General features: G+C 44.9%; 5 protein-coding genes and 1 long non-coding RNA gene across 6 annotated transcripts in view; 3 read left to right on the top strand and 3 right to left on the bottom strand.

Moving 5' to 3' along the window:
• Positions 1–26699: 26699 nt before the first annotated feature.
• Positions 26700–28340, bottom strand: LOC109743134 (alpha carbonic anhydrase 7-like). Its single transcript, XM_020302211.4, has 5 exons — positions 28220–28340; positions 27879–28096; positions 27427–27804; positions 27233–27286; positions 26700–26814 (listed from the first exon to the last, which is right to left on the bottom strand). Exons 1-5 carry the CDS (start codon positions 28335–28337, stop codon positions 26728–26730), a joined length of 855 nt encoding a protein of 284 aa, XP_020157800.3. The 5' UTR covers positions 28338–28340; the 3' UTR covers positions 26700–26727.
• Positions 28341–29097: 757 nt separating this feature from the next.
• On the top strand, positions 29098–30780 carry LOC109743116 (uncharacterized). The gene is made up of 3 exons (XM_020302198.4): positions 29098–29226; positions 29326–29478; positions 30001–30780. The coding sequence occupies exons 1-3, from the start codon at positions 29200–29202 to the stop codon at positions 30550–30552; spliced, it is 732 nt and encodes a 243-aa protein (XP_020157787.2). The 5' UTR covers positions 29098–29199; the 3' UTR covers positions 30553–30780.
• Positions 30781–36085: 5305 nt separating this feature from the next.
• On the top strand, positions 36086–40571 carry LOC109743132 (alpha carbonic anhydrase 7-like). Its single transcript, XM_073504545.1, has 3 exons — positions 36086–36236; positions 39853–40070; positions 40144–40571. Exons 1-3 carry the CDS (start codon positions 36086–36088, stop codon positions 40363–40365), a joined length of 591 nt encoding a protein of 196 aa, XP_073360646.1. The 3' UTR covers positions 40366–40571.
• A 3402-nt stretch (positions 40572–43973) lies between these two features.
• On the bottom strand, positions 43974–44471 carry LOC109743118 (nuclear transport factor 2-like). The gene has a single exon (XM_040396248.2). It carries the CDS (start codon positions 44469–44471, stop codon positions 43974–43976), a length of 498 nt encoding a protein of 165 aa, XP_040252182.2.
• A 13155-nt stretch (positions 44472–57626) lies between these two features.
• Positions 57627–58364, bottom strand: LOC109743127 (histone H2B.3-like). The gene has a single exon (XM_020302209.3). The coding sequence runs from the start codon at positions 58294–58296 to the stop codon at positions 57877–57879; it is 420 nt and encodes a 139-aa protein (XP_020157798.1). The 5' UTR covers positions 58297–58364; the 3' UTR covers positions 57627–57876.
• Positions 58365–70944: 12580 nt separating this feature from the next.
• LOC123494754 (uncharacterized) overlaps positions 70945–71151 on the top strand; it is a 6196-nt gene continuing 5989 nt past the window's right edge. The window contains exon 1 of the long non-coding RNA XR_006666573.1: positions 70945–71151. This exon is cut by the window's right edge and continues 271 nt beyond it. This is a non-coding gene — a long non-coding RNA (uncharacterized lncRNA).

Genomic DNA, 71151 nt, shown 5'->3' with positions numbered 1-71151 from the left:
GCTTGAGAAAGTTCTGGTAAGGAATACACCCCCGCGTAATTAGCTACATATATGGTTGCATTCTAGTTAATGAAGCCAAATTTCTAAATGGTTCACATTCCTTCCGCAGGAGGCTGAAAGCAGTAGCGCAGGGTCATCTCAGAGCTCCCCTTTTGACACCCCTTTAAATAGGGCGTTGAACGTAATGAAAAACAAGGATAAGCTCAGTAAGCCGTCGTCAGCTGGTCGTGTGGCCGGCAAAGGCTTGTCCACAAAATGGTCGTCATACTATACCGCTGGTGGGCGAAAGGAGAAAAAGACCATCTCGGAAAGCTAGTCGCGCGAGGTTCAAGAACTCAAGGCACAAGTGGCGCGGATTCCGGAGATTGTCCAAGAGCAAGTGCAACAACAACTGGGAACGACGCTCACCGCCATTGTGCCTACCTTGATTCAGGGGCTGACGACGTGGATTGCGGGCGGCCAACAGGGGCCTCCCCCGGTTCCCAGCTTCACAGCCAGCAACTCGCACAACGCGCAGGCGGCGCCATTGGTGTCTCCGGCGGAGGCGGTATTCGTGTCTCCGGCGCCGGCACGGGCATTGGAGCTTAATGCACTTGGGTGTACGCCGGCCGGCACCTCGCCACCAAGCGGCCCCTCCGTCAGTTGCACGCGCACGCCCGCCGTTGGCGGTGCCTCGACATTAGCCGAGCTCGACGGCATCACGGTAACTAAGCCTCTCGGCCGATGACTTCATCTCCTTGCCTTTGATTGGGCATCCCTGACGCCCTACATGTTTTCGCAGGGCGCCACCGATGTTCCTTGCACTCTCCTGCACTTCGTGGGCGGCGAGTTGGTCGATGTCGCCAAGGGTAGAATCGTTCAACCGGGCAACCGCGTGTTCCACGGTAATCCGATGCCACCCACCTTCTATAGGGTTGAACTGGTTCGGGTACTGCCAGGCTGCGACGAGTTGTTACCTCCGATTCGACCCGCTGGGGTACGATCGTCCTGCGATTTGATGACATCATTGCTATGCTTAACCTTCATCCGTTGCACTACACCTTCGTTCAGCTGTTTTCGCTGAGTATGGAGATGCGGATCATTAGAGACAAGACCCCGGACATTGTGATAGTCGACCCCTTCTACATGCGTGCCAAGATCTTGGGCAGCGCTGGGGACCGGCAAGTCGCGAGTTCACACCTCGAAGGCGTCATTCTGGCAAACCCAGATAAGGATAACTTCCTCGTGCCTTACTTTCCCGAGTAAGTCATCTCCTAACCGCCCCGTAACATATGATTTCTTAGATTTTGATCGTTCTTTTTTTTCTAACATTCCGTGTTCTGTGCAGTGACACACATTGCACACTCATCCTCTTAAGCCCGAAATATTCCATGGCCACGTATCTCGACCCGGACCGTGACTCCAAGATAGACTACACAAATATCAAGAAAGTTCTTGATGATGCTCTCCCCGGCTACGCCGCATCTGGAGGCACCTTTAAGAGGCCAGTTCGTAGGTACGGCAGGCACGTGTTCACCCACAATACGACGTTCCCCTACGTCAAGCAGCCGCCTGGCGGTCAGAAGGATGCCTACTACGCCCTCCATCACATGCGGGCGATCGTGCGGGACCATAATCAACTTCTCCTACCAAATAATCTCAAAGATTGGGCCGCAAGCTTGGGGGCAATCCAGGACGCGGACATCCGACAAGAATTCTTTCGCATCCAGTCGGAGTTTGCAGAAATCATCCATCAAGATGTCCTTCGTACCTCGGGGCAGTTCTACCTCAAATTTCAACCATCCAACAGCGAGATAGACACAACGCTACAAATGCAGGCTGACAACGCCCGCGACTTCATGACCATCACGACAGACGGCGGCTTCATCCACGCTCCGGTCCCATGAGTCGAGTCGAAAGTTGTGATGCTATGTGTAGTTCTGAAACATTCATTAGCTCAAGTTGTAATTAAACTGTAGTGAACTTGTATGTCTCTTTGGTTTGGACAGTCGTTCAACTTAGATGTAATCGATGCTATTTGTTAGTAGGACCATGAATCGTGCTATGGATGTCTTGCTTTTCTCTTCCGATCCTTTTGTTGCATACTTATATATTGCTTATGTATTGTCTGTTGTTTGCCTAGTGCATAGAGATGCCGTCGTATGTCGTGTACAAGGGTAAGGTTCCCGGAGTCTACGACGACTGGGAGGAGTGTCGGAGACAGGTTCACCATTTCAGCGGTAACAGTTACAAAGGGTACACCACTAGGGCGGAGGCGGAATCTAGATACGCGCGCTATCTAGCGGGAGAGAGGAGGGAGCGTTGGAGGAACCGGATGAAGACCAGTTTCATCGCGATGATGCTCATCGTGATGACCGCATCTCTCTTCTATGTGATGGTAGTTTAGATGATCGATATCGACTTGTAATGTGAAGACAAACTCGCTACTCGCGGTCTCGAGACTTGTAATGTTCTATCTTCGTTCGGTCTTTTGAATTCGGAGGCTAATATGATGAATTGTATTCGGAGACTAATCTTCTATTGTATTCGATGAATCTGCTGTTGCTGTGTCCTGCTGCTTATTTTCTGTCCAATAATATATTTTGTAATCTGTGCAAAAATCAGAAAAGAAAAAAATAATAATCCCTAATATACATACTAATGGCGCATCACGCCAACGTGCGCCATTAGTATGCCAAAGGATACTAATGGCGCATCCCAGAGAAGTGCGCCATTAGTATGCCAGAGGGTACTAATGGCGCATCACCCAGCAGTGCGCCATTAGTATGCCGAAGGATACTAATGGGGCATCACACTGCAGTGCGCCATTAGTATGGCAAAGCACATGGGTATATATGGCCCCCTGGGAGGCATACTAATGGCGCACCGTGGCCTATACTAATGGCGCACGGCCCGGTGCGCCATTAGAGTACCAGATACTAATGGCGCACCAGCGATGCGCCATTAGTAAAAATTACTAGTGGCGTGATGCTAGTGGCGCACCAGTAGTGCGCCATTAGTATGCAAAACTGGTGCGCCACTAGTAAGCCTTTTTCTAGTAGTGCCCCCTCCGGTAGGGTGCCGGAACATGGTCCCGATTGGTATTTGGTGGCTACAGAGACTTGCGGCGGCGGAACTCCCGATCCAGGTTTCTTTTCGGGGATTTCACTATTTATAGAAATTTTTGGCGTCGGTTTCACGTCAGGGGGATCCACGAGTCAACGACAAGACCGGAGCACCCTCCCGGGGGGTAGGGCGCGCCCTCCACCCTTGTGGTTGACTCGGGACTCTTCTGGCCCAACTCTTTTGCTTTGGGGGCTTCTTCTGGTCCATAAAAAATCACCGTAAATTTTCAGCTCGTTTGGACTCCGCTTGATATTCCTTTTCTGTAAAACTCAAAAACAAGGAAAAAACTGAAACTGGCACTGGGCTCTAGGTCAATAGGTTAGTCCAAAAAATAATATAAATGCATATAAAACATCTAAGGTGGATAATATAATAGCTAGCATGGAACAATCAAAAATTATAGATACATTGGAGACGTATCAAGCATCCCCAAGCTTAATTCCTGCTCGTCCTCGAGCAGGTAAATGATAAAAACAGAATTTTTTGATGTGGAATGCTAGCAAGTGCACAAGTTTGATCAATGATAATTTCAATCACTCTTTCTAGCATCATTATATATCATAACAGTAGCTCATATCATAACGCTTCTCATGATCAAGTAACAAGCTATTCACATGTTAAAGCATAGACCATAAACTTTCTTGAAAACTAACAAACTTTGTTCTTAGTCATCAAACTATTGCAATTCATCTTATTTTCAGGAAGGGTCTATGTAAGAGCTTTGATTTAGCAAATCCCACATACTCAACTATCATATTGTCTTCCATGATTGCTTCCAATCAAAGCATACATTTAGAACAAATAGCATCCATTGAACATAGAGAAAGATAGGGGCTTAATGTTTCGCCTCCCAACTTATTTATCATATAGATAATTGTCAACAATAATAATTCAGGATCGAATATATTTGAATGGCCATATATGCTTAGATCTTTCCCCATCACATGATGCTTGCCAACTAAAGAGTAGGTTGGAATGAGAAGGAATACTACTGACTCTTGCATAAAAGTAAAAGACAGGCCCTTCGCAGAGGGAAGCAGAGATTTGCAGAGGTGCCAGAGCTCGAAGCTTTTAAAACAGAGATGAAAATAATTTTGAGAGGTATGCTTTATTGTCAACATAACAACCAAGAGTTCCCAATATCTTCCATACTAGATACATAATAGGCGGTTCCCAAACAGAATGGTAAAGTCTTTACTCCCCCACCACCAACAAGCACATTCCACGGCTGGTCCGAAACAACCGGTACCGTCCAACTATCAACAATCCTGGGGGAGTTTTGTTTAATTATTTGTGATTTTGTTTTTTATCTTTTGATCATAGGACTGGGCATCCCAATTACCAGCCACTCTCTCATGAATGATACGTGAATAAACACTCATTGTGAGAATAACCCACCTAGCATGGAAGATACTGACAACCCCTAGTCGCTACATGAGCGATTCGGGCATACAAAACAGATTATTATTTGAAGGTTTAGAGTTTGGCACATGCAAATTTAGTTGGAACGACAGGTAAATACCGCATATAGGTAGGTATGGTGGACACTCATGGAAGAAACTTGGTTCAAGGATTTTGGATGCACAAGCAGTATTCCCGCTTAGTACAGAAATTTTGGCTAGCAAAGGATTCTAAATAGCAAGGACCACATGTTGGAGGATCCATAACAATATAACTTCTATACAAATATACCCAAGCATTGTTGGGGAACGTAGTAATTTTAAAAAAATTCCTAAGCACACGCAGGATCATGGTGATGCATAGCAACGAGAGGGGAGAGTGTCGTCTACGTACCCTCGTAGACCGTAAGCGGAAGCGTTAGAACAACGCGGTTGATGTAGTCGTACGTCTTCACGATCCGACCGATCCAAGTACCGAACGCACGGCACCTCCGAGTTCATCACACGTTCAGCTCGATGACGTCCCACGAACTCCGATCCAGCAGAGCTTCGAGGGAGAGTTTCGTCAGCACGACAGCGTGATGACGGTGATGATGATGCTACCGACGCAAGGCTTCGCCTAAGCACCGCTATGATATGACCAAGGTGGATTATGATGGAGGGGGGCACCGCACACGGCTAAAAGATCAACGATCAATTGTTATGTCTCCAAGGGGTGCCCCCCTCCTCGTATATAAAGGAGTGGAGGAGGGGGAGGGCCGGCCCTCTCTATGGCGCGCCCTAGGGGAGTCCTACTCCCACCGGGAGTAGGATTCCCCTTTTCCTAGTAGAACTAGGAGCCCTTCCAAGTAGTAGGAGTAGGAGAGAAGGAAAGGGAAAAGAGAAGAGAAGGAAGGAGGGGGACGCCGCCCCTCCCCCTAGTCCAATTCGAACTAAGCCTTGGGGGGCGCGCAGCCTCCCCTCTCTCTTTCCCCTAAAGCCCAATAAGGCCCATATACTCCCCGGCGAATTCCCGTAGCTCTCCGGTACTCCGAAAATTACCCGAATCACTCGTAACCTTTCCGAAGTCCGAATATAGTCGTCCAATATATCGATCTTTACGTCTCGACCATTTCAAGACTCCTCGTCATGTCCCCGATCTCATCCGGAACTCCGAACTACCTTCGGTACATCAAAACACATAAACTCATATTACCGGTCGTCACAGAACTTTAAGCGTGCGGACCCTACGGGTTCGAGAACTATGTAGACATGACCGAGACATGTCTCCGGTCAATAACCAATAGTGGAACCTGGATGCTCATATTGGCTCCCACATATTCTACGAAGATATTTTATCGGTTAAACCGCATAACAACATACGTTGTTCCCTTTGTCATCGGTATCTTACTTGCCCGAGGTTCGATCGTCGGTATCTCAATACCTAGTTCAATCTCGTTACCGGCAAATCTCTTTACTCATTCCGTAATACATCATCCCGCAACTAACTCATTAGTTACAATGCTTGGAAGGCTCATAGTGATGTGTATTACCGAGTGGGCCCAGAGATACCTCTCCGACAATCGGAGTGACAAATCCTAATCTTGAAATACGCCAACTCAACAAGTACCTTTGGAGACACCTGTACAGCACCTTTATAATCACCCAGTTACGCTGTGATGTTTGGTAGCACACAAAGTGTTCCTCCGGTAAACGGGAGTTGCATAATCTCATAGTCATAGGAACATGTATAAGTCATGAAGAAAGCAATAGCAACGTACTAAACGAAAAAGTGCTAAGCTAACGGAATGGGTCAAGTCAATCACATCATTCTCCTAATGATGTGATCCCGTTAATCAAATGACGGCTCATGTCTATGGCTAGGAAACATAACCATCTTTGATCAACGAGCTAGTCAAGTAGAGGCATACTAGTGACACTCTGTTTGTCTATGTATTCACACATGTATCGTGTTTCCAGTTAATACAATTCTAGCATGAATAATAAACATTTATCATGAAATAAGGAAATAAATAATAACTTTATTATTGCCTCCATGGCATATTTCCTTCAGTCTCCCACTTGCACTAGAGTCAACAATCTAGTTCACATCGCCATGTGCTTTAACACCAATAGTTCACATCACCGTGTGATTAACACCCATAGTTCACACCGTCATGTGACCAAGACCCAAAGGGTTTACTAGAGTCAATAATCTAGTTCACATCGCTATGTGATTAACACGCAAAGAGTACTAAGGTGTGATCATGTTTTGCTTGTGAGAGAAGTTTAGTCAACGGGTCTGCCACATCAAATCTGTATGTATTTTGCAAATTTCTATGTCAACAATGCTCTGCATGGAGCTACTCTAGCTAATTGCTCCCACTTTCAATATGTATCTAGATTGATACTTAGAGTCATCTGGATCAGTGTCAAAACTTGCATCGACGTAACCCTTTACGACGAACCTTTTGTCACCTCCACAATTGAGAAACATATCCTTATTTCACTAAGGATAATTTTGATCGCTGTCCAGTGATCTACTCCTAGATCACTATTGTACTTCCTTGCTAAACTCAATGTAGAGTATACAATAGATCTGGTACATAGCATGGCATACTTTATAGAACCTATGGCTAAGGCATAGGGAATGACTTTCATTCTCTTCCTATCTTCTGCCGTGGTCGGGTTTTGAGTCTTACTCAATTCCACACCTTGTAACACAGGCAAGAACTCTTTCTTTTGACTGTTCCATTTTGAACTACTTCAAAATCTTGTCAAGGTATGTACTCGTTGAAAAAACTTATCAAGCGTTTTGATCTATCTCTATAGATCTTGATGCTCAATATGTAAGCAGTTCACCGAGGTCTTTCTTTGAAAAAACTCCTTTCAAATACTCCATTATGCTTTCCAGAAAATTCTACATCATTTCCAATCAGTAATATTTCATCCACATATAATATTAGAAATGCTACAGAGCTCCCACTCACTTTCTTGTAAATACAGGCTTCTCCATAAGTCTGTATAAAACCATATGCTTTGATCACACTATCAAAACGTTTATTCCAACTCCGAGAGGCTTGCACCAGTCCATAAATGGATCGCTGGAGCTTGCACACTTTGTCAGCTTCCTTTGGATCAACAAAACCTTCTGGTTGTATCATATACAACTCTACTTTAAGAAATCCATTAAGGAATGTAGTTTTGACATCCATTTGCCAGATTTCATAAAATGTGGCAATTTGCTAACATGATTCGGACAGACTTAAGCATCGCTACGAGTGAGAAAATCTCATCATAGTCAACACCTTGAACTTTGTCAAAACCATTTTCGACAAGTCTAGCTTTGTAGATAGTAACACTACTATCAGCGTCCGTCTTCCTCTTGAAGATCCATTTATTTTCTATGGCTTGCCGATCATCGGGAAAGTCAACCAAAGTCCTACACTTTGTTCTCATACATGGATCCCATCTCAGATTTCATGGCCTCAAGCCATTTTGCGGAATCTGGGCTCACCATCGCTTCTTCATAGTTCGTAGGTTCGTCATAGTCAAGTAACATGACTTCCAGAATAGGATTACCGTACCACTCTGGTGTGGATCTTAATCTGGTTGACCTATGAGTTTCGGTAGTAACTTGATCTGGAGTTTCATGATCAATATCATTAGCTTCCTCACTAATTGGTGTAGGTGTCACAGGAACCGGTTTCTGTGACGAACTATTTTCCAATAAGGGAGCAGGTACAGTTACCTCATCAAGTTCTACTTTCCTGCCACTCACTTCTTTTGAGAGAAACTCCTTCTCTAGAAAGGATCCATTCTTAGCAACAAATGTCTTGCCTTTGGTTCTGTGATAGAAGGTGTACCCAACAGTTTCCTTTGGGTATCCTATGAAGACACATTTCTCCGATTTGGGTTTGAGCTTATCAGGATGAAACTTTTTCACATAAGCATTGCAACCCCAAACTTTAAGAAACGACAACTTTGGTTTCTTGCCAAACCACAGTTCATATAGTGTCGTCTCAACGGATATAGATGGTGCCCTATTTAACGTGAATGTAGCTGTCTCTAATGCATAACCCCAAAACGATAGTGGTAAATCGGTAAGAGACATCATAGATCGCACCATATCTAGTAAAGTACGATTACGATGTTCGGACACACCATTATGTTGTGGTGTTCCAGGTGGCGTGAGTTGCGAAACTATTCCGCATTGTTTCAAATGAAGACCAAACTCGTAACTCAAATATTCTCCTCCGCGATCAGATCGTAGAAACTTTATTTTCTTGTTACGATGATTTTCCACTTCACTCTGAAATTCTTTGAACTTTTTAAATGTTTCAGACTTATGTTTCATTAAGTAGATATACCCATATCTGCTCAAATCATGTGTGGAGGTGACAAAATAACGATACCCACCGCGAGCCTCAATATTCATCAGACCACATACATCAGTATGCATGATTTCCAATAAATCTGTTGCTCGCTCCATTCTTTCGGAGAACGGCGTTTTAGTCATCTTGCCCATGAGGCATGGTTCGCAAGTACCAAGTGATTCATAATCAAGTGATTCCAGAAGTCCATCAGTATGGAGTTTCTTCATGCGCTTTACACCAATATAACCCAAGCGGCAGTGCCACAAATAAGTTGCACTATCATTATCAACTCTACATCTTTTGGCTTCAACATTATGAATTTGTGTATCACTGCAATCGAGATCCAACAAACCATTTTCATTGGGTGTATGACCATAGAAGGTTTTATTCATGTAAACAGAACAACAATTATTCTCTAACTTAAATGAATAACCGTATTGTAATAAACATGATCAAATCATATTCATGCTCAATGCAAACACCAAATAACATTTATTTAGGTTCAACACTAATCCCGAAAGTATAGGGAGTGTGTGATGATGATCATATCAATCTTGGAACTACTTCCAACACACATCGTCACTTCATCCTTAACTAGTTTTTGTTCATTTTGCAACTCCCGTTTTGAGTTACTACTTTTAGCAACTGAACCAGTATCAAATACCGAGGGGTTGCAATAAACACTAGTAAAGTACACATCAATAACATGTATATCAAATATACCTATGTTCACTTTGCCATCCTTCTTATCCGCCAATTACTTGGGGTAGTTCCGCTTCCAGTGACCAGTCCCTTTGCAGTAGAAGCACTTAGTCTCAGGCTTAGGTCCAGACTTGGGCTTCTTCACTCGAGCAGCAACTTGCTTGCCGTTCTTCTTGAAGTTCCCCTTCTTCCCTTTGCCCCTTTTCTTGAAACTAGTGGTCTTGTCAACCATCAACACTTGATGTTTTTCTTGATTTCTACCTTCGCCGATTTTAGCATCGCGAAGAGCTTGGGAATTGTTTTCGTCATCCCTTGCATATTATAGTTCATCACGAAGTTCTAGTAACTTGGTGATAGTGACTTTGTCAATTACTATATTATCTGGAGGATTAACTCCCACTTGATTCAAGCAATTGTAGTACCCAGACAATCTGAGCACATGCTCACTGGTTGAGCTATTCTCCTCCATCTTTTAGGCAAAGTACTGTCAGAGGTCTCATACCTCTCGACACGGGCATGAGTATGAAATACCAGTTTCAACTCTTGGAACATCTGATATGCTCCGTGGCGTTCAAAACATTTTTGAAGTCCCGGTTCTAAGCCGTAAAGCATGGTGCACTAAACTATCAAGTAGTCATCATACCGAGCTTTTGTCAAAACGTTCATAACGTCTACATCTGCTCCTACAATAGTTATGTCACCTAGCGGTGCATCAAGGACATAACACTTCTGTGCAGCAATGAGGATAATCCTCAGATCACGGAGCTAGTCCGCATCTTTGCTACTAACATCTTTCAACTTAGTTTTCTCTAGGAACATATCAAAATAAAACAGGGGAGCTAAACGCGAGCTATTGATCTACAACATAGATATGCTAATACTACCAGGACTAAGTTCATGATAATTAAAGTTCAATTAATCATATTACTTAAGAACTCCCACTTAGATAGACATCCCTCTAGTTATCTAAATGATCACGTGATCCAAATCAACTAAACCATGTCCGATCATCACGTGAGATGCAGTAGTTTTCAATGGTGAACATCACTATGTTGATCATATCTTCTATATGATTCACGCTCGACCTTTCGGTCTCCAGTGTTCCAAGGCCATATCTGCATATGCTAGGCTCGTCAAGTTTAACCCGAGTTGCGTGTGCAAAACTGGCTTGCACCCGTTGTAGATGAACGTAGAACTTATCACACCCGATCATCACGTGGTGTCTCGGCACGACGAACTTTGGCAACGGTGCATACTCAAGGAAAACACTTTTATCTTGAAATTTAGTGAGAGATCATCTTATAATGCTACCGTCAATCAAAGCAAAATAAGATGCATAAAGGATAAACATCACATGCAATCAATATAAGTGATATGATATGGCCATCATCATCTTGTGCTTGTGATCTCCATCTCCAAAGCACCGTCATGATCACCATCGTCACCGGCGCGACACCTTGATCTCCATCGTAGCATCGTTGTCGTCATGCCAACTATGGCTTCTATGACTATCGCTACCGCTTAGTGATAAAGTAAAGCAATTACAGGGCGATTGCATTGCATACAATAAAGCGACAACCATATGGCTCCTTCCAGTTGCCGATAACTCGGTTACAAAACAGGATTATCTCATACAATAAAATATAGCATCATGCCTTGACCATATCACATCACAACATGCCCTGCAAAAACAAGTTAGACGTCCTCTACTTTGTTGTTGCAAGTTTTACGTGGCTGCTACGGGCTGAGCAAGAACCGTTCTTACCTACGCATCAAAACCACAACGATAGTTCGTTAAGTTAGTGTTGTTTTAACCTTCACAAGGACCGGGCATAGCCACACTCGGTTCAACTAAAGTTGGAGAAAATGACACCCGCCAGCCACCTGTGTGCAAAGCACGTCGGTAGAACCAGTCTCGCGTAAGCGTACGCGTAATGTCGGTCCGGGCCGCTTCATCCAACAATACCGCCAAACCAAAGTATGACATGCTGGTAAGCAGTATGACTTGTATCGCCCACAACTCACTTGTGTTCTACTTGTGCATATAACATCTACGCATAAACCTGGCTCGGATGCCACTGTTGGGGAACGTAGTAATTCCAAAAAAATCATATGCACACGCAGGATCATGGTGATGCATAGCAACGAGAGGGGAGAGTGTCGTCTACGTACCCTCGTAGACCGTAAGCGGAAGCGTTAGAACAACGCGGTTGATGTAGTCGTACGTCTTCACGATCCGACCGATCCAAGTACCGAACGCACGGCACCACCGAGTTCAATACACGTTCAGCTCGATGACGTCCCACGAACTCCGATCCAGCAAAGCTTCGAGGGAGAGTTTCGTCAGCACAACGGCGTCATGACGGTGATGATGATGCTACCGACGCAGGGCTTCGCCTAAGCACCGCTACGATATGACCAAGGTGGATTATGGTGGAGGGGGGCACCGCACACGGCTAAAAGATCAATGATCAATTGTTACGTCTCCAAGGGGTGCCCCCCTCCCCGTATATAGAGGAGTGGAGGAGGGGGAGGGCCGGCCCTCTCTATGGCACGCCCTAGGGGAGTCCTACTCCCACCGGGAGTAGGATTCCCCTTTTCCTAGTAGAACTAGGAGCCCTTCCAAGTAGTAGGAGTAGGAGAGAAGGAAAGGGAAAAGTGAAGAGAAGGAAGGAGGGGGCGCCGCCCCTCCCCCTAGTCCAATTCGGACTAAGCCTTGGGGGGCGCACAGCCTCCCCTCTCTCTTTCCCCTAAAGCCCAATAAGGCCCATATACTCCCCGACGAATTCCCGTAACTCTCCGGTACTCCGAAAATTACCCGAATCACTCGTAACCTTTCCGAAGTCCGAATATAGTCGTCCAATATATCGATCTTTACGTCTCGACCATTTCAAGACTCCTCGTCATGTCCCCGATCTCATGCGGAACTCAGAACTACCTTCGGTACATCAAAACACATAAACTCATATTACCGATCGTCACAGAACTTTAAGCGTGCGGACCCTACGGGTTCGAGAACTATGTAGACATGACCGAGACACGTCTCCGGTCAATAACCAATAGCAGAACCTGGATGCTCATATTGGTTCCCACATATTCTACAAAGATCTTTATCGGTCAAACCGCATAACAACATACGTTGTTCCCTTTGTCATCGGTATGTGACTTGCCCGAGGTTCGATCGTCGGTATCTCAATAGCTAGTTCAATCACGTTACCGGCAAGTCTCTTTACTCGTTCCATAATACATCATCCCGCAACTAACTCATTAGTTACAATGCTTGCAAGGCTTATAGTGATGTGTATTACTGAGTGGGACCACAGATACCTCTCCGATAATCGGAGTGACAAATCCTAATCTCGAAATATGCCAACTCAACAAGTACCTTTGGAGACATCTGTAGAGAACCTTTATAATCACCCAGTTATGTTGTGACGTTTGGTAGCACACAAAGTGTTCCTCCGGTAAACGGGAGTTGCATAATCTCATAGTCATAGGAACATGTATAAGTCATGAAGAAAGCAATAGCAACATACTAAACGATCAAGTGCTAAGCTAATGGAATGGGTCAAGTCAATCACATCATTATCCTAATGATGTGATCCTGTTAATCAAAGTACAACTCATGTCTATGGCTAGGAAACATAACCATCTTTGATCAACGAGCTAGTCAAGTAGAGGCATACTAGTGACACTCTGTTTGTCTATGTATTCACACATGTATCATGTTTCCGGTTAATACAATTCTAGCATGAATAATAAACATTTATCATGAAATAAGGAATTAAATAATAACTTTATTATTGCCTCTAGGGCATATATCCTTCAAGCATAACTCATCATGTTGTCTTCCTTGTCCAAATTCAACTAATATGCTCAGGTTTGAAAATAATTAATGAGGCTCAAAATCATAGAAGATGTCCAGGATGGTATATTTATATGTGAAATCTCTCTTCCTTCAATATTCTTTCATGAATTGTTCAAGTGACCCATACTATGTTTGCTAACTTTCAATAAATTTACCACCTCTACTTCTTATATGTGAAGTCATTACTCCCCATGGGATAAGCATATAAAACATATATAATTTCAGATTTATGATTCAATTCATTCAACCAATTTACTCATAGGATATAAGTGAAGCACACGAGTAAATGACAAACTACTCCAAAAAGATATAAGTGAAGATCAATGAGTAGTCAAATAATTATTTTGCTATGTGAAGACTCTCTCTCATTTAAAAATTTCAGATCTAATGTATTTTATTCAAGCAGCAAGCAAAGCAAGATAAAATGACATTGCAAGGATAGCACATATCATGTGAAGAAGCAAAAACTTAGGCTCAACCAAACCTGACCGATAGTTGTTGAAGAAGAAAGGCGGGATGCCAACCGGGGCATCCCCAAGCTTAGATGCTTGAGACTTCTCGAAATATTAATTAGGGATGCCTTGGGCATCCCCAAGCTTGAGCTTCTGTGTCTCCTTAATTCCTTGTATATCACGGTTTCCCTAAATCTTCAAAAATTTCAACCACACAAAACTCAACAAGAACTCATAAGTTAGTATAACTCAAATGCAAAACCTTATCATTCTATACTATAGAAAATCACTAGAATTATAATTTGACATTGCATACTAGATGCCTCTGCATATTTAAGAGTCCTATCCTCAAATAGAATCATTAAACAAGCAAACATATGCAAACAATGCAAACATAACATCAATCTGTCTAAACAGAACAGTCTGTAAAGAATGCAAGAGAAATCATACTTTCCTAACTCCAAAAATTCTGAAAATTACTGATACGTCTCCAACGTATCTATAATTTATGAAGTATTCATGCTATTATATTATCCATCTTGGATGTTTAATGGGCTTTACTATGCACTTTTTATATTATTTTTGGGACTATCTTATTAACCCAGAGCCCAGTGCCAGTTTCTGTTTTTCTCCTTGTTTTAGTGTTTCGCAGAAAAGGAATATCGAACGGAGTCCAAACAGAATGAAACCTTCGGGAGAGATATTTTTGGAACGGAAGCAATCCAGAAGACTTGGAGTGTACGTAAGGGAAGCAACAAGGAAGGCATGAGGCAGGCGCGCCCTCCACCCTCGTGGGCCCCTCGTGGCTCTCCTGACCGACTTCTTTCGCCTATATATATCCACATACCCTGAAAACCTTCGGGAACAGAATAGATCGGGAGTTCCGCCGCCGCAAGCCTCTATAGCCAACAAAAACCAATCGGGACCCTGTTCCGGCACCCTGCCGGAGGGGGGATCCCTCACCGGTGGCCATCTTCATCATCCCGGCGCTCTCCATGACGAGGAGGGAGTAGTTCATCCTCGGGGCCGAGGGTATGTACCAGTAGCTATGTGTTTGATCTCTCTCTCTCTCTCATGTTCTTGATTCAGCACGATCTTGATGTATCGCGAGCTTTGCTATTATAGTTGGATCTTATGATGTTTCTCCCCCTCTACTCTCTTGTAATGGATTGAGTTTTCCCTTTGAAGTTATCTTATCGGATTGAGTCTTTAAGTATTTGAGAACACTTGATGTATGTCTTGCCGTGCTTATCTGTGGTGACAATGGGATATCACGTGATCCACTTGATGTATGTTTTGGTGATCAACTTGCGGGTTCCGCCCATGAACCTATGCATAGGGGTTGGCACACGTTTTCGTCTTGACTCTCCGGTAGAAACTTTGGGGCACTCTTTGAAGTTCTTTGTGTTGGTTGAATAGATGAATCTGAGATTGTGTGATGCATATCGTATAACCATACCCACGGATACTTGAGGTGACATTGGAGTATCTAGGTGACATTAGGGTTTTGGTTGATTTGTGTCTTAAGGTGTTATTCTAGTACGGACTCTTCAATAGATCGATCCGAAAGAATAACTTTGAGGTGGTTTCGTACCCTACAATAATCTCTTCGTTTGTTCTCCGCTATTAGTGACTTTGGAGTGACTCTTTGTTGCATGTTGAGGGATAGTTATATGATCCAATTATGTTATTATTGTTGAGAGAACTTGCACTAGTGAAAGTATGAACCCTAGGCCTTGTTTCCTAGCATTGCAATACCGTTTACGCTCACTTTTATCGCTTGTTACCTTGCTGTTTTTATATTTTCAGATTACAAAAACCTATATCTACCATCCATATTGCACTCGTATCACCATCTCTTCGCCGAACTAGTGCACCTATACAATTTACCATTGTATTGGGTGTGTTGGGGACACAAGAGACTCTTTGTTATTTGGTTGCAGGGTTGATTGAGAGAGACCATCTTCATCCTACGCCTCCCACGGATTGATAAACCTTAGGTCATCCACTTGAGGGAAATTTGCTACTGTCCTACAAACCTCTGCACGTGGAGGCCCAACAACGTCTACAAGAAGAAGGTTGCGTAGTAGACATCAATTACCACACTGTGGAAAATTTGTTGTTACTCAGTGTGTAAAAATTTCAAGATTTTATCATGTTCTGACTATTCAACAATATTCAAAACATAACAACAAACTTTCTGTTTTCAAAGAGCAACACATAGACTTGCAAAATAAGCATGGTAAAAGCTATACTTGACCTTTTTATTGAACTAAAAGATAGCAAACATGTCTCTGAATAACAGCAAGCAAATATAAACAAAAGAAAATGATGCTTCAAGCAAAGCACATATCATGTGGTGAATAAAAATATAGCCCCAAGTAAGGTTACCAATGAACAAAGACGAAAGAGGGGATGCCATCCGGGGGATCCCCAAGATTAGATGCTTGGTTGTCCTTGAATATTACCTTGGGGTGACTTGGGCATCCCCAAGCTTAGGCTCTTGCCACTCCTTATTCCGTAGTCCATCGAAACTTCACCCAAAAATTCAAAAACTTCACAACACAAAACTCAACAGAAAATCTTATGAGATCCGTTAGTATATGAAAGCAAATAACCACATAGGTACTATTGTGAACTCCTTCTAAATTCATATTGGTGTTATATCTGTTGTATTCCAACTTCTCCATGGTTCATACCCTCCGAAACTACTCATAGATTCATCAAAATAAGTAAACAACACAATGAAAACAGAATCTACCAAAAACAGAACAGTCTATAGTAATCTGGAAACTTTCCATACTTCTGTAACTCCAAACATTCTGGAAAATTAGGACAACGTAGACAATTTGTATATAAATCATGTGTCAAAAATTCAGATCAAAAGCACGTTCCAGTGAATTTTCAAAATTCCTGGACTGAGAGGAAAAGTTTCTGTTTTTGCACAGAATCAAGTCAACTATCATCCACACTATCCTAAAGGCTTTACTTGGCACTTTATTGAAACAAAAGCTATAAAACATGATTATTACGGTAGTTTAATCATGTGAACACACAAAAACAGTAGGGGTAAATATTGGGTTGTTGATGACCCACAAGTATAGGGGATCAATTGTAGCTCTTTTCGATAAGTAAAAGTGTCGAACCCAACAAGGAGCAGAAGGAAATGATAAGTGGTTTTCAGCAAGGTAATGTCTACAAGTGCTGAAATTGTAAGTAACAGAGTAGTTTGATAGCAAGATATTTTTGTAAGGAGCAAGTAAAGATAGTAGTAACTGTTGGGGAACGTAGTAATTTCAAAAAAAATCCTACGCACACGCAAGATCATGGTGATGCATAGCAACGAGAGGGGAGAGTGTTGTCTACGTACCCTCGTAGACCGTAAGCGGAAGCGTTATGATAACGCGGTTGATGTAGTCGTACGTCTTCACGATCGACGGATCCTAGCACCAAAAGTACGGCACCTCCGCAATCTGCACACGTTCGGCTCGGTGACGTCCCACGAACTCACGATCCAGCAGAGTGTCGAGGGAGAACTTCGTCAGCACGACGGCGTGATGACGGTGATGATGAAGCTACCGGCGCAGGGCTTCGCCTAAGCACTACAACAATATGACCAAGGTGGATTATGGTCGAGGGGGGCACCGCACACGGCTGGAAACAATCAACTTGTGTGTCTATGGGGTGCCCCCCTCCCCACATATATAAAGGAGGGGGAGGAGGAGGAGGCCGGCCCTCATAGGGCGCGCCCAAAGTGTCTAGTCCTACTAGAACTCCCTAGTCCTAGTAGGATTCCACCTCCCACATGGAATAGGAAAATGGGAAGGGAGAAGGAGAAGGAAGGAAGGGGGCGGCCCCTTCCCTAGTCCAATTTGGACCAATCCATGGGCAAGGGGTGCGGCCAACCTTAAGGCCTTTCTCTCCTTTCCAGTATGGCCCATTAAGGCCCAATACGAATTCTCGTAACTCTCCGGGACTCCGAAAAATACCCGAATCACTCGGAACCTTTCCGATGTCCGAATATAGCCATCCAATATATCGATCTTTACGTCTCGGCCATTTCGAGACTCCTCGTCATGTCCCCGATCTCATCCGGGACTCCAAACAAACTTCGGTAATCAAATCACATAACTCATAATACAAATCGTCATCGAACATTAAGCGTGCGACCCTACGGGTTCGAGAACTATATAGACATGACCGAGACACATCTCCGGTCAATAACCAATAGCGCAACCTGGATGCTCATATTGGTTCCTACATATTCTACGACGATCTTTATCGGTCAAACCGCATAACAACATACGTTGTTCCCTTTGTCATCGGTATGTTACTTGCCCGAGATTCGATCGTCGGTTTCCTCATACCTAGTTCAATCTCATTACCGGCAAGTCTCTTTACTCGTTCCATAATGCATCATCCCGCAACTAACTCATTAGTCACAATGCCTGCAAGGCTTATAGTGATGTGCATTATCGAGAGGGCCCAGAGATACCTCTCCGATACACGGAGTGACAAATCCTAATCTCGATCTATGCCAACTCAACAAACACCATCGGAGACACCTGTAGAGCATCTTTATAATCACCCAGTTATGTTGTGACGTTTGATAGCACACAAGATGTTCCTCCGGTATTCGGGAGTTGCATAATCTCATAGTCTGAGGAACATGTATAAGTCATGAAGAAAGCAGTAGCAATGAAACTATAACGATCATAATGCTAAGCTAACGAATGGGTCTTGTCCATCACATCATTCTCCTAATGATGTGATCCCGTTCATCAAATGACAACACATGTCTATGGTTTAGGAAACATAACCATCTTTGATAAATGAGCTAGTCAAGTAGAGACATACTAAGGACACTTTATTTTGTCTATGTATTCACACATGTACTAAGTTTCCGGTTAATACAATTCTAGCATGAATAATAAACATTTATCATGAAACAAGGAAATAAATAATAACTTTATTATTGCCTCTAGGGCATATTTCCTTCAGTAACGAAATTGCAGCAAGGTAGCCCAATCCTTTTGAGGCAAAGGACATGCCAAAATGGTCTCTTATAGTAAGCAAAGCGTTCTTAAGGGTACACGGGAATTTCATCTAGTCACTTTCATCATGTTGGTTTGATTTGTGTTCGCTACTTTGATAATTTGATATGTGGGTGGATCGGTGCTTAGGTGATGTTCTTACTTGAACAAACCTCCTACTTATGATTAACCCTCCTGCAAGCATCCGCAACTACAGGAAAAGTATTAAGAATAAATTCTAGCCTTAGCAGTAAACTTTTGGATCCAATCGGTCCCTTACAGAATAGCGCATAAACTGGGGTTTAAGCTTCTGTCACTCTCGCAACCCATCATCCAATTACTACTCCACAATGCATTCCCTTAGGCCCAAATATGGTGAAGTGTCATGTAGTCGATGTTCACGTGACACCACTAAGGGAATCACAACATACATACTATCAAAATATCGAACACATATCAAGTTCACATGATTACTTGCAACATGATTTCTCCCGTGACCTCAAGAACAAAAGTAACTACTCACAAATGATAATCATGCTCAAGATCAGAGGGGTATTAAATAGCATATTGGATCTGAACATATAATCTTCCACAAAATAAACCATATAGTAATCAACTACAAGATGTAAGCAACACTACTAGTCACCGACAAGCACCAATCTATAGTTCCGGTAACAAGATTGAACACAAGAGATGAACTAGGGTTTGAGATGAGATGGTGTTGTTGAAGATGTTGATAGAGATAGCCCTCCCCAAGATGGGAGAGTTGTTGGTGATGATGATGACGATGATTTCCCCCTCTGGGAGGGAAGTTCCCCCGGCGGTTTCGCTCCGCGGGAGGGCAAAAGTGCTCCTGCCCAAGTTCCGCCTCGAGACGGCGGTGCTCCATCCCGAAAGTCCTCTCCTTATTTTTTTTCTAGGTCAAAATAACTTATATACCAGAAGATGGGCAGCGGAGGTGGGCCTGGGTGAGCACAACCCACCAGGGCGCGCTTGGGTTCCCTGGCGCGCCCAGGTGGGTTGTGCCCACCTGGTGGGCCCCTCTGGTACTTATTTGCTCCAATATTCTTCAAATATTCCATACAAATTCTCCGTGAAGTTTCAGCTTGTTTGGAGTTGTCCAGAATAGGTAGCCTGACGTAGCTTTTTCAGGTCCAGATTTCTAGCTGCCGGAATTCTCCCTCTTGGTGTGTACCTTGCAGATTATGAGAGAAAAGGCATTAAAATTACTCCAAAAAGCATTATTATGCATAAAAATATCATAAATAACAGTAAGAAAACATGATGCAAAATGGACGTATCAGTTGTCTCCCAACAAGTGCTTTTCTTTAATGCCTTTTTAGCTAGGCATGATGATTTCACTGATGCTCACATAAAAGATAAGAATTGAAACATAGTGGGAGCATCATGAAGCATATGAACAACACATTTAAGTCTAACCCACTCTCTATGCATAGGGATTTTGTGAGCAAACAATTTATAGGAACAAGAATCAACTAGCATAGGAAGACAAAACAAGCATAACTTCAAAACTTTCAACACATAGAGAGGAAACTTGATATTGTTGCAACTCCTACAAGCATATATTCCTCCGTCATAATAATTTTTAGTAGCATCATGGATGAATTCAACAATATAACTATCATATAAAGCATTATTTTCATGATGCACAGGCACAGAATTTTTATTACCCTCCACATAAGCAAATTTCTTCTCATGAATAGTAGTGGTATAAAACTCAACAAAATAACTATCATGTGAGGCATAATCCTATTGAAAATTAAAATCATGATGACAAGTTTCATGGTTATCATTATTCTTTATAGCATACATGTCATCACAGTAATCATCATAGATAGCAACTTTGTTCTCATAATCAATTGGAACCTCTACCGAAATAGTGGATTCATCACTAAATAAAGTCATGACCTCTCCAAATCCACTTTCATCATTATTAAAATAAGAATCAACACCCTCCAAAATAGTGGGATCAATACTACCTAAAGTTGACACTCTTCCAAACCCACTTTCATCAATATAATCATCATAAATAGGAGGCATGCTTTCATCATAATAAATTTGCTCATCAAAACTTGGGGGACAAAAAATATCATCTTCATCAAACATAGCAACCCTAAGCTTGTGGCTTTGCATATCATTAGCATCATGGATATTCAAGGAATTCATACTAACAACATTGCGATCATGCTCATCATACAAAGATTTCATGCCAAACATTTTATAGACTTGTTCTTCTAACACTTGAGCACAATTTTCTTTTCCATCATTTTCACAAAGACATTAAAAAGATGAAGCATATGTGGCAACCTCAATTCCATTTTTTTGTAATTTTCTTTAATAGACTAAACTAGTGATAAAACAAGAAACTAAAAGATACGATTGCAAGATCTAAAGATATACCTCCAAGCACTCACCTCCCCGACAACGGCGCCAGAAAAGAGCTTCGTTGAGAGGATGTGAGTGCCGCTTACCTAGCCTCCCCGGCAACGGCGCCAGAAAAGAGCTTGATGTCTACTATGCAACCTTCTTCGTGTAGACTCGTATTGGGCCTCAAAGCGCAGAGTTTTGTAGGACAGTAGTAAATTTCCCTCAAGTGAATGACCTAAGGTTTATCAATCTGTGGGAGGCGTAAGGTGAAGATGGTCTCTCTCAAACAACCATGCAACGAAATAACAAAGAGTCTCTTGTGTCCCCAACACGCCCAATACAATGGTAAATTGTATAGGTGCACTAGTTCGGCGAAGAGATGGTGATACAAGCGTAATATGGATAGTAGATATGGATTTTTGTAATCTGAAAATATAAAAATAGCGATAGTGGTAAAAGTGAGCGAAAACGGTATTGCAATGCTTGGAAATATGGCCTAGGGTTCATACTTTCACTAGTGCAAGTTCTATCAACAATGATAACATAATTAGATCATGTAACAATCCCTCAACATGCAACGAAGGATCACTCCAAAGTTCCTATCATGGAGAACGTAAGATGAAATTTCTTGTAGGGTACGAAACCACCTCGAAGTTATTCTTTCCGATCAATCCATTGAGCTATTCCTATAAGTGTCACAAACAGCCCTAGAGTTGGTAGTAAAATAATACCATATGACACACATCAATCAAACCCTAATGTCACTTTGATACAACAATGTCACCACAAGTATCCGTGGGTCAATTATACGATATGCATCACACAATCTCGGATTCATAATATTCAATCCAACACAAAGAACTTCGACAGTATCCCAAGATTTCTATCAGAGAAAGGAATATGAAAACGCGTACAACACCTATGCATAGATTACCCCAATGTCACCACGGGAATCTGCAAGTTGATAACCAAAACCTAGATCACGTGGATAAATAGAACATCCCATTTTCACCACGGATATCTCGTCGCACGACATACATCAAGTGCTCTCACATCCAAAGATTCAATCCGACATAACAAAACCTCAAAGGAAAAAAATCAGTTCATCACAAGGAGATAGAGGGGGAGAAACACCATATGATCCGACTATAGTAACAAAGCTCGTTGTACATCAAGACCGTGCCAAATCAAGAACACAAGAGAGAGATCAAACACATAGCTACTGGAACATACCCTCAGCCCCGAGGGTGAACTACTCCCTCCTCGCCATGGAGAGCGCCGGGATGATGAAGATGGCCACCGGTGATGGTTCCCCCCTCCAGCAGGGTGCCGGAACAGGGTCCCAATTGGTTTTTGGTGGCTACATAGGCTTGCGGCGGCGGAACTCCCGATCTAAGTTTCTTTTCGGGGGTTTCTCTATTTATAGGAATTTTTGGCGTCGGTTTCACGTCAGGGGGGTCCACGAGTCAAAGACAAGACCGGAGCACCCTCCGGGGGGGGGGGGGGGGGGGGGGGTAGGGCGCACCCTGCACCCTTGTGGTTGACTCGGGACTCTTCTGGCCCAACTCTTTTTCTTCGGGGGCTTCTTCTGGTCCATAAAAAATCACCATAAATTTTCAGCTTGTTTGGACTCCGGTTGATATTCCTTTTCTGTAAAACTCAAAAACAAGGAAAAACAGAAATTGGCTCTGGGCTCTAGGTTAATAGGTTAGTCCCATAAATAATATAAAATAGTATATAAATGCATATAAAACATCTAAGATGGATAATATAATAGCATGGAACAATCAAAAATTATAGATACGTTGGAGACGTATCACGAGGTCACGGTCCGCCGCCTCGAACGGCGTCGAGGAGCCAATCTTCCCTCTCGCCCGTGCCGTCCGTCCCCGCCTCGAAGTTCGTCGGCGTCGCCATGCAACGCTACTTCGAACTACTTCCCCCTGACCGTCACCCGTGCTTTCCTTCGCATCCAATGTCGTGCTCGTCACCATCGAACTCGCCGTCGGCCAGCGCCTCCGACATCGACCTCTGCCTCGTACAACCACCCTTCCGACTCCGGCCCCGTAAGCACACCTCCCTCCTCTCTGTCAATGGTTACTTGTGGTATGGGTTTCTCTCTCTTTATTAGTGTAGTTAAAATGTACAACATATGGATGAAAATCTAGTACAACATTTTATTAGTGTAGCTAAAATTTGTTGTATGATGTATCATTGAATCTTCTTAAGTGAATGTCTTAAAATTGATTGCGTGTGCTATACCAAAAGTATACATATAGATGCAGGTGTATTCATAGTGAGTGCCGATGTTTTTGTGAAGCGTGGATTAAGTTCCGTTTCGCTTAATTTCTGGCACTCAATATGTCCAAATTCTATCAAAGGTCATGTAGTTTTTTTTTCTCTAAATGTTATATCTAAATGACAAACTGTTTAATGTGATTTAGACGAAGAAGCCAAGACACCTCCTTAGGACTCCTACACCCATAGACGGGATTCCTACTGCTGTAGACATCGTCACGAGGTGGCTCAGTACACCGAGATCGTGCTCGCCTATGTCAAAAGTGCTCGAGCAGCCACCGAGAGCGCTCAGTCATACTCTGAGAGCGCTCAGGCATATTCCGAGAGCGCTAGAGCAGCCGCTGAGAGTGTGCAGGCAGCTGCGGAGAGTGCGCGAGCAGCCGTCGAAGCTGCGAGGAACACTCAAGACGAGATCACGAAGATTACGGAAGGCGAGGATAGCTCATGATAGAGCTGAACAACTAGTGCACTGCTTCCATGTGATCTATATGATCGATGCGAATGATGGAGCTAAACTTTTGCTTTCGAACTACTAATGAACTGTCCAATGTGGTGATTTGTATCGTCTATAATACTATGAAGATTATGATGTGACTTTGCTCTATATGATTGGATAACTATGAAATTGACATGTTGGCTTTTTTATCAATTTACGTAGATGAAGTGGAACTGGTATGTAGTGTACACCGGGAGGAATCCTGGAATTTAGGATTCATGGGAGATATGGAAGGAGCAAGTAGACGGTTACAAAAACAGCTGCCACAAAGGATATATATAAGACTAAAAAAATAAGCTGAGGATCATTATGCTAACTACGTCCACAGAGAAGTTGAGGATCATTATGTCAATTACGTTCGCAAAGAGAAAATCAACTATGAAGTATGCAAGACCGTGTGGACAAGTGGATGAGTAAAGAATTTGATTATCTTTATCCAGCTCATTGTCATTATGGTATTGTTGTTATCATGAGGTCTTGTATGTTGTGTTGTTGTACTAATGATGTGACATGAGTTGTTGTACACTAATGCATAGGGATGAAAACGGAGCGGAAACAGACGGAACTGAGTGCTACCACATTTGTTTTCATATATTTTTGCAGAAGCGGAAACGAAAAACAGAAACCCCGGAAATGAATACGAAAACAGATACTATCGGAAATGGACATGGAGCGAATACAAAGCAAACACGGAAACAAAAGCGGACGTTGACCGGAACTTAAAACCCTTTAATCATAGAGAAATACACACAATTTCTTTAATGAATTGTTAACATGGCTATAAAATAATATCATTATGTTAGCAACTTAGCGTAGTATTGTAATAGTACTGCACAATTGCATATAAGGTCAAGCTGAGTACATGTGTGGTAGTAGAAATTGGGCCTCAAATGATCCATTCTACTCATTGTGTCATTGTGTGTTGTTTGGTGGCTAGGCTACAAAGTAGCCACATGTCTATAGTCAAAACGAAATTCCATATTCACAGAAACGGAAAGTTCCATTTCCACGCCCATTTCATCGGAAAACACTGTTCCGTTTTTGTTTCCGTTTCTGCATAAAAAGTTCCATTTCCACTTCTGTTTTGCAAATTTCAGTTTATGTTTTCATATTTCCTCTCCGTTTCCATTTTTCCTCCGGAAAAGCGGAAAGTTTCCACTCCATTTTCATCTATTTGTATGAAGTTTAGATTATTGCTATGTTAGATGTAATGTGTATGATCACTTACGTTAGTTGTATGTTGTAATGTGGTTAGTTGTATGCTGTAATGTGGTTATTTGTATCGTGTGCTGGAATGGTTAGAGGGACGTAGCTGTGGCGGGCGACAAGTATGGCCCGCCACAACTAATAACATAAACCAATGGCGGGCAAGTAGCACTGCCTGCCACTGGTGGACTCTAACAGTGGCGGGTGCTCGCCCGCCACTGATGGCATCATAACAGTGGCAGAAGGTCAGTGGCGGGCGCCCCTGGGAGCCTAGCCCGCTACAACTGGCCATTTGGCGCCCGCCACTACTTGGCATTTCTGCAGTAGTGTGGCCACTATGAAAGTGGGTAGTTGGTGATGTCTCGCAGCTTGGATGCCGGGGCGGCGACCTGGAAGGCGGTCGTCATGGGTGGCTCTTCGGCTGGCACAATGGCAATGGTGGTGCCTATGTCTCTTGGTCGTGTGGCGGCGAGAGGTATAGTGGCGGGTGGCTTGAGCGCACTCTATCTTTGACAGTGGCGGCATCCCGATCCGGATCTAGGGTTCTGGACTCGCCGTGCTTCTCCTGAAGACCTCGTGGTGACATCGGAGGAGATGCCGCATGAAAGCTCTGCGCTTTGTCGCCGACGACGGCAACACTCCTGGGTGTCGCTTTCTTCCTAAAGATGGCGCCATGATGCTCCTCTCCATGCCTGGGTTCCATATGGATTCTGCAGCGACGACGCTTTGCGCCGTTCTCCTTCCTGGGGCGTTGTCGTGGAGCTTAGGTGTAGTTAGGTGTAGTGTAGCGTTGAGCTTCCTGTACTTTCTTTTGGTAGCGTAATCTTCTACGTGTTTCGTATTTTCAGGGATTGGCTTTTTATAAGAGAAATGCCTCACCATCTTGCATGGTTCTTTAAGGAAACATCACCAGGATACCAGCAGCTAGTTGTGTGGTCAAGAATAATCAAATCATGGCCAGTTTTCCAAATCTTAATAGCAGTGGCAGTTGGATGAGTTATCGAGTAGCAAACTATTCCTTGCATGATTCTTAAGGAGACAGCAGTAGGCTACCAGCAGACGGATGGTCCTATTATTTCAGGCCCCTGTACTCAAGTCAACCATAATCCTTTATCGAAAAGCAACAATTGCTAAACATAATCAAATGCTTGTGAGTTTTTCCAACATCAACACCCACATTGGTAATCATGTCCAGAGTACCCAACGATTCAACGACATTTAATTAGTGTAAAAAACGTTTTTATATTATAGGACGGAGGAAGTACATCCTGACATCAACATATGCATGGAAATGAACTAGCTAAGCATAAGACATCGAAATGGACAGAAAGAAGTACAAAAGATCGTTGTACAATATGCAAATTCATCTCTCAGGCTACCGAAGTACCAAACCAATCAAAGCGAAGAATACCCTAATATAATAATCAATTTCTATTGTGCTGGATAGGCCAGAACATGCTGATGTCTCTACTATTGAGTTCCTGACGGGGCCTCGCGTTCTTCTCCATTTCCTACACGGTGGAAGGAAATCAGTCTGAGATTTTGATAACTAACGAACATCAACTGGGAGGGTGGGCGGAATCAAACGTTTATCATGGCAATTTATGTGTCGTGAGGATGGCAAATTTCTTTAGCAAGCACGACAAATTCGTCCAGTTCAGATTTTCCATGCTTGCTATAGAAATTTGCCATCTTCGTGACAACATAATTTTTTATGAAGAACATTCGATTTGCCATGCTCACCCAGCAAACCTTAGATTTTTAGCATTTTCCTAACCCACAGTCGAGATCAACTGAATTAAAGGCAGCCTTCATATCACTTTTGGAATTTTAGCCATGTTTTGGCCAACCGAATTGAATTAAAGACAGTGTTGAGTACACCAGGAGAATAGGCATCTGTTTGCATTGGAGAGAAAAAAAAAGACTTACGTCGTGGACGGCCTCCCGGAGAAGCTCCAGCTGGTGCTTCGACACTGTGCGAACCTGCAAATTAAACCAAAGACAAGTTTTAGGAAGAGTTAATTTTATCGATCAGGATGAAGAAAATAATTGATCGATCTTTCTAATCTAAAACGTCTTATATTAGTTTACAGAGATAGTAGTATTAATGGAACGAAACCTACCCGCTTGACGATGGTCCATATGACCCCTTGGGTGCAGGGTGGGGTGGTGAGGGAGCCCACGTAGCGGTAGTACACGCTGGCCCTGCCGCGCGCCCCCCTGGCGTCCACCACGCCCACCTTCTCCTGCCTGTCCCTCTGCTTGGCGATCATCTCCAGGTATGGCTCCAGCTTGTGCAGTAAGGCGTCGCGGGCGCCGATCTCGTACAAGACGCCGATGACAGCGGCCTTTCCCTGGGCGCTCTGGTGCACCATGTGCAGCTCCATGTCGTACCTGCGACCGTTGACGCTGTGCTCCGTGGGCGCATGCCAGTGCAGCTGCCGGAGGTGGTACGCCGTGCCGTCGATGGACACGCTCCCGGCGTCGCCCTCGAACCGTACCTGCATATTCAAGCATTCACGGTTAATCAAGCAGGCCATTACTACTTGAAAACAGATGGGTAATCGTTCGATACCATGATGTCGTGTCCGCGGTTGACGATGGAGGCGTTGGCGGGGGCGTAGGAGTGGTTGAGGTGGCCGAGGCGGCGCACCAGGGTCACGCGCGGGCCGGCGAGGTCGATGGGCGACTGAATCTCCCCCTTGCCGCACGCCGACCACTCCTCCTTGATCTCGCCCCAGTGCGCCGGCCCGTTCTCCGCGTCCAGCGAGTAGCTGAACTCCTCCTCGTGCTCTGCGACAAACGGACATGAATTATCAAGACAAGAAGGCATGGGTTCATCGGAAGGGAAAGCAATGGTGATTATATCGATGGATGGATGGATCGATCGGCGGAGGGCGAATGAGTTCAGCGTACCGGTTTCCTGCTGGGCTCTGGCTGCAGGGACGGCCGAGAGGATGATGGAGGCAGAGAAGAGGAGCAACGCCGATGCCGAGACGGCGCGGTGGAGGTGGAGATCCCGACATGGATGCATGTTGTGCGTCTCCTCCTGGTCTTTGCTGCCTCTTTGGTCTGCGTCGATGATGAGTCGTGTGTTGAGCTGGTGCTGCATATATACTACGAGGAGAATGGCACGGGTCAGGCGTGCCCGGCCGCGTTAGGTAACTGGAAGCTAACCTGCTACGTACGTCGTAGGTAGTGACGTACGTACACACATCAAAATTCAGAGCTAATATCCGGGATGTGTTCTGCTTGTCCTCGACTCTTAACTAAATCGATGTGTTGCATTCGGAGCTAATAACAACAGCCGAGACAGGGGCGGAGCCAGGATTTTGGTATAGGGGGCCAAGTCAATTTCATAACTTCTTTCTAGATCGAAAAATAACTATCATCAGACCGTAATGTGCGCTACACACTACAAAACATGGACACAATCGAGTATTTAACCAAAAACTACCACAATTGACGGAAACGTGACGAAAAACTACCACTCTACGTTTTTGTGCGAAAAACTACCAAATTTGTCCTAAACCATGGCAAAAAAACTATCAAGTCGCGAAAGCGCTCGCTTCGCCCGCGCTAACCCCGAATCTGACCGGTTGGGCCCGCGAATCAATTGCCACGCAGGCTAACGGTCGGCCGCCGCGCGTTGACGGCCGTTAACGGCCCGTCCGCTGTGAGAACGGCGGCTGTCAGTGGGCCAATAAGTGAGAGCGAGCTCGGCCACTCGCTCAGTCTCTTCCTCCTCGCTCGCTCTCCTCGTCCTCATCCTCTCCCTCTCCCTGGTGCTCTGAGCTACGTCAGCCTATCGCCGTCGCGGCCGCGGCCATTGCTGCCGGTAGAAGTTGAGGATGCCATCCTAGAATGACGAGGAGAGCTCGGACGAGGACATCAACATGGTTTCAATGGATCCTCAGCTCTTTGTAAGTGCATAATGGTGAAACAGAGTAAGGGTTAGGGTTAGTTCATCCAAATTGGAGATTCCAAGTTGCTTTTGGTTTGATTCGAAGTTTTTTTTGCAGGAAACCCCTGACAGTGTGGTGGAACCATCTTTCTGTGGTTCTTACACTGAATCTGAGCCGACGTGCATGATGCATCATCAGAGGCCGAAGAAGATGGTGGCTTTTGAAGGTGCTTTGACTGGGAGGCGATTCCTGGGTTGTCCTGTGCAGCAGGTATTTAATCTTGAACGCTAACTTGTTTTGCTGGTGGAGATGTGTGATGTGTTTTGCTGCTGGAGATGTGTGGTGCAGCATGTGGTGCAGAGATGTGTGCTGTAGTTTAGAACTGAAACTTGAAAGTGCCATACATATGGAAGCTATATGTGAAAGTAGATCTTTAGTTAACTGAATTCAATACATGACTGAACCTGAGAACACCTACATGCAGAGATCTTTAGTGTACTGTGAACTGAATGTATTAGTTAGGTGTTTACTGAATATAGCTGTTAACTGAAAAAGAACAGAGTTAAATGAATTGGTATCTACTGCTAAATATAGCTGTTAACTGAAATTATCTCTGATGCTAAGTCAGGTGGTGTGTGCTTACTGTGAAAGAATTATGTTTGCATAATTCAGAGAGCATATTGATGTAAACGAAGGGTTTCAGTTAAATGAAATGACTTTATAACTTTAGTTATCTGTACTAAGTTTGTTACTAAGTGCTTTGTGCTTAATTATAAATAATTGCTTCTGTAGGATGTAGGTGTGAACTGTGGGGTTGTGGAGTGGGTGGATGGTCCTTGGCCAGAGATTCTACAAAGGTGCCTAACCAGGATTTGGGACATGTACCATGAGCAGAACTTGGGAAGGGTGAATGACAAACAAGCCCATGAGAAGGAGGTGGCCAAGCTACAGAAGGAAATTGATTTCCTGTCAAACAACTACAGCCAGTTGGTGGAAGATGTATCCAAGCTATTTGACTATCAAGATGGCAAGATGTCTCATGACATGGACTATACCAGTCAGGCAAACAATGAACTAAATGAGAAGAAGAAACAACTTGAGGATCAGGCAAAGATTGAGTTAAGTATGGAAAAGCTGAAGCTTGCCAAGGAGCAAAGGTGCATTCTTCAAAGCCAAGCAGATATCATTCAGAACATGAGGAAGGCCATGAAGGAAGTGGAGGGGGACAGGGACCTACTTAAGCAAGAGAAGAAGAAGCTGGAGTATCTGATTGCTGATCTGCTCAATGCTGGGCATGCCAGCAAAGATAAGCTGGAGAGGATCAAGGCAATTATGAATGAGTGAAGTGGTTGGTGTGTGGGTTAAGTAATTAGTAGGCCTATATATATAGCTGGCCTTGGAATGTCATGCATGTTAGGTGTATATTTTGGGAAAGTTTCATGTGCTTTCAGAAAGGTATGAGGGAGGGAGGTACTGTTATGGTTTAAGAACTAGTTGGTTTTATCTATGATGTAATGACTATTATGTTAAGACCTACTATGCTAAGTGAGTACTCATGCTAAGTTAAGTAAGTAAGAATGTTTTATCTACGATGAGGCTGTTTTACTCTGCATATATCATGTGTGGATAACTGACAGTAGTGACATAGTTGGAAGTAGCAAGTAACACATATAGCAGTTAGCTTAGATAGTCTGACAAATAACTTAACATATGTAGTAAGTAGCAAGTAGCAAGTAACATATATAGACAGTCTGTCATAGATAGATAGTACTTCCATTCATAGTCTGACATAGATAACAACTAGTAGTAGATAGTGCCTGACATAAATAGCAACTAGTAGTAGATAGTGCCTGACGAAACTGAACCTAGGAACTTACTGAACTTACGAAAGTTCAGGACTGACGAAACTGAACATTAGTGCACTGAAGTAACTGAAGGCAGCACTTCACTCCTTCTTCTTCAGCATCTTCAAGCGCTGGGAGCGGCGCACCGCAGTCACGGCCGCCCTCTTCTTCTTGACCGGCGCCGGCTCTAGCACCTCTTCCTCGCCGCCATCTTGTTCTTGCTTCACGACGACGCCGTCTGGGAGATCGACGACCTCCGGCAGCGCATCCACGTGGATTGGGAGGTTCCTATCCCCCTCCACGGCGTCGAGGACCGGAGCCAGCAGTTGCAGTTCAGGCTCGTCGTCGGAGAGGACGACGACCTCATCCACCTCGTCGTCCGAGTCGTCAGAGGGCTCGTCCTCATCATCGTCACTGGACTCGTCGTCAGAGGACTCGCCGTCAGAGTCGTCAGAGGGCCCAAGGACCCATGGATTGCGCCTCCCCTGGTAGGCGTTGTTGATTGGAGCTGGGAGAGCGAGGACGGCGTCGGTGATGTGGTCCGCGGCGGCCGGCGGCGTGGTGGATGAGCGGTACATCCACCACCGGGCGCGCTGCCTGGGGACGGGGGTCTCCCACAGCAGAATGGTCGGCGGCGGGATGGTGCGGCCGGCTGGGAAGGCGCGCTGCTTTTCAGCAGCTGTCATCATCTTCACGAGGCCGCGGGCGTGGTTCCTCAGCATCGCCAGACTGGGGAACCAGCGTGCGATCTCCCTGTACTGCGCGCGCATCTCCTGGTTGTTGCCGGCGAGACCTTCGATGGCCAGCTGCCAGTCCATGGCGACGGCGGTGGCGGTGGTTGTCGGCGGCGATTTTGACAGGAGAGAGGGGGAAGTGGAGTGGGCGGTGCGAGCGTGGCGAGTGGGCGAGTGAGCAGAGGGCGTGGTGGGTGGACACGTAATTAAGTCGTAGAATCCGAAACGGCTGGTTTTACTCAACGCACGCTCACCACGCTGTCGGCTGCAACGCAAGCTGAACAGACGACGTAGCTAACAACACATAATAAGTTAGGCCAGTGCTAGTCAAACAAATCACCAGCACTAGCCCATTGGTATTGAACGCATGGTTACAACAAACTGGTCCTGGGTTCGAGCCCTAGGCCAGACTTTTTTGTGCAGAATTTTTTTTCTAAAATTAATTTGGCAGTAACTTCTGAACTGTGGAAATGGCAATGTTAAACAAATAAAACAAATTAAAACAATTACAACATGCACCTAAACTGTACAAATGGCAAAGTAAAACAAAAAACAAATCAAAACAAATCAGTAGCACTTAGCCCATTGGTATTGGGCACAAATAAGTACCATACATTCAACATTGTCCACAAGTTCACATGTCTGAATTTAAGCAGGCTAGTAGCACAACACACATTTAGTAGCAGAACACAAACTTAGTACCATACACTCAAACTAAGTAGCAGAACACAAACTTAGAAACAGAGTTTCAATAGTTTCCACTAGCATTGAAATAGGATGCAAACTTGCTAGGAGGTTTCCTCTTCCTCTTGCCTGCCAATATCCCTGGTTCTCCAGTGGATGTTCTTGGTGCATTGAATGTTCTTGTTGATGTTGATCCTCTTGGAGCTCTTGTTGATGCTGATCCTGTTACAGGTGCTGGTGAAGACCTGGCTGCTTCTGCTGAAACTGTTGATGTTGAACCTCTCTTATTTGCTGTTGTTTTTCTGTTCCTCATTGCTTTAGGAGGTGGAGCAGATGATGCTGGCATCTGTGAAGTTTGGTGTTGAGGTGGTGGTTGTGGAGGTGGATGTGTAGCACTAGAGGAACCCCTAAAAATTTCTCTATTCTCCTGCATGACAAAATTAATCAGTTAGTAAATAGACCAGAACTAAAATAATTAAACAAAGAATGCATCTTTTTGAATGACCTGGTGTAAGTTCTTTCTCATCTCAAGACTAGGTTTTAGAGCTTTCCCACGGTTTCGCCGGGAATTTATAATTCCTTTTAACTATGCTTACTCTTTAGTTTCTCTCGATTCCTACAACAATTGCAATAAATAAACTTCACCCAAGAAAATAAAATGATGCACGCTACGTCCAAAAGTGCAATACTTTTAATGGTGTAACTAGGTAATTGCATGTGCATTGCAACATGTATAAATATTCTATTATTTTAGCCCATGATTTACCAGTCCATAGTAATGTGAACATGTAAATAAATATTTACCAAATCCTGCCCTGTGATTAACCTGCCCATATTTTAGGATTTTATTTTCTATAATCATTTGTTAGCTTACCAAAGAAAATATAAGTTTATTCGGTAAGTCAATAAAAGGTGGGACAGTTAAGGTGGGTTCCAAGAAATGATGCTTGGTAAAAGAATGAAATGTTGGACGAATCACTTTGCCTGGCAGAAAAAGGAACAATATTCTTTTATTAAGTATATATATATAGAAAACATGACACAGAATATCCAAAAGTGAAATCATGTTTCTGTAAAATGCGGTTTGAGGAAAATGGTGGTCAGGACATATCTAATGAGCCCACACCTAGTTCAATTGATTTGGTGGAAACAATAACAATCATATGAATAATGACTTTTGAGTTGGCGACTGAGATTCAAGCTTGAGAATAATGATTTATCCCTCAGAAAAATGAATATTTTATAACAAATTCGAAAAAGATTGGCCAGGGAGTCATCTATTTCAAAATAGTTCTATTATTTTGGTAACAAACAACCTACAATGAGAAGGGGTTGGGACAGATAAAGCTAGGACGCCGATAAGTCCCGGACGTTCGGGATTTGACCATGGCAAACCTAACTTTTTTGTGGCAATTTATATTTCTTGGTCCTGGCTAGCTTAGTTGATAAACATGGCAAATCCACCCTCAGTTTTATTTGCTAGAAAATTGTCATGCTTGCTAAGTGGTAACTAATGAACTTGCCATTCTCACGTCAACTAAAATTGCCATAAAAATGTTTGATTTGCATGGTTAAAAATCGGACATTCGGATTTTATCATTTCCATAAAGTGATGCCCCTGTTTGGAAAGAAAAGCATGATAATTTTGGATGATTGAATTCCTATAGGAGAACTTCTTATGATGCCATTTGAAAACAAAGAAATAGCTTAGCAAGATTCCTATGGAATGAGCCAATTCATATAAATTTTGGAGGAAAGCAAACATGAGGTCTTACCTCATGTTTTCTTCTCCTGGTGTTTACAATCTCTGAGTTTTCCCTATATATAGTGCCCAAACAGCAGTTTTGGAGCATTCATGTGTTTTGAATTCATGTAGGAATTCAGGTAACAAGACAATTCATGTGATATTTCAATCCTAAGATTTTTTGGTTCCTAAGTTTTAAACGGGGATTAAAAATACAATAGCATTAAATAAGTTAGAAATAAATATTAAAGTACTCGTCAGAATCGAACCTTGCCTATTAGCACCACAACCTTAGCCATCCCTGTCAATCCCGACCGCCAAACCAGAAACCAAGATCACTCTTTTTTTTAAGCTAAACACAATCCAATTTATATTGATAAAAAATATGGTTTACAGTAATACAGTGAATATCGATTGGCTAGCGTCCTTCAGGAAGATTGAGAGCGAATTTAGGGAGGCTATATGTGCCTTGATATTAGACTCCTGTCCTTCGAAGATGAAGGAGCGGGAAGGAACTCTGTGCTGAGATATTGATTTCTCTCATGATATTAGCATATCTTTCTCCACCGATGCCTGATTTTTTTTTTGAGACAAACCAATGCCTGATTTAATAACTGGAAAACCGGCGAACACGTCGAAGCCTCAAATCGAATGGTGGGTCAACTCCTCCTCCCCCATGAGCTCACATGGGTTGGGCTCTTTGTTCGGGTCCGTCATCGTTCAACTGACGGGGCTGATTGACATTGAAAAATGAACTAGTCCACTGCGACCAATCCGGCGAGACACACACATGTGGTCAATGTGCAAAGAGCTTGGAAACCGCCTCCGATTGGTCATGTTAAAATCCATGTAGACGACGGCTTGTCTCATGATGGGTCAGTACCTCGGGTCTTCAGCTATTGTTCTACCTGGTGTCAATAATCCAACATCGCTAGAGGCCATAGCATGTTGAGAGACCTTGCCACTTGCGGCTGATCGATTTTCGAATCATTTGGTAATTGCCCGTGGCTGCAAACTAGCAGTGGACGACATCACAAAGGGGTTGGGAGGCCCCCATATCACTGCTGTGAAAGAGATAAACAGGAAAGAGCATGTTTTGTCAGCTGTGATTTTATATTCGAAGGTCGAGCTTCCAATCAGAAGGCGCATAATGTTGTAAAATTTGTTATCACTGCTGTAAAATTTGTTATATCCCTTCATGGCCCTCTTTGTACCCCGTTGAATATTGTTCAATTTTAATAAAGTTACGATCCCTAAAAAAAACTGACGGGCTGGTTTTGCTAAAAAAAAAAAGAGCTGACGGGGCTGGTCTTGGATTGGTCAAAATCAAGCCTCTTCTCGTTTTGTGTTGACAGCAAAAGTCAGTCGAAACCGGTCACCGTCGTCTCCATGTAGAGAAAGGAGACCGGCCACCGTCTCCTGGCCGCTCATGTCGCTCAGCCGCTCGCGCGCACAACCGGCAAGGGAAATAGGAAACGGAATCGCAATCGGAATCGGAGAACAAGTGAACAACTGCGTTTTAAATTAACCCGGCCGCCTCCTCCCCTGCTGCTGTGCTCGCTCGCGTGTCCGGCGAAAAACCATCCTCCGCTGCTGTTTCGTGTTGCTTCTAGGGTTTTAGCCTGCGCCGGCCGGCCGGCGACTCGCCCTCGATATCTCCGTGCTTGATCGAGGTACCGTCGCCCCTTCTATCTCCTCGTCCTTCTCAAAATTTCTCTGCCTGCATCTTCTATTTATTCATTCATCTTGTTCGATAATCTTCGATTCTCTGCATTGTTCCTTTTAATTAATGTTAGCATCTCTTTATGCTCATACTACAATATACATTCTCTCAGTTTATATACCCGTTAATGTATAATTTCCTTTCAGCAATGGCGATGCAAGCTGATTCTCGTGATACCCCTCCAGAGGAAGTGTTAGAACTTCTCTCCTTTTTCGTTAAGCATTACTACCAGAGTCTGCACGCGACACCAGACCAGGCGTACAAATTTTATAAAGACAGCAGCACCATTGGCCGGGCAGGTTCGGATGGAGTCGTGGAATATGTGACAACACTGCCCGTAAGTTCCTGTATATGTATATTTGAAATTCAGTTTTGTTGCTACAATTAATCAATATGGTGCCCGTCTCTATATACTTCGACAGAATTAATCTTTGTTTAAACGACAGAATGGTTCTTCTTATTAGTTCTATATATATAACCCTTTTGTCTGAACAACGCAGGAGATCAAGAAAAACTTAATGTCTATGGACTTCAGCAAATACTTGAAGATTCTGATACATACTGTAGATGGAGTGCCATCTCTCAATGGTGGTGTGCGCATTGTTGTCACTGGATCGTTAACCATGTCTGATGGTGCTTGCCAGAAATTTAACCAGTCGTTCTTCCTTGCACCAATAGAAGGTGGCTATTTTGTCCAAAGTGATATATTAAGAATTATGCCTGAGACGTCGCCACCTGTGGTGAGTCAAGCCGACAATCATCAAAATGAGATCAAGCAGGATGTCGGATCTATTGCTGAACCAAGAGAGGTGGAGCGGGTGAGTACTGACCATGTGTCGGCGTAGAATAAGGTTGGTGACTTGGTAGTTCTAAACCCCATTGCTAATGGCACGGCAGATGAAAATTATGATGACATCGATCTATTTCTGCAAGTGACCAAAGAGGATCCTGTTGCTGCTTCTCCTCCATCATCTCAACCTAATCAACCTCAAAAGGACACTACTAGCAGGTCTTACGCGTCAACTGTGACTTCCCTGTTTTCCCGTCTACTTAATGTGAGGGGTTAAGTTTGATCGAGTGGGTCTCAAAGCCATAAAAATGCCCTAAATTCTTTTAGAAAGGTGGCATTGCTCTTGACCCAAGAAGGAATTCTCCAACTTAAGGCCACTCGCATTGCTTAGTATTATGTGTTAGTACCATAGTGCATGATATATAATATTGTACATTCACATCACATAGTATCATACATCAGTATCGAGACTTTATTTCTTTATTTCTGGATCCCAATACAACATTGTGGATATGATTTACTTCTTATTAATTTTTTTGTTTGATGTTCATAATACAAAAATGCCAAAGTTACGAGCTAGGGGCTATGTACACATGGCTTTGCCTGCCACGCCTATCGCTTTTACCATCATGCGGTGTGTCTCAGTCGTTCTCGATTCTATCACTGTTGCCCTGATGCAACTTCTGTTGCTCCTGACATGGCGGCTAGGTCTCCCCCCCCCCCCCCCCCCACCCAACTTGCGATAGCCGGTCTCATTCCTTCTAGGTAGGTCATGGATGCTCTAGCCTACACGATCACCTCGTCCTTCTCCAATACAACTCCCAACATTGACCTCTTAGCTCCTATATTTCCCTTCCATTCTTCCCATCGCAGCCACCAGCGCCATAATGGTTTCCTCGTCCCTCTTCATTGCCACATTTCCTCGCTGGCAGAGGCAGCCTTGACCCGGCGTAGATACCTCACTTTCCATGTGCACAAACGACACTGCTCCTTCCTTTCCATGCCACATATTAACGTTGTCTCGAATGGGGGTCTCTCACCACGTCGTCTCCTAGCCTGGTGGGCCAGGGCGAGGACCCACATGTCAGTTCACCAGTGGGCCACATCAAGGTGGTGCTCGTGGCAAATGAAAGGCTCCCAAAGACATGCCATATACTCCAAGATATTAGAAGTCGTCCATAACCCGTTCTCGGTGTGCATAGCCGACTAGGATGTAATCCTAGACCCCCGGTACCTATATAAACCGAGGGGTCGGGCATGTAGATGACACACAGCGATCTCGAGGTAGAGCATCAGTACTTTGTACTTCATCCAAAAGCACTAAAACACAAGTAGGATGTATGGATTTCTCTCTCAGGAGAGCCTGAACCTGGGTAAAAACTCGTGCATCATTTACCATCGTGTAAAGACCCTTAGTTCGGGACACCGTAATACACACAATCTATAAATACGATACACGGGTCCCACCAATTTCAGATTTTAGTCAGATGGTAAAGTAGTCTTGTATGCGTGTGCTTCCCATTCTCTCGCTTCTCCCATCCAAACTAATTCATCCATTTATTTGACCTCTGCTAACTTAAAATCATTCATATCTCCTAAAAAAATTCGTTTTAAATTTTTAAATATATTTGAACTCATGTTGAAGAGACCTTTTAAAACAAGACCGACCTTGAACATATTTCGAATGAGTTTAAAAAATTGATTTCACAAGAACACATTTCACTTCTTTCCTAATAACATACTTCACCCATTTAGAAAAATATTTCAGAATAACATATTTCACTAATTTCATAAACAACATGTTTTACTCATTTTAAAACCGATTTCACCTATTCCAAAACAGATTTCACTCATTTGATATAACATATCTCAATCATTTTACTCATTTCAAAAAAGATCCATAATAACATATTTCACTCATTTAAAAATATATTTCATAATAACATATTTCACTCTTTTCGAATAATCAGCTTCACAACTTGACATTTTAGTTACATATTGTTTTTGTTTCAAGAACCTACATTTAATTTTTCACTGGCTTGTTTCACAAAAATTACATCTATTTCAATTGCACATTTTTTAAGTAACATATTTCACTCTTTTGAAATAAACTGTTACACATTTTCAAATAATCAGTTTCACAAATTGACATTTAAGTTTGATATTTGCGGTAAATAGGTTTCCCGTGAAATAGGTTGGTTTCACATTTTTTTTCTAGTGAAAATAGGTTTGTTTCATATTTTCTACTGAAAAATGTTTGTTTCACATATGAATTGTGAAATGTCAAAATTAAGCATGTTTCAAATGTACCCAGGTTTGATCTTGTTCTAAAGGTCTTGATGCCAGGAGTTCAAGTATATAAGAAAATTCAGAAACAGATTTTTTTTAAGAGATATGAATCATCCAAATTCTGCAAATAAAAATAAAAGTGATGGATTTATGAAAGAGGGAGCTTGTGCTTGAGTGAGAAAAGAAAGATGTGTAACATGCATGTGTCTATTTTCCGACTATGGTAGGACCCGTGCCGTGATTTGACTTTGAAATACGTAAAAGAAGATACGTGTGATACATCTAGATGGGCCATAGCTCGCACGCATCTCAGAAAATATGAGCGGTGTGAGATCTATCAGACAGATAGCATCACCGCTTAAAATGACTTTGCGCGGTTAAGATGGCATTAGGGGCGCCATTGCTCTAAACTCTGAAGCCAACCCATCGATTTAGCTCTGAATTTTAATGTGTGTACCTACGTCACGTCAGTACCTACGCCGTAGCAGCTTAGCTTCCAAATACCTAACGCGGCCGGCCACGCCTGACCCGTGCCATTCTCCTCGCTTTATATATTCCAGCCGCACAACGACTCATCAGCTCCACAAGCAGACGAGCCGACACACAACACGTAGACAACATGCGTCCACGTCGGGGCCTCCACCACGCCATCTCGGCGTCGGCGGCGGCTCTCCTCCTTCTCCTCTTCTCCGCCTCCGTCCTCCTCTCGGCCGTCCCGACAGCAAGAGCCCAGCAGGAGACCGGTACGTGAGCTCCATCATCCACTGCCGATCGACGCCATGCCGTGCGTGCATGTCTTGAGGATTCATGTCCGTTGCATGATGTCCTGATTGTAGAGCACGAGGAGGAGTTCAGCTACTCGGTGGACGCGGAGAACGGGCCGGCGCACTGGGGCGAGATCAGGGAGGAGTGGTCGGCGTGCGGCAGCGGGGAGATGCAGTCACCCATCGACCTCGCCGGCCCGCGCGTGTCCCTGGTGCGCCGCCTCGGCCACCTGAACCACTCCTACGCCCCCGCTAACGCATCCATCGTCAACCGCGGCCACGACATCATGGTATCCAACGTTACCCATCCGTTTTCAAGTAGTAATGGCCTGCTTGATTAACCGTGAATGCTTGGATATGCAGGTGCGTTTCGAGGGCGACGCCGGGAGCGTGTCGATCGACGGCACGGCGTACCACCTCCGGCAGCTGCACTGGCACGCGCCCACGGAGCACAGCGTCAACGGCCGCCGGTACGACATGGAGCTGCACATGGTGCACCAGAGCGCCCAGGGAAAAGCCGCCGTCATCGGCGTCCTCTACGAGATCGGTGCCCGTGACCCCTTCCTGCACAAGGTACACCCCTAATTTGCTTCTTTCTCTCTTTCATCCTATTTCTTCAACCAAGCAACTAGTCAACAAGGCTCAATTCGTTAAGCTTAACTAAAGCCAACATGGGGCGCACGCACACGCATTGCCGCCATGAGTGATTTCTTAATCAACTCAGGCGCCTCTTGTTATAAAGTTGCAAGATGGCCGCATGCATCATTTTGATGCAGAGGCCGGGGGTAATCCTCTTTTTTGGAAGAAAAAAAAAATGTAACTCTAGTCCTCCTGAATGATCAGCTGGAGCCATATCTGGAGATGATCGCGGAGCAGCGGGAGAGGGAGGAGAAGGTGGGGGTGGTGGACGCCCGGGCGCGAGGGGCAGGGCCAGCGTGTATTACCGCTACGTGGGCTCCCTCACCACCCCGCCATGCGCCCAAGGGGTCATCTGGACCATCGTCAAGCGGGTAGGCTAGATGCTTGCATAAGCCCTATTACATTACATGTTTGGTGTTCTGCAATTTTTTCTTTGGTTTTGTGGGTTCGTACCGTGTCGCGGCACCAGCTGGAGCTTCTCCGGGAGGCCGTCCACGATGTACGTAATTAAGAATTTGTTTTCCCCCCCAATGCAGTTTCATTCTGCTGTTTCTCCAATTCTTGTCATGAACCATTCTCTCCTGTGCACTCAACTCTTGTGTCTTTAATTCGGTTGACCAAAACATGGCTAAAATTTCCAAAGAGACATGAAAACTGCCATTGACTGGGTTGATGTCAACCATCATTTAACTACGCAGAAAGAAAGGAGGAAAAACTTGACTGATTTCCTTCCACCGTGCAGGACATGGAGAAGAACGCGAGGCCGCGTCAGGAGGTGAACAACAGAGATATCAGCATGTTCCGGCCTTATCAGCCGAATAAACATTGATTATCAGGGTCGATTCTCCGCTTAATTAGCTTGGTGGTACTTCAACAGCCTGAGAGATTAGGTTGCATACTGCATACTACCACTTTTTGCAGTTCTTTCCGTCCATTTTGATGCTATGTATATGCCCTGTTACTGAATAATATGAGCTCGACTAGTTAATGTCCATGCATATGTTGATCGATGTTGCGATCTAGATAGTATCAACAATGGTTATTGTTGGGTGCTCGATAACTCATCCAACTGCCACTACTTATAAAAATGAATATATGGAAATAACAGAAACTGGGGTCAACCAGGCTTAATTAAGCTTAACAAAAGCCAACATGGCAACAGCTGGAGCTTCACCATCTGGAGAACTGGTTTTGCAGGTTCGTACCGTGTCGCAGCATTAGCTGGAGCTTCTCCGGGAGGCCGTCCAGGCATAAGAATTAGTTTTGCCCCATTGCTGTTTCATTCTTCTTTTCTCAAACCCTTTTCATGAACTATTCTCTCCTGATGCAGTCAACTCTCGTGTCGTTGGGCTTATTCGGCCTGTGCTAGCATTTTGGGCTTAGAATTTAGCCACTACCTACTTTCGTGTCACACTCCGCCACTGACCCCCGGGCAAATATCACCACTCAAAACTAAAAACAGAGAGCATTGCTATCATTGTAAGGGCCGTACATTGAGCAGAACCTTTGTGTATGTGTCCTCTCCCAAGAAGCAGTTGTCGATGGTGACGACTTGGTCCTTATTACCTTATACTCCCTCCGTTCCATATTACTCGTCGCTGATTTAGTACAACTTTCCTTTTCTTGGGCGATGCAAGCCACGAAGGGATCGACCCCAAACACATCTATGGCATGGAAAGCAATCCTAGACTAGTGTTGGTTGTGCGAGTAGAAAGCGAGGTAGCTACGCAGGCTCAGAGTTGCTGCTGCCAGCGAGAAAATGTGGCAGGGGAAGAGGAACGAGGACGTGGTTGCAGCGGTGGTGGCTGCCATGGGAGGAATCGGACCTATGTAGATGTAAATAGTTGGAGGATGTACTAGAGAAGGACAGGGCGGTAGTGCGGCTAGAGCATCCATGACGTTGTATCATATTATGATAAGGAATTTTATTACCGAAATTATCTTACAACAATCTATGTTTAATAGGACACAGGTTGTTATTGGCAACGGCGCTAGTACACGATTCTGGGAGGATACTTGGCTTGGCGAGACACCCTTGGCCATTCAATATCCGTCTTTATATCGCATTGTTCAACGACGTGAGGTATTCGTTGCTACGGTGTTTCAATCCATCCCCCTTAATATTCAATTCAGACGGTCGTTAGTGGGCAATCGTTCGGAAGATTGGCTCCATCTAGTTCGGAGACTAATGGATGTCCATCTTTCTCAACAACCCGATGAATTACGCTGGAAACTGACTAGGTCTGGAGTATTCACGGTGAAATCAATGTATATTGATGTAATTAATTCGAGCTCCATTCCTACCTCCAAGCATGTTTGGGCTGTCAAAGTTCCTTTGAAAATAAAAGTGTTTATGTGGTTTGTCCATAAACAGGTTATTTTAACAAAGGATAACTTGATTAAGCGTAATTGGACAGGACCTATGAGGTGTAGCTTCTGTGATCGGGACGAGACGATCAAACATCTTTTTTTTGATTGCCCGTTTGCCAGAGTACTTTGGCGGACGGTCCACATTGCTTTTAATATTACTCCACCGAATTCTGTCACTACGTTATTTGGGACATGGCTCACCGGGATTGAGCCTGAATTAGCGAGACATATTCGTGTTGGAGTTTGCGCTTTGTTGTGGACTATCTGGACTTGCAGAAATGATTTGGTCTTTAACAGAATATCACGTATTCACTTTTTGCAGGTTATTTTCCGAGCCACGGCCGTGATCCGTTCATGGTCGCTACTCACTCCGATGGAGGCCAGGGAGCATTTGGTTACTGGATCTATCCGCTGGGAGATGGTAGCTCGGGATATCTTCAACCGGTTTGGATGGCGGTCATCTAATAGGATAGGCAATTAGTTTACCTATCTATCTTTAGCCAGTCGGTTATGGCGTCTTATCTTGGCTAGTCTGTGTGACCAGCCTCTTTAGCTCTGTGTGAGCTGTCTTTTTATTTCTTTTCAGTCGGAGACTTTGGAACCTTGTTGGAACCTTTTATTTCGTTAATAAGATGGCCGTATGCATCATTCTGATGCAGAGGCCGGGGAGATCCCCTTTTCGAAAAAAAAATCTTACAGAAGACATGGAAATCCGGGGATAGTTACTTGAAATGACCGCGGGGGTTGGGGGGTGGGAGGGTAGGTTTAAGTCATGGGGTGGCTAAATTAAAATCAATTTTGTCCATAGGCCCCATGCGTATCCCCCCGGATCATAACTTTATCATATTTCAGATTATGATACATTATCATAGCACATCAAACGAATAAACTAACAAGAAATAGATCATATCCACAATTTGTATTGGGATTTCATAAATAAATAAAGTGATAACACTAGTGTATGATAATATGCAATGTGAATGTAGTAACTACAATAGTATATCATGCGGTATGATAATAGCACATAATACTAAGCAAAGTGAGCTGCCTTAAGTTGGGCAATTCCTCCTAGGTCAAGAGCGATGCCATCTTTCTAGAAGTTAGAGCTTTTCCTGGTTCTCAAAGCCCCTCGATCGATCTTAACCCCTCGCATTAAGTAGATGGGAAAATAGAGAAGTCACGATTTATGCGTAAGAGCTGCCAGTAGCATCCTTATGAGGTTGAGGTTTAGGAGGAAAAGCATCATGAGTCCCTTCAAGATCCTCTTTGGTCGCTTGCACAAGTGGCTCGGTGCCATCATAATTTTCATATGTTGTGACATTAGCTGAGGGGTTTGGAACTTCCAAGTCTCCAACCTTATTCTCCACTGGTACATGGCCAGTCTTCACTTGTTCTGCCTCTCTTGATTCAACTGTAGATCCGACATTCTCCTTGATGTCATTTTCTTGACTATCGGATTGACTTGTCACAAGTCGTGACGTTTTAGGCATAATTCTAAATATGTCATTGAGAACAAAACAGCCACCACCTTCTTGTGGTGCAAGGAAGAACGACTGCGTAAAGTTTGTGCAAACGCCATCAGGCGCGGTTAACGATCCAGTAACAACAATGAGCGTACCACCATTGTGAGATGAGACTGCATCTGCAGTGTCTATCTCCGTCAAGTATTTGCTGAAGTCCATAGATATTAATGATTTGTTGATCTCCTCTCGTTCAAGCACACAAGGGGTAGAATTAATTAAAAAGAACTAATCGAAGTATATAAAGGTGAGCAACGCTACTTGTACGTACAAAATCTACAAAGAGTTTACGCACTAGTTCAAGTTGATGTCTGTTAGCTAAAATCAAGGGAGTAGTTACCAGTCCATATAAAGTTTCTTCTGCGAATATTTTGATAGAAACATTGATACTCCAGTTTGTAGCAAGAAAACTAATTTTCATAGAGGAACTTACGGGCAGTGTTGTTACGTATTCCACGACTCCATCAGGACGTGGCCGGCCAATGGTGCTCCTGTCTAGATAAAATTTGTACGCCTGATCTGGCGTGTCATGTAGAACATGATAGTATTGATCAACAAATACGGCGCAAATCTATACAAGAAAAAAAGAAGTCAATCGAAGCTAACGTGGTGCATGTAACTGAGCCAGGCCTATGGGGTCTCTCGGCGCCTCTCGCGACCTCGGCGCCGGAGGCGACCGGCGTGTCGGAGGACGCTTCTGGGCGCTAATGGAGAGTGACGAGGAGGAGGATGCTGACGGTGGCCGGCATCTGGACGTCGGCTCGCCGGCGACGGCGTCCCCTACGCCTTCAGATCATATTTGCGAGGCGTTTCAGAGTGGATATTCGGAGGAGGTTGCGCGGCTGGTAGATGAGGTGACCCGCAGGATGATCCGGCGAGGATTGGACTGGAGAAGACGGAGAGGATCGAGATCGCTTGTCGCGTCGTGCACCGGAGGACGGCGGCAACGGCGATCCGGCCATGGCGTGGTCCTCTTCCAAAGGTACGTCTTCCGGCCCTCACGTTTGGGGATTACCTTGGTTCAGAATGGAAAGTGGTGCCCAATCGCCAGCGGGAAAAGAAACGGACGGCGGCGGCGGCCGGCCGGAAGCTGGCGGCGCCGGCGAAGCCATTCGGGATCGCCGCCGATCGGGAGGCGCGTTTGAATCGCCTGTTAGGCGCGGATGGGCCGCCTGTGGCTTCTGGGCCGACTTCGGCTGGGTATGAGGCCCAGTTCGAAGCGGCTGTGGGTCAAGTTGACTTGCGATCACTTGGGCCGACCAGGTCGTTTGGGCCGCGGAGTGTTGGGTATGAGGCCCAGCCGGACGTGGGTTCGCTCGATACGGAGGAACGGGGCGCATGCACGAGGCTGTCGTCTTCGGTCGTTCCAGCGCCGTGCCCTAGGGTTCTACATCGCCGCTCGCCGTCACTACGCAAGGCCGGACCTGGTCGGGCTCGTCGTATCCCCCCTCTCCGAGCAATGGGGGCTCTGGAGGCGCGCCCCCGGCTAGGCGGCCGCCTGCGCCCAGTGGGGCGGGTCGGGCCTCCGGCGTCGCGCCGCCGGGCCAAGGCAATGGCAGGGGAGCGCTGCCGCCGGGCCAAGGCAATGGTCGGGGCGCGCTGCCGCCTCCGGAGTCGGCTACTGGCCGTGGTGGTGTGCCGCTTCACAAATCAGCACTGGGTCGCGGGTCGGGAAGGCCGGATGCGGCGCGTGTTGCTATCGGGACGCCAGTGGGGAGGCCGCCGGCAGCGGCGGTGCCGTCGGGAGGACGTGGTGGACCGGGCTCCGGCCCTAGGCCAGTGGCTCCTGCTGTTCCGGCGGTCGTAGCTACGGGCAGGGGGGCCGCGCCGAGGGCTCCCGCGCCGTCGGGTTCGACACCTAGACCGGCTCCTCCTCCCCACGTCGTTGCTCGTCCGTCTCAGTCGTCGCAGACCAACGATACTGTTACTGCGCCCCGGGGTCAGTGGGGGGACGACGGGTACGATGCCTACGGCGCTGGCCAGCACCGTGGGTCTTCATCCTCGGGAGGTGGCCGTGGCTATGCATGGCAAAGTGATGGCTCGATTGAGAGGCCATTTTTGGGGCCTGCCAGGGGCTTCGTTGAGGGGTCTTCGGATCCGGGTCATCGGCAGCGAGGAGGTTACCGTGGCCATCGTGGTGGTCGGGGCGGGCGAGGAGGCCGATACCGTCCACGACCGCCGCCACCACCGGTTGTTGTCGAGCAGATGTCTGATAGCGGGGCGGCAGAGGAGCCTGTGTTGTCTGATCATGCTATGGAGGTAGTGACGGCTCTTGCTTCTGCTCCGGTTCCTGAGGTTATGTCTGATGTGTCTGCGGAGATGATGGACAGGGCTGACTCCGATCGAGCGTCCAAGTGGGCGCGTCGGAAAGAAAAGATGCTTTGTTATCGTTGCGGTGATAAGGGTCACTTCATTGCCGAGTGTGTGGCGCGGCTGTGTGATACATGTGGTAAACTGGCTCATGAATCGGGGGAGTGTCTGTTACTGCGCGATCAGGCACCGTCTCTCAAGATGTATGGAGTTTACTGTGCTGAGCTCACTTTTTTCGAGTCTCCGACTGAGCCTGAGGTGCCTGTCGAGTCTCCGAGTCTGACCACGGGGATTGTCAAGGTCACCAGAGGGGAGGTGTCTGAGGCGCAGATTGTGCAGAGGCTTCGAGAGTTGGCTCCTGGGGAGTTCCAGTGGGACCTTGTCGGGCTTGCTGACAAGATGTTCAGGGTCGAGTGCCCGTCTGTGGAGGACTTGCAGCGATTGCTGAGTTTTGGGATGTGTAAGGTGCCGGGTACTGATGGTATCCTTGAGTTTCAGGAATGGAAGATTGTTGAGCCTCAGGGTGTACCGGTTACGCAAGCGTGGCTACGCTTTTCCGGGGCACCTTCCTCGCCGCTGCAGGATGCTCGGGTTGTGGCCAGTTTGGGCATTCTTTTGGGGAAACCTGAGCGTGTGGACATGGCTTTCACCAGGGCTCATGGAATTGCTCGGGTGTTGGTCAGTATACTGAATGTTGAGTATGTGCCGGAGGTGGTTAAGTGGGCTTACCGAGGCAGGATTTATAATCTGGTTATTGAGTTTGAGGACGAGAGCCTGCTGTCTGCACCGGATCACACGTCTGACGTTGATATGCATGAGGGTGATGGTAACGTGGGAGTTCAGGAGCCGCCGGCTGAGGACTCTGGACGACAGCTGTCCATGGGGCCGGGGTCTGAGACCGCGATGACCGGGGATGGAGCTACCCAGCCCTCCTCGGTGCCTTCGAAGTCGTTGAGATTTGGATCCTTTGAGCCTTTTTCTGCACCGCCGCGGTTGTGGAGCGACCGGGTGGAGTCCGAGGAGGCCTTTGAGCTCGCCTTGCCTGCGTTGGATTTTATGGATGCTCTGGACTCGGGATCTGGGGCTCTCGGGGCTTCACCACTTTTGGTCAGGGGGGCGGAGGAGGTGAGTCGGCCGGTGGCCACTCCCTCTTCTGGTCAGCGCATGGTTCCCCCTATGGAGATGCCGCAGCCTTCCGGATCCCGTGTGCAGGGAGGAGCCATAGACCAGGCGGTCTCAGGTTCTTTTTGTGCTGAGGATGGGGATGCGGGGCAGGTGGCTCCCGTGTACTCTTCTACACTGGGTGGAGGTCTAGGTCAGGAGGACTCGGATACTTCTTCTCCCGTTGCGATCTCGTCTCGGCCGGTGTCGACTTCGCCGTCGGGAGTGGGCTCGGGGCAGGTGGCCTCGGTGCTTGCTCCTATGGTGGCGGCCTCCCCGGTGCAGGTTGGGGCGTCAGGACGGGAGGTCCTGGCCATGTCTCCACCACCATCGGTGATGCCCTCGTCTGGTGGGCCGTGCCAGGCGTCCCTTACTCCTACTGGCGCGACTGTGGGGAGGCCCAGGCAGGTCGCTCGGGCTGCGGGCTCGGGTGTGGCAGGAGGCCGTACCCCATCCGTGATCTCTCGGGAGGAGGTGATTGCGTTTGGCGGGATCCAGGACCCCATGTCTGAGGGGCGCCGGGTGAGTGCCCGCCTCCAGGCACATCCGGAGGTGGACAACATCCAGCAACGGTGCGCTATGAGGGCGGCCAAGCTTCGTGATGTTGAAGTCACTACTGGTATGTCGGTCAATATTTCCAATTCCATATTGCATTTTTCAAATGATGAGATTCTTGATAATGCAAATCAATTAGGAGTTTCTCTTGGTAGTAATGAACATGAAACTACTAATTCTATTAATGATCTCCTTGACCTAGAGGCTGAGCGGGCCTTAGAGATGATTCGCAATATTGCCGCTGTTAAACCCATGTGTGATTCGGAGGTTGATGCGCTTGGGGTCAGGGTGCTTGGTAATTTTTGTGAGGATTTGTTGCCTTCTAGTTCTGAGGCGGGGGTAGAGGATGTCTCTACTGAGATAGGCTTGGCAAGCCCCTCTGACACTGGGCATGAGGACCAGTAGCAGAGTCAAGTTATTCCAAAGAGTAAGTGGAAACGAAAGGTATACCCGGTGTCCGCAATGCGTAGGAGTGCTAGGTTGCGTTCGGCAAAAAAATTCTACGATGAATTATGAAAGGAATCTTTTGGAATAGCAGAGGTCTGAGAGACTTGGCTAAAAGAAGGTTTCTTGCTGAGGCGTCTGTCGAACATCGCTTAGATTTTATCGCTCTTTTGGAGACGGGGAGAGATAATTTTGCACCTCAGTTTCTAAATTCTTTGTCGGGAGGTATTGCTTTTGATTGGCACTGCTTGCCGCCGCGAGGGCGATCAGGTGGAATCTTACTCGGCGTTAGATGCGAGACGCTTGAGGTTCGCAGGTTATGGGAGACTTTGCAGTCAAGTTCCGGGTGCGGTCGAAGGAAGATGGGTTTAACTGAGCTCTGGTTGCGGTTTATGGGGCTGCGCAACCCGAGCTCAAGCCCGATTTCCTGGCTGATCTAGTTCAGATGTGTGGCTCCGAGCAGCTGCCGTACCTGGTGGGGGGTGACTTCAATATTATTAGGAGGCGGGAGGATAAGAACAATGATAACTTTGACGGCAGATGGTCGTTCATGTTTAATACTATCATTGAGAGTTTGAACCTGAGAGAAATTGAGCTCTCGGGCAGAAAATTTACCTGGGCGAATGCGCTGCCAAATCCGACGTATGAAAAGTTGGACCGTGTGTTGGCTAGTGTCGATTGGGAACAGAAGTTCCCTCTAGTAACAGTCCAGGCCTTATCCCGTGGTATTTCCGACCACACGCCGCTTTTTGTGGACTCTGGTCAGCCCTCCCACTTGGGGAATAAGAATGTATTCTCCTTTGAGATGGCTTGGTTTGAGCATGAAGATTTCTTTGATCTTGTGGCTAGAGAGTGGGCTAAGGATTCAAGAGGCAAGACTGCGCTCCAGCGATGGCAGAATAAGATTAGGCACTTGCGGAGTGTCCTGCGTGGATGGGCTAAGCATCTTAGCGGGATTTATAAGGTTGAAAAGGAAAGGCTCCTTTCCCTTATTCAGTCCCTAGATGTAAAAGCAGAAACCACGCTGCTGCCAGTAGCGGAGCTTCAAGCCAAGAGGGATGCGGAATTGAGGCTGAAGGAACTTCTTAGGGAAGAAGAGTTGAAGTGGGCGTTGCGGGCCAAGGTCCGGAGAGTAGTCCAGGGGGATGCGAATACTGAATTTTTTCATATGATTGCTAATGGTAAGCATCGAAAGAAGAGGATCTTTCAGCTTGAGCAAGATGAGGGTACAATTGTAGGACAGGAGAACCTAAAATTGTACATTACTGAATTCTATAAGCAGTTGTTTGGTCCTCCAGACAATAACTGTGTGTCTCTGGATGAGTCTAGGGTTGAGGATGTTCCTCAGCTCACAGTTGTGGAGAATGATGTTTTGACGGCTCCTTTTACCGAGAAAGAGGTATTTGATGCCGTCTCACAAATGGAAACCAACAAAGCGCCTGGCCCAGATGGATTTCCAGCGGAGTTTTATAAGAAATGCTGGTTTATTATTAAAGGAGATTTGTTGCCTTTGTTCCATGATCTGTTTGCTGGGCAGCTTCATCTTTTTCAGCTAAATTTTGGAACGATTACCCTTCTTCCTAAGAAAGCGGAGGCAGTGAGAATTGAGCAATTCAGGCCAATCTGTCTTCTTAATGTTAGCTTCAAAATTTTCACCAAGGTCGGGACCAATAGGCTCTCACAGATCGCGCATGCCGTTGTGCAGCCTACCCAAACGGCCTTCATGCCGGACAGGAACATTCTTGAGGGTGTTGTGGTCCTACATGAAACACTCCATGAAATCCACACGAAAAAGCTGGATGGGGTTGTTTTCAAAGTGGATTTCGAAAAAGCGTATGACAAAGTCAAATGGCCTTTCCTTCAACAGGCTTTACGCATGAAGGGTTTTGATGAGGCCTGGCGACGCCAGGTAGAATCCTTTACGCAAAAAGGCAGTGTTGGAATTAAAGTCAATGAGGATATAGGTCACTATTTCCAGACACACAAAGGCCTGAGACAAGGAGATCCAATGTCCCCTATATTGTTCAACATTGTAGTTGATATGTTGGCCCTTCTCATAGGTAGGGCAAAGGACGCCGGTCAGGTAGGTGGCTTGGTGCCTAACCTAGTTGATGGGGGTGTCTCTATTTTGCAATACGCTGATGATACAATCATTTTCATGGAGCATGACTTGGCAAAAGCGAGAAACATGAAGCTCGTGTTGTGTTTATTTGAACAATTGTCCAGTTTAAAGATTAACTTTCATAAAAGCGAGTTGTTCTGCTTTGGTCGAGCCAAGGAGGAACAAGAGGCTTATAGGCAATTGTTCGGTTGTGAATTAGGGGCTTTACCTTTTACTTACCTAGGTATACCCATTCATCATCGTAAGCTCACGAACAGAGAATGGAAATGTATCGAAGATCGTTTCGAAAAGAAACTTAGTTGTTGGAAGGGCAAACTTCTGTCTTATGGAGGCCGGTTGATTCTTATTAATTCGGTGCTCACAAGTTTGCCGATGTTCCTACTATCTTTCTTTGAGGTTCCAGTTGGGGTTAGGAAATGACTGGACTTTTATCGGTCAAGATTTTTTTGGCAGAGTGATGATTTAAAAAGAAAGTATAGACTCGCCAAGTGGGATATTATTTGTCGTCCCAAGGATCAGGGGGGTTGGGTATTGAGAATCTTGAGGTAAAGAACATATGCCTGCTTAGTAAGTGGCTATATAAGTTATCAGATGGGACTGATGCGACTTGGGCACAGATACTTCGTAACAAGTATTTGCAATCCAAAACATTGTCACAGGTGACAATGCGACCAACTGATTCGCCATTTTGGAAGGGGCTTATGAGAGTTAAGACAGCCTTCTTTAATAGAACAAAGTTTATAGTTGGCGATGGTAATGATACTCGCTTCTGGGAGGACACCTGGCTTGGTGAGACTCCGTTGGCGTTACAGTACCCAACTCTATATCGTATTGTGCATCGCCGTGATGCGCTTGTGGCAACGAGTATGCAAGCCACACCCCTTAATATTCAGTTTAGAAGGGTGCTTGTTGGTAATAGATGGGAAGCTTGGCTTCATCTGGTGCGTAGACTGATGGAGGTTCAGCTACAACATCAGCCCGATCAGTTGTGTTGGAAGCTTACTAGGTCTGGACATTTTACCGTTAAATCGATGTACATCGATGTTATTAACTCGAGTGTCATTCCTAACTCCAAACATGTTTGGAAAGTTAAAGTTCCTTTGAAAATCAAAGTGTTTATGTGGTTTGTACATAAACAGGTCATTTTAACAAAGGATAACTTGGTTAAGCGCAATTGGACAGGATCTACTAGGTGTAGTTTCTGTGATCGGGATGAAACCATTAAGCATCTATTCTTTGAGTGCCCGTTGGCAAAAGTTTTGTGGCGCTCCGTGCAAATTGCTTTTAACATTACTCCTCCGAGTTCGGTCGGGTCGTTATTTGGAACGTGGCTGGATGGGATAGAGTCCGGTATAGCTAGACATATTCGTGTAGGAGTTTGTGCGTTGTTATGGGCAATTTGGAACTGCAGACAGAATAACTACTATTCATTTTTTGCAGGTTGTATTCCGAGCTACGGCGTTGATCCGTATGTGGTCCCTACTCACTCCGACGGAGGTCAGGGAGCGTTTGGTTACTGGATCTGTCCGGTGGGAGATGGTAGCGCGGGATATATTCAACCAGTTTGGATGGCGGTCATGTAATAGGATTGGCAATTAGTTTCCATTCCTAATTTTCTGCCAGCCGGTTGTGGCTTTATGGCCTTTTTATTTTGTATCTTCCTGACGAGGTCTATGTGAGCTCGACGTAGTTTTCTTTTACGACTTTCTTAACATTGTGGAACCTATTTTATTTATCAAAGTGACCGTATGCATCCTCCTGATGCAGAGGCCGGGGTATCACCCCTTTAAAAAAAACTAGCTTTGTTAATGGAGATCGAGAGAAGTCTACCGCTTTAGGAGAAAGACGAGGACCTGCTTGCGTTGCCATTTGCTGAAAGGAAATAGTTATGGATTAATGGTGTAAACTGAAATAATATTACTGCGCTCCTTCCGATCCATATTACTTGTTGTACTAAGTCAGTGACAAGTAATATAGATAGGAGGGTGTAGATGAATACGGAAAGATAGAAGGAAGAGATATAAGCGACCAATCACACAGTAGGCAGACATGAAAGGTACCTCGAGGCTCGAGCACGGATGGAGCAGTCGGCGGCCGGCGCAGGCTAAAACCCTAGAACGAATAGGGGATTGTTTGCGAACAACACGGGAGAGGGCGCCGGCCCAATTATCGTTGAATCCACCGGGCCCAGCGAGGCGCACGGTCTGCCTCGTCTCCTCCGGCGAATCGATCGCGGCCGCGTCGCTTCCCACGACCAATCGAGTCGCCAACGGAAGTCTCCACCCTGCTCCGATTTCTAGGGTTTGAGCCTTCGCCGGTCGGTCATCTCCTCGCCTGGCTGCTCACGCTGAACCACTTCAAAACACCCGGTCTTCCTCCTTGCACAGCAGGGGTCCTAGGGGAGTGAGCTGCAGGAGGGAGAGGGATCCCACCTCCCAGGCGGCCTCTTCGGTGAGCTGCACAGGGGCTCCAGCAGCGCAGCAACCTTTCCACCTGCTCATCCCGAACAATCCCAAGGTGACCATCCATGCCTCCCACTATGACGATCCATCCTTCTCGACCTGCTGTGATCTACAAGCACACTGCCATAACCTTAGCGCTGCATTTTTAATACGTTTATGAAAACATGGAATACGCATTATGCAAGATGGATGATGTCCATATTAAGTTTTGGTTGAGTGGAGGTGGTGTTATTGCTTATGTTTTTGTCACATGTCTAGCATGCTATTTCGACGTTATAGCATCGCTATAGCGTATCTGGAAGGGCCACGTTATGTTTTAGCTATTTTGCGCGCTACGGCGCTATATGCACTATAGCATGCTATTTCAATGCTAAACGAAATAGCGTTGTAGCGTTTTAGCATGTACAACACAACAACCCATCAGGTAACGCCGCATCGCATGGGCCCAACTCTCTCCCTCTCTCCCCCCCGCCCCCCCCCCCCCCCCCCCCTCTCAACACATACAGCCTAACCTAGCCCACTCGTCACCAATTTCCCGCGATCTCTTGACCAAGGGCAGCGGCGGCATTCGTGACTCCTGAGCGAAGTGCCGATGGTGGTTCATGAGCGGCAGGCGACAACAGCTTCTCTCTTCATCGCCTCCAACTCTAACAAGACAGCGCATGTGTAAACCACACCGCCGGTGCTGGCAAGTCAGCAATTGATGTTTCTCTGCTTAATTAGCAGTATTCCCTTGCCTTGCAAAGTAGTAGTGTACATGCCCTGAGCCTAACTCTCGTATGCTTCTTTGTCTAGTTAGGAGTGTTCCCTTTCCTTGCAAATTATGGAAGCCTTAATTTTTGTGACATAATTGACATTTTTATGCAAACGCTATTTTCAAATATAGCACGCTATAACTTGTATAGCATTTGGAGAAGGGCGGCACTAAATCTTGTAGCATGCTATTTTTTCATTGATTTTGTCTGTGTTGCTCACTATCTAAACTCATGGTCACCATCCACCTATTTTTTCCTCAAACATCACCTTGTTCTTGTCAGCGTTAGAATGGGCAATCATCGAATGAGTGCAACGATTGCAGAGAAGCATGTCCGTATTAAACCAACAACAAGATTAACAAATGACAAGGGGAGGCACAATGTTCAACTTAAAGATCTTCCAGAGGTATGTTCAAATTGCCAAGAAAATGTTCAGTTGATTTTCAGGGTAAACTAATAGGTTTCTTTCCTTTTTTTTCATTCAAGGATGTGATGTGCACCATTTTATCAAACTTACCTGCAAAAGAGGCTGTAAGGTCAAGTGTTTTGTCCAGTGAGTGGAGATCTATATGGACAACTTGCCCCAAACTGAGTTTCAATGGTAAGGATCATGTGCCTAGGCATGGAGGGAAACAACATGCACAGATGTTCATAGACCATATTAATGCAGTCTTGAAAAAGCACCACGGCAAGGTTGTTGACAATCTTGAGATCAAATTTGTATTTGAGAGCAAGCTAGTTTATCATCTCAACAGTTGGATAAGGTTTGCAATGTCCTCCCGGACTAAGAATCTATCTTTTGATTTGGCACCACTGCCTGAATTTTGGAAATATAGGAATCATTACAGGTTCCCATTTGAACTTTTAGACAAGGATAGTGTATCCTGTCTACGATGTCTTTAACTTCGCTTTGTATGTTTCAAACCACCCCCTTCCCGGTTCACAGGTTTCCCAAACCTAAGAAAGTTTGATCTCCATTTACTCAACACCACCAGACATGATCTCGAGAATATCTTGTGCAACTGCTGTAATCTTAAGTGGCTGAGCATAGTCAGGTGTGATCTGTACGAAGAACTGAAGGTGGTTCAGCGACCATTGTCCAACCTGCAGTACCTGAGAGTCAAATACTGCGGGTTCACCAAGATAGAGTTCCATGCTGCCAAGCTCTCCACCTTTGTGTATAAAGGGGGCTGCATACCTATTGCCCTCCATCATGCTCCGGAGATGGAAAATGAAGAATTTTGTTTTGTTCTTCTACCTTTACGCGTGGTACAGCTGTGGTTCTCAATGGGCTTCCACATGTTCAGAACCTCACTTTGAAAATTTCAGTTGAAGTGCTAGATGTATGTACGTTGTAAGAGCAAACTTCTAGTTTGTGCAATATGGTTTTATTTTTCCGTTGACGACCTCAACTTGGTCTTTCTCTTTCAGACTACATGGACATCAGATAGCCGTTACATGTTCCCGCAGCTCAAGCATCTGCAGATAATATTGGCTGTATATCATAAAGATGACGACAAGATTCTCTACTTGGTTTCCCTTTTGAGGGCTGCTCCGTTTATTGAACACTTGGAAGTACATGTGAGTATTTTCTTGTCGGATCACCTTTGTTGGTAACAAAGGAATTGTATTTGTTAAGGATTCTACTTCAATGACCTTTTATCAGGATGCTTAGTGTTGGTTCACTCGAGTGTGCTGATGTGGCTCTAACGGCATGTTTCTACTTTCGCAGTTTGATGGCACTTGCACGATGTGGTTTGCAAACAAGGGGCCTTCGAGACAAGACATTCCACAATCCGAACACAAATACCTACACCTGAAGAATATGCATGTCACAGGATTCAAAGCCACGAAAGGCCAGCTTCAACTCATGTTTCATGTCGTGGAAAACGCCCCTGCGATAGAGACTGTGACCGTAGATACAATTCAAAGACGGTATGATCTGTTGGATCCAGATGAGATTCTCCCGGCACTCCGCAGCTCGGCCCTTGATATTGTCAAGGATCCTCTCTCTAAGAGACTTCCACCAGATGCCAAGCTCTACCTTCTGTAAAGGCCGACAAAGAGAAGTTGTGTATAAGCAATAGGAAGCAGCCTATTACTGAAATCGCTATTGTTGGCGTGTGCTTTTGTGTTCTCTATGTTGCTCGTAGACCTATGTTGCTCGACAAAGAGCATAATATGCATGTCACAGGAAAAAGAAACATGGAAAAAAGAAGGGTAGTAAAAGAAAAATAAAATAAAATAAAACCCAATTAAAAACAGAAGAAAAAACCGGTCAAAATAGCCCGACAGAAAAGGAAAACCAGTCTTTATTTTTAGCGTTATATTTGACGCACTACAAAAGATGGAAAAAAACCTTAGACATAGGAGGTGAGATATCGCAGGTGGTTAGTGCGTGTATTTGACGCTTATGTTTAGAAGGTTGCAAAAAGAAAGGGGAAAAGGAATATTGGCCGAGGCCAGGTCAGAGGGGGTGCGTTCAACGAAGAAATAAATAAAAGAAAAAAATGAAGAGAAAAAGACCAAACAAAACCAAACCAAATGAAGAAGAAACTAGATTGAGAAGATGCACAACAAGAATAAAAAAAGTGATCCTAAAAAAAGGGGAAGGCCCAGGACAGAGGGGTGTGACGGCCGGACGAATCGGCTGTGTGCCTCTATGTACAGCTCGTGTGCCACATACGGAGGTGGGTATACCTTATGGTCAAATGACCATACTACCCTTATACGGTTTGTAAGGGGGTGTATCGAAGCATATTCTTGAATCCATTTGGCTATTAACTAGTTTCTGTAAGGATCGGGTTGGTGGTCTTAAAATAAACAAGTGGGGTGCTGAATGACTTCACTCAGATTACTCGCTCGTCTATGGGCGTTCAGGGGTCTACGAATTGAAAAGGTACAAATGGTTTGGTGAAAGCTCTGAAAAGGATCTTAAGACTAGTGTGAATTGCCATGGTAAACATACTAGAAAGTTAGTTGTCTTGTGTCTCACTTGGCCTTGTGGTTGTTGACTTGCTAGAGACAGAAGAGTTGTGTCTCCAGGTCTCGGGTGGCGAAGAGAGAGCACTGGAGCTGTTCACACAAACAATTACGTGAGAAACATTCAGTTTCAATATGAAACGCCTCCAGCCTCCAGTACACCAATACAGTTTCTGTTACAGAGGCAGAGAAATTTTCACCAAAGAACACGTATGTTTGGTTAAGATGGTGTGAAATAAAACAATAAACGATTCAAGTTCACCGTGTCGTAAAGATAGAGAAAACATAGACGCACTGACAGAAAACAAAGAGGTAAACTGTCAAGAAGAAGGCGACAGCCAGGAGTACTGCTCCAATCATTCTCTACTTTGCGTCGACATCCGGGTGTTCACAGGTGCTGCAACCGTTCCAGTAGATCAATAATCTCATGTTGCCAACACAAGGCATTTGAACACAAAGGATGCAGCAGCTGTACAAAACCTGAAAACAGTGTGATGTGCAGAAACTGGTATTCACGCAGAGCTCCTGGATAAAATCTGAATTTCATTCATACACGAACAGAGAAGACAAAGGATAAACTCACACAAGCAGGATCATAGCAAGAACTCTCTCAAGAAATGTAGGGACCATGGCAAGAACCGAACATGATAGACAGTCAGATTCAGAGACAGAATAAATCAGCACTGTTACTATTTCTTCAGTTCATGAAACAGTTAACTTACAAGATGACAGAGTACAAACAGCATCATCATCCAACATGGCAGGGAGCAGCCCATCTATGCGGAGGTGAACTTGGTGACGGCCTTGGTGCCCTCGGAGACGGCGTGCTTGGCGAGCTCACCAGGGAGGACGAGGCGGACGGAGGTCTGCACCTCCCGGGACGTGATGGTGGGCTTCTTGCTGTAGCGGGCGAGCTTGGCGGACTCGCCGGCGAGCTTCTCGAAGATGTCGTTGATGAAGGAGTTCATGATGGACATGGCCTTGGAGGAGATGCCGATGTCCGGGTGCACCTGCTTCAGCACCTTGAAGATGTAGATCTTGTACGTCTCCACGCTCTTCTTGGACTTCTTCTTCCCCTTCTTGTCAGCGCCGCCCTCCTTGGACGCCGGCGGCCTCTTCTCGGCCTTGGTCTTCTTCGCCGCCGTGGTCTTCTCGGCCTTCTCCGCCACCGGCTTCTTCTCCGCCTTGGGGGCCATGGATGCCGCTGCTCCTTCGCCGGGGACGGGTGTGGTGGTGTTTCGCTGGGAGGTAGGAGGAGTGGTGGGGAATCGGCGGCGGGGGTGCGGCGAGCTTATAGGAGGGGAGAGCCGGCCCTGATTGGTGGAGGGGTGCGTGCCACGGATCGGCGGCCACGAGTCGTTTGATACGATCTCAGCCGTTCGCCGCTGTGGGTGCTGGACGGCGCGGATGCGCCTCGGCAAGGATCGCTGACGTGGCGGAATGGTGGGCGGGGAGCAGACGGGCTTCGGCCCGCGCGCGCATACGGAATACCAATTGGGTTTCCTCCGTGGCGGGAATTTGAGTTCAACTCTTACTGTTTTTTTTTCATGGACATTTTGCTTTCCGGAGCAAAAAAAATTCTTTCAGCAAAATTTGCAAATTACAAGTAATATGCATTTTTAATCTTTCAAACACATGCAAAATACCAAGATCCTTTTCATGATAGCAAGCATAAGTTTAGAGAGCTTGTCTTCACTAGAGAGGTTGCAGCCTTGCAGGGGTAGTCTTGCTCACCACCAAGATTTTAGCCCTCTAGGATAAATAATAATAATTTACTTTAAGAAAGATGCAAGAAAGATATTGAGAAACAGTAAAACGGAGCCACCTAGGAGCCTCCACAGCGATTTTGGCTCGTCAGCCATCCAATCATGCTCATCGACGCTCTGGATCAATTGGTCATCCCAGCACTTCACATCGTTACGCACTTACGCTATAATTACGCACCGCATGTAGAGCACACGCTGCACACCGTTTAATGGGCCGCTACTCCGCAGAATGAATGAGCTGCGGTTTCCGTCCGTAGTCGGGCCGTAAGGTAGAAGGCCCAGTCCAGTCCCATATCATGATTCGTCCAGGTTTCCGTTCGGCGACGCAATCTCCATCCCCGAGCTGCGAACTGCTCCTCTGTTCCTCGACGCCCTGCCGCCGCCGTCATCCGTCTCGGCGTCGAGCTAGGTTTGCTTCTGCCTCTGTGCCCTCCACTCCCCCTCTGCAGGCCCCCACGGTGGCTATCTTTTTATCTCTTTTTTAATGTCGCGTCCTGCAGTGTTCTTCCATGGCGGCTGCGGCGGACACACGCGCCGTCGGCGTCGATCACCGGCCGTCTTCCTCCTCCTTCCATCTTGTTGCCCTTGCAGCTGTAACGCACGTCCCTCCCCATTCTGTACCTAAAGATGATCACCCTATACTGGGGAAGCGGCGGCGGAATCATGGCGACGAAGCTTGACACACCCTTCTGTAAGTTCAGCTGGTGGTTGACGTTACTTGTTGTCTGTGTGCCTACTTTTCTTGCATATTACCTTTTTTCACACGAGATTGTTTTAGATCATCTCCCTTTCCACTCATGCGGTCTGTTTCTGTATTTTTCAGATGATGACCCTACACACAGCCTAGGGTCGTCACATTCTGTAACTTCTCTGCTGCAGATCTCTGGGAACAGAAAATGAGGTCCAATGCATATGCCGCTTATGGTGTTCTAAGTGCCTAGGGAGTTCATTCACAGCATCATGCTTTTCTTGAGCAGGTGACACTGTGACACACAGTTTCTACTCTGGTGGTTATTTTAACAGTACATCATTAGCTGGGAGTTGTTATCATTTAAGCCTTCTTATAGGAAGCTGTTGTAGTGCTCTGGTCCCAGGAAGCGTTAAGGCAGTTTTATTGATTGTAAAAGCAATTGTAAGGATTCTTTACTTATGCATCTCAGGCTACCAATTGCTTTGCTGCATATTGTTGCAGATACTACATGCCACCCTTCCGCGTTTGATCCTCGCCTTCTTGAAAATTACCAAGTTTGCGCCTTGCCAGTCCGGTATGTAGCCGTTGCTTTGTTTTTACTTACTAAAATTTCCCTCAACATTGCAGCTCCTAACGCCTTTTATCTTGGTAGATTATTTTATGTTGTTATCACGGGAAGCTATAAAGTTTCTTGGCAATGGCAAGTATGCTATTTCTTGACATAGGTTTCCAAAATACTAGAATCAAGAACATCTTACAGACCAACCGCAGATTAGAAAATCGAGAATTGCATGATTTGAGAAAATACCTGAAAGGAGAAGAAATTAGTTAGAACCATCAAATAGACCAAATCAGAATCAAGAGAAGTGTGGGACAACACTTCCTGTATAGCTCATCTGCAACCTATTTGTCAGACATGCTCCCCTGTAAGACTTTGTAATTTTTCTTTTGATGCTTCTACCATTCCATTTTTTCTCTAATATTTTATTATTTTCGTTGCTAAGATGACGAGCGCGGCAACGCGCGCATTTATGTTCTAGTTCTATACAATAGCATACAGAGTAAGAACAATTCTAGCAAGTGTACTACTGGAAAGAGCATTTCAATACACAATTAAGCAAAAAAAGGAGCAATTCATTTGGAGCTAAAATGGCCCGTCATAGTTCGGTCAAATTTATCTACTTGAATATTTAAACAAAACTAATCAAACTTGGAGTGACTTCGATGGCCTAAAACCAGAATACGCCATCAGCGAAGCGGTAAGCACGCGTGGGTTATGGGCCTATGGATCGATAACAGATGGGATTGTACCCATTTAAATGAAGGATTATCCCCAAAAAAACAGACGGTGACGAGGACTCGCCGGCGTGGAGATGGACGGCGGTGCTCGGTGATGTTCTAGACGTTTCGGGTATGACGAGCACTACCGAACGGTGAGTCGCACTGTGGTGGGGATCGACAAAATGGATATAAGACCCTCAACTCATTGCAAAAACCACTGCATTTTCAGTTACGCGAAATGCATGATCTAATTTTTTGCAGCAGGATCATCAACTCATTTCAGTTACCCCTAGAGTGAAAAGAAATGATAGAAATGGCATCATAGAGATGAGTGCCAGAAGAGCGACAATGCAATGATTATACAACCAGCATCGCAGCAAACATTGTTCAGCCATTGGACTCAACGCCTTCAGCAGTTTTGAACTGCGAGGCCAAAACAGACAGGGGTTTCCCCCTCTCCCTGTTCTGTCAGGAGAACAGACCAAGTTTAGCTAGTATTTTTTTTTTTGAGGATTAGTTTAGCTAGTAGAAGAAGCACAAGAGCTGCTCAGTTTTTTCAACCTATATCTATTCCATCTATCTATAGGCAAAAGTAGGCGTCCAACTCTGCTTTCATCGTATCCAAGGCAACGGAACTTGTGTCAGGACTCCAGCTCTCATCATTCTCTACTCTGCATAGACATCCGGGTGCCGCAGCGCATCATAGGCTGAATCAGCTGAAATAATGAGGAAGTTAAGCTGCAGACCGCCTTTCGAATTCGTACCAAGAAGACCTCAGAAAAAGAACAAACTTGGACATATTTGGCTGATTTTTTTACTGTTTCAGTTATGTTTGAAATCAGTTTTCATAAAACAATACTCTACATTGTTCCACTGTTTCAAGAAGTGATTTCGACTGTTTTATTAATTCAAAAAAGGGATTTCAAAAGCCTCATTTAAAAATTAAATTAAAAGTCTCATTACAATTATTTCAAAAGACCCATTTCAATTATTTTGAAATACCAATTTTTTTAAAGACTAATTATAATATTTTTCTAGACACGGAGACACCCATTTCAATGGTTTCAAACTACCAATTTCAGTTATTAAAAAAGACTTATTCCATTTTTTAGATCCATTTCAATTATTTCAAAATACACGTTTCAATTATTTTAAAATGGGCCATTTCAATTATTTCAAATGACCCATTTCAGTTATTTCAAAAGTCACATTTCAATTATTTCAAAAGGGTCATTTCAATTATTTCAGAAGACTCATTTCAATTATTTCAAAAGTCCCATTTCAATTGTTTCAAAAGGCCATTTCAATTATTTGAAAGGTCCAATTTCAAGTACTAAAATATGAAATTGAAATAACTGAAATCAGATTTTTGAAATAATTTAATTGTTTATATCAAAAACTTTTTAGTAAATGAGCTTGACTAGTTCGTGTTCATGCATATGTTGATCGATATTGCGATCTAGATAGCATCAATATCATTATTGTTGGGTACTCGACAACTCATCCAACTATGAGTGCCATCAAAAGAAAAGAAAAAACTGGCAAGAATTTGGTTATGGTTGACTTGACTTGAGTACCAAGGACTGAAATAATAAGACCGAAACACACGAGCTGCCAGTGCCTGCAGGTAACCCTTGTGCTGTGTCCAACTGCCAATGCCGTACCAAGGACTGAAATAATCAGATAGCTCATCCAACTGCCAATGCCATTATGATTCGAAAAACACTTGCAAGGATATGATTATGGTTGACTATCCGGCTACTGTCTCTGTTGCAACCATTGCTAGAGCTCAAGAAAGGATAAGTTTGAATATCCCTGAATGTTACCAACCTAATATTGCTTAATCCGTTTGACAATTACTTTTTGTAAGAATCGGGTTGGTGCTGAATTTCTCTACTCAGATTACTCCCCTATGAGCGTTCAGGGGAAAAGTGCATAAGGATGTTCAGAAAAAAAGGTTGTGAAGCTTCGAACCGCGAGGGGAAAACAGAAAGGTTCCTCTTGCCAGGAGAATGGCTCAAGTTTAGCTAGCCGAAACACACGAGCTTCTGGGTTTTCAAGGCGTTGTTCTGAATTCTTCTGAAGAGGTGAACTGTGAAGAAGAAGAAGACATTGACATCCGGCTACCGTGGCTGGCCTGCCATTGCCTGAATTAAGCCTGAACAATGAAGAAGTTGGCACCATACCACAGATCAATAATCTCATGTTGCTGAAACAAGACATTAAAAGACATAGGATGCAGCTGCTGTACACAACCTGAAAACAGTGTGGTGTGCAGAAACTGGTATTCATACAGAGCTCCTGGATAAAATCTGAATTTTGTTCGTACGTAGAAACCCCTTTACTGCTTACAGGAAGAACCCACTATGTATTTCAGTTATGCACGAAATGCATAGTCTAGAGGGATGCAGGACCATCAACTCGTTGCAAAAAACACTGCATTTTCCAGTTACGCGAAATGGATGATCTAAATTTTTTTTTTTGCAGGATCATCAACTCATTGCGAGAACCCCTACAGTGAAAAGAAAGGGTTGAAATCACATCATAGAGATGAATGCCAGAAGATCGATAATGCAACGACTACTAAAACCAGCATCACAGCAAACATTGTTCACCCATTGGGCGCAACGCCTTCAGCAGTTCCGAATCATATAGAACCGTGAGGCCGAAAAAGACAGGGTTTCCCCCTCTCTCTGTCCTGTCAGGAGAACGGGCCAAGTTTAGCTACTACAAGAAGCACAAGAGCTGCTGAGTTTTCTCAACCTATAACTATTCTGTATATCTATAGGCGAAAGTAGGCGTCCAGTTCTGCTGTCGTCGTATCCGAGGTGGCGAACTTGTGTTCGGACTCCAGCTCTGATCTTTCTCTACTCTGCGTCGACATCCGGGTGCCGAAGCTCATCATAAGCTGAACCAGGAGAAACAATGTGGAAGTTAAGCGGACCAATGATCAATAACAGTATACTGACAGAATGAAGAAGGCAAAACCCCAAAAAATATAATGTTCAAGGAATAACAGTATAATGACAGCATCAAGAAGGCTTTTATGCCCTGTCTATTGTAGGATACATCCTGAATTTTGTTCGTTGGTTAGAAACTTAATTAGTATATTCTTTGTGAAGATGAAATGAGATGACTGAAGTTGGTTTGGCATTTTAGGCTCCATAATTTCTACTAGCAGCAAAATGTTATGAAATGGACGAACTGAACTATCTGGACCGAGAAAAGAAATGTGGAAACGGTAGTTTCTACTAGGTTCAGAGTTCAGAGTTCAAGACCATATTTTACAATTTGTACACAGACTGATAATTCCACATGGCATTGGCACCCAATATTCAGAGTTCACCTACTTTTACTTTTCTACAAGACCAAAACAAGTTTCAGACAAGTCCCAAGTCCTAACAGTAAAACCTAACATAATATCCATTTTTCAAGCAGGATAAGATTAGCACTCCACTAAATTAAGACCTCGAATTACTCATGAAATTTGTTCCCCCAATAACCAACTAATGCAGCAATCTACAAGACGACCAAAATAAAACCAAAAATATCATGACCATGCTCCATGCAGCAAGAATATAGTAGTATCCACACCAAGATCTGCACATTCTACATAACGAATTCAGTAAGTCGTGGAGAGAGGCTCTCAACAGGGGTCCCGGACAGCATGACGACGAGCTCGAGTGTCTCGCCGGAGCCGCCGTGGGGCAGGTCGACGACGAGCGGGGTCAGCCTCCCGTAGCGGCCGGCTCGGACGCACATGACGAAGGCGTAGCGCCGGGGCAGCGGCAGGTGGAGGCGCATGGCCAGGTCCTTCCTCAGGTTGTACACGCAGCTCCCCTGGAACTGGAACTGGAACCAGCCGTCGTCGGTGTAGAGCCGGAAACGGATCAGCCGCCACGCCGGAGGATACTCCTGCACCAAAGAACCATGAACTGTTGTGTCAAGAAGCAATTCGAGAGCTATCAAGAAGCGGCCGGGTCTCACCCGAAACGGTGGTGGAAGGCGAGGCGGGCCCTCTCTGGCGGGGATGGGCTCGACGCTCCAGTAGAACGCGGCGGGGAAGCTGCCGTGGACGCGGAGGTAGTGGCCGCCGGCGTTGCGGAGCCGGACGTCGTTCGGGAAGCCGCCCCCGTCCCCGCCCCCGATGACCTGCCACATGACGGGCCCCACCCCGGGCTGGTCGTTGCTGCGCTGCTCGACGCGGAAGTGACCGGGCCCGCGCGGCAGCGGTGTGTCCGTGACGGCGAGGTAGCGGCCGTAGGCGGCGCTGTGGAGGAGCAGGTACGGGCCGTCGCCGTTGGCGCCGTGGTAGAGGTGCACCGCCCAGGCCACGTTCAGTGTCGCGCGGTGCTGGCAGAGGGTGACGCTCTCCCCGTCGTCGGCGGCGAGGAGGTACTTGCCACGCCCGCGGCTCCGCAGCCGCACGTGCTGCCTGTCGTGGAACTGCTCCATTGTCGCCGGTGCTGTGCCGCTTGGACGTAGAGAGAGAGGACGAGGGAGAGGCTCGTTCTTGGTTCGCTGGGGCTCCGGCCGGCGACGAGAGGCGAAAGAAAGATGTTGGGTGCGGCGGTTAGTTTGAGCGCCAAGCCGAGGTATTTCTAGGTGCCAGACGCCATGGCCGTTCCGGGCTTTGGGTACGAGCTGGGCTTCTCTGACATCTTTTCGGCCCAACCCATACTCGAGAGCACCGCCTCTCTTACCTTCAGTTTCCTTACCGAACCGCCTCCCGTACCTTCACTCATTTGCTACAATTTTTCTAGTGATGACTTTATATGTATATAATTTTTTTGCGAGAAACTTTCAATCTAATCATCTTTAAACATGGCATTACAAAAAACAAACAGAGGTAATAGAAGTTACAACTATGTCTGTCGACCACCTAGTGACGACTACAAGTACTGGAGCAAATTGAAGGCTCGCCGCCGTCATCGCCCCTTTACCGGAGCCGGACAACCCTTGTTGTAATAGACAACCAGAAAGACGTCGTGCTAAGGCCCAATAGGACTAGTTGAGATCATGTTTCCCCGTGTGTAATACAGAATGTTGAAGAGAGGAATACAAAGGCTATTGTCAGGTTGTGTCAGCTTTACTCAAGGAGAGAGAGGGAGGGATTGTGATATCTCTAGAACTAAATCTCCCATTTTCAACAAAATCATGTCTTCGAATTAAAACCATTAAGCTACGCGCGGTCAACCAGCTATGCCATGTGGCGCAAGTTGGTTGGCCGCGGTGTGAAATCTTTTGGAATTTTTTAGATGAACCTATGGATTGCTTTTTAAATGTATTTTTTAGATGAAAATGAGGACCTCTGGTATTTTTTAAATAGAGGGTTATTCAAAGTGGCACTCGTTGATAGTCTGTTGTGGTAATTTTATTCTTTTTACTTCTTTTTTAGATGAAGGTGATGATTTCTTTAGATGTTTTCTTAGACGGAGGCGATGACTACGTATTTTTTTAAATAAAAACATGCGCACACCTTCACTTCAAGCGGCGCCACAGGGTGGCGCCCCAACCACTAGTTTATACCAACAAGAACAAACTGGGACATATTTGGCTGATTTTTATTTTACTGTTTCAGTTATGTTTGCAATCAGTTTTCATAAAACGATACATTGTTCCATTGTTTCAAAAAGTGGTTTCGACTGTTTTACTAAGTCAAAAAAGGAATTTCAAAAGCCTCATTTAAAAATTAAATTAAAAGTCTCATTATAGCTATTTCAAAAGACCCATTTCAATTATTTTGAAACACCGATTTTTTAATGTCTAATTTTAATATTTTCTAAACACCCATTTTAATGGTTTCAAACTACCAATTTCAATTACTAAAAAAGACTGAATTCATTTTTTAGAACCATTTGAATTATTTCTAAATACACATTTCAATTATTTTCAAAAGGGCCATTTCAATTATTTCAAAAGACCCATTTCAGTTATTTCAAAAGTCACATTTCAATTATGCCAAGGGTCATTTCAATTATTTCAGAAGGTTCATTACAATTATTTCAAAGGGCCATTTCAGATATTTGAAAGGTCCAATTTCAAATACTAAAATATGAAATTGAAATAACTGAAGTCAATTTTTGAAATTATTTAATTGTTTATATGAACAAATCTTTTTAATAAATGAGCTTAACTTGTTTGTGTTCATGCATATGTTGATCGATATTGCGATCTAGATAGCGTCGATATCGTTATTGTTGGCTACTCGACAACTCATCCAACTATGAGTGCCATCAAAAGAAAAAGAAAAAAATGGTAAGATAGTTTCTTTAATTTCTCTACAATTTTTAAAATAAAAATATTTATAATTTTTTGAACAAAATTTGTAAAGGAGAACATTTTTTGAAATTTTGAACAAATTCCTGTGTATGGCACCGTCTACTCCTAGTCGGCGCTTTAACCGCCGGTTAGGAATTGGCGCTCGCTTGCTAGTAGGTTGTGGCCTATTAGGCCTGGTATAATGCTAGGTGCTTAGGGAGGTGCTTGAAAAATAAACCGATTTTCTGAAACACCGGTGTCTATTTCTGTAGGAGAGACGCCTAATTAAGCGTCTGCTATGTACAAATAAGTACCGGTGTTAAGAAAAGCCTGGTTTGTTTCTCCAAGCACCTCCCCTAAGCACCTTGCATTGTACAAGGCCTTATTGTGCCAGCTTGCTCGCCTTCTCGCCAACTTCACACGCTCACTTGCTTCAGCCGCTACCTTTGAAAAAAGTTCACAAGTTTACAAAATAGTTCATGAATTTGAAAAGTGTTCAAGAGTGAAATTTTAAAAAGTTAATGAATTTGGAAAAGTTCGCGAGTTTGAAAGTTGTTACGAGTTCAATTTTTTACAAGATCATGAATTTGTAAATGGTTCATAGATTGGAAAAAAATGTGAATTGAAAATTGTTCATGAGTTAAAATTTTAAAAAGTTCACGAGTTTGCTTTTTTTCACAAATTTGGAAAGCAATTGCAGATTTGAAAAAAATGGTTCGCAGCATTGTAAAAAGTTCACAAATTCAAAAGAAAGTTCATGAAAAATAAAAATAAAAATAAAAAGGAAAAAGAAAGAGAAAGACCAAGCGAACACCGTGCTTGAAAAAACCAAAAGAAAAATCGCCCAGAAAAACCTTGCAGAACTTGAACCTGAAAACAGTGTGATGTGGAGAAACTAGTTTTCATGTAGAGCTCCTGGATAAAATCTGAATTTTTCCATGCGTTAGAAATCCCATTACTACTCACAGGAAGAACCCAGTACTTTTTTCAGTTATACACGAAATGGATATTCTAAAAGGGATTGTAGCAAGTTGTCCTCGGTTTCTTTGACATTGTGTTTAACCGTCCATTCATGTATGACATTTGGGTTAATGAACCCAATGTCATAGATTTGTTCTTTTCTGCATTCGACGATCTTCAATCTGCATAATATAGCGAGGATAATTATATATGCATGCAATGAAAGAGCTAACTATATATAGAGACTTAATTACAAAGTAGTACTTACAGACAGTAGCAAGTCACGAGTGATTTGTCGAGGGCCTTTTGATTGTATAACTGGAAAACTCGTCAAATTCAACAGAAAACTGATCCAGTCCAACGAGGTCGTGCTCCTCTTTAATTCTCATCGTCAAAGCATCCTCCCTAGACTCGTTGCAGGTTTTCATGTACCATTCATGGAATCTTTGCATCATCGTTGTTAGAGGAGGACTTCCATCTTTGGCGAGAGGCTTCCCGTACTGGCATCTGATTTCGTCCACCTCCATTGTTTCAAACTCTACATCATTGCCCAGGTAATCAGCAGGATTGGTGCCGGGCACCATCCCCGGAAGATTAGTGACGATATCGCTAGACACCTTGAGCGGGGGGTACGATTGGTTCGCCTGTTCGCCGAGCTGGGGATTTTTTTCCCACTTCTTCGTTGTGCTAACCTTACATCACTGCAAGTACTTCCCGACCGCTCCGCTTCCTTATATGTCCTTTGAATAATGCACTCATAGTTGGATTGCGACGGAGGCGCTGGTGGTCGCTTCAGGGTATCGATAGTGCGCTTCGCTTTCACCGGATCTATCGTCTCCTTCGGAGGTGGAGGTTTCTTTGCAAAATGGTCCCTCACTTGGGCTTCACAGATCTCCGCGTTTTCCTTCTAGGTCTTCTCGTATGGTAACTTTTCTAGAGGCTTGAGAGATGGACCGTATCTGAATTGGCTCCTGCCTCTGGCTGTACTGCTAGCAGCCGGAGCGGCGGCGTCTCTCTTCCGTCGTTGCTTACGAGGCGGAGAAGGAGGCGGAGTGCTCCGACGCGCCGGAGGAGCCGGAGCGGCGGCGTCTGTCTTTCGCCATTGCTGACGAGGCGGAGGAGGAGGTGGACTGCTTGGACGCGCCAGAGGAGGCGAAGGAGGAGGCGGAGTGCTGGCCTCACCGCCGGAGGAGCCGTAGAAGGAGGCGGAGTGCCTTGATCACTTGCCGGAGGAGGAGGAGGCGGAGTGCCCTGACTCGCCGGAGGAGGAGGGGGAGGAGGAGGCGGGGCGTCCAGTTCGGAAGCTTGATGTACTCCTTCCGCCATAGATATGTAGTCCTCAGAGCATAACTCAGTTGAGTCTCCCCTTCACTTGTAGGGTGGTCAAGCTCGAGCTCCTTAAATCCCTTCATTACTTCATCCACCGACACAATAGCATAGCCATGTGGAATCGGACGGCAGTGAAAAGTTCCGTCGGGTTGAGGAGGTGCATGATGGCAGCTAGAACTACGTTGGTACACTACTAGGAAAAAGCCTATACACAGAGGTATATCAGTAGCGCTGGTTAAAATAGGGCGCTACTGCTACTTTGTAGTAGCGCGTTCCAGAAAAGTGCGCTATAGCTACAACTATAGCAGCAGCGCGTGTGCAGCAAAAAGCGCTACCACTATAAATCCCACCATGTTGGCGGTAGGCTAGGAATAGTAGTAGCGGTTCCGCGCAAAGCGCGCTACCACTATGGTCGTTAATGGCTTCAGAACCACATGGAATCACATTCAAGTATTGTATTTTTTTCCTGTTCACAGCTATCATCGGAGAAAACAATGACAATAGCATTGCAGTAGCCTTCTGTTATGTTCTAATCATGTTTGTAGTACCATGTATCATCAGGCATTTACATAGTTATTGAGTAACGTGGCATTATCTATATTCATGCATTGGGTAAAAAAATCATTGGATACACGTTATTATTTTTATATTTGGTCAAGAAGTAGAATACAAAGTTTTTGTTGTGCTTCAAAAGGACTTTTTTAGCATATTTGCTTTTGTGTATATTTGGTTATCTAATGAGCTGTATATTTGGTTATCACTGGATGCACATTAGTACTAGGATTCTTTTTTTTTTAACAGGAGTACTAGGATTCTTATGCATGTCTACTGTTGTTTAGGAAACTCAAGACATGATGGTTCCGTTTTGGACGAAAAAGAAAAGTAGCACCACTGTGTTAAACCAATGCTTAGGTGATTAACTGCAGATCAAACAATTTTTATCCCTTGTTTGCATAATATGGAAGTACACATGGTTATTGGTCAGTGACCTTCTTGGCATATGTAAATTTTCTGCGTTCTGAATTTTTAGCCCTTGTGATTCTTGTAGGTTATGCTTTATTCAGGCGTATAACTTTTACGTCCATTGTTCTACATTTTACTTAAACACATATTTGACACTTTGTACAATCTGCAGAGGAGTTCTACATTATTTCATTAGTCAATTTACAGCATGTCAAATGGAGCATCTTATTTAGGGGTAAAATCAACTTCCCTCTGAAGTCTGCTGCTGGTCACACTCTTTTATATGATGGTCTGACCTGGTCACTCTCTTTCGACAGTCGATACATATTTTCTCTTGGGTAATTTGCTTCACCTAAGCTTCAGTAGCACTTTCTATCATGTATTGTGATTCACCTTTAATGTTAGTCTTTTGTGCATGGCCCCTTGAGTTCATGCTATCAATTTTTCTTTCTCACTGTAAGGTAGTCTGACCTGACCTGTTTGTGTCATCTGAAAAGGGGATTTTCCTTTTCTTTTTTAAAAAAATATATATTATTTTTAGTTGTATATTATAAAAGGATTGGGCATGGAGGGTTCAGATCCACATGCAAGTGTTTGTGTATATACTGTATCTCTGTATATCTTTCCAAATTCCATCTTGCCTTACCATATATTTTTAAAAGAACGATTGTTTTGTGAGTTATCCGTGTACTTGTGTTATGTTGTCACTGACCATGAGTATATAACAATTTGTTGGACAAAACTATTCTTGTGGTTTGTGCCAAGGTTGGGCACCATCTTAAAATATAAAATGATAACGT

Source organism: Aegilops tauschii, chromosome 7, assembly GCF_002575655.3.
Source record: "Aegilops tauschii subsp. strangulata cultivar AL8/78 chromosome 7, Aet v6.0, whole genome shotgun sequence".
NCBI lineage: Eukaryota > Viridiplantae > Streptophyta > Magnoliopsida > Poales > Poaceae > Aegilops > Aegilops tauschii.
The sequence above is the reverse complement of the archived record's forward strand: the minus strand, read 5'-3'. Positions and strand labels throughout refer to the sequence as shown.

What these genes read in the sequence shown, in the direction of transcription:
- LOC109743134 (XM_020302211.4), bottom strand. Translation starts at nt 28,337, where the DNA reads ATGCATCCATGTCGGGATCTCCACCTCCACCGCGCCGTCTCGGCATCG. An exon ending in TATGGACCATCGTCAAGCGG is followed by an intron (nt 27,287 to 27,426) that starts GTAGGTTTCGTT and finishes TTTAATTTGCAG; the next exon opens with GTTCGCACAGTGTCGAAGCA. An exon ending in TCCGGGAGGCCGTCCACGAC is followed by an intron (nt 26,815 to 27,232) that starts GTAAGTCTTTTT and finishes TCCACCGTGTAG; the next exon opens with GAAATGGAGAAGAACGCGAG.
- LOC109743116 (XM_020302198.4), top strand. Translation starts at nt 29,200, where the DNA reads ATGGTTTCAATGGATCCTCAGCTCTTT. An exon ending in CAATGGATCCTCAGCTCTTT is followed by an intron (nt 29,227 to 29,325) that starts GTAAGTGCATAA and finishes TTTTTTTTGCAG; the next exon opens with GAAACCCCTGACAGTGTGGT. An exon ending in TGGGTTGTCCTGTGCAGCAG is followed by an intron (nt 29,479 to 30,000) that starts GTATTTAATCTT and finishes TTGCTTCTGTAG; the next exon opens with GATGTAGGTGTGAACTGTGG.
- LOC109743132 (XM_073504545.1), top strand. Translation starts at nt 36,086, where the DNA reads ATGGCGATGCAAGCTGATTCTCGTGATACCCCTCCAGAGGAAGTGTTA. An exon ending in CAGCACCATTGGCCGGGCAG is followed by an intron (nt 36,237 to 39,852) that starts GTTCGGATGGAG and finishes TCCTGATTGTAG; the next exon opens with AGCACGAGGAGGAGTTCAGC. An exon ending in ACCGCGGCCACGACATCATG is followed by an intron (nt 40,071 to 40,143) that starts GTATCCAACGTT and finishes TTGGATATGCAG; the next exon opens with GTGCGTTTCGAGGGCGACGC.
- LOC109743118 (XM_040396248.2), bottom strand. Translation starts at nt 44,471, where the DNA reads ATGGACTTCAGCAAATACTTGACGGAGATAGACACTGCAGATGCAGTC.
- LOC109743127 (XM_020302209.3), bottom strand. Translation starts at nt 58,296, where the DNA reads ATGGCCCCCAAGGCGGAGAAGAAGCCGGTGGCGGAGAAGGCCGAGAAG.